Source organism: Martes martes, assembly GCF_963455335.1.
Source record: "Martes martes genome assembly, chromosome: 3".
Classification (NCBI taxonomy): Eukaryota; Metazoa; Chordata; class Mammalia; order Carnivora; family Mustelidae; genus Martes; species Martes martes.
Window position 1 is genome coordinate 49,165,641 of NC_137890.1, and position 72,089 is coordinate 49,237,729.

A 72,089-nucleotide genomic window follows, 5' to 3' on the forward strand; every position below is an offset into this window, starting at 1 on the left:
TTTATATAAGTAAGAAGACTTATGTATCATTGATATAATATTTCAAATAGAACATTGGGCGTCTCATCTCTTTCAAAGTTGTATAAAGCAAAAAAGATCTCCTCTAATGAAATATTAAGGTTGATTCATTTAAGTATATGAAAATTAAAGTAATCAGAACAGTAGTGTAACTTGTTTTCCTTATACTCCATTTTGGTCACACATTGTCTCCCTGAAATTCTTTTCAACCTGAATGTATGACTCTGGATGTTCATGACCTTGCATCACCTGACCATATTCTGGCCATTTCCATGACGGATCAAACTTCTTTTAGTAAAATTCAAGTGGAACATTTCTAAAGGTTCTGTTCACAAATACTCTTTCTTTTTGCTCCATACTAGATATTTCCAAACTTTTTTTTCTTTTTATCAGTTTGAGCCTTTTTTTCTGTGTGTGTCTTAATAAAATCTAATGTAAAATACCATTATATAAAATATGTAATTATTTAATACATGTGTTTTGAAAATTTAACAATATAAAAATATTGAAAATTGAAACTCTCCATTTATTACCTTCTACTTTTCTATCATAGGACACCTTCATAGGACACCGCACACTATTTGCATGCATTCATTAACATATTTTTCCTGTTTATGTTTCCATTAGTTTTGTTTTTAGTAATGAATTTATGCATACAACTCTGCCATTTCTTCAGGTGTTTGATCAAAAGCTCAAATTAATTATTCCAAAAATTGAATGAAGTGTGTTTCCTAACTGTTTCTAAATTCCTTATTCATTAAAGTCATCATGTGCTCCAATTTATCAAGTTTTTAAAGTTTTTAAATCTCAAACTTATGTTTTTCTTTGTATATCTACATTCAACAGGTTATATCAGTTTTTCAAGATGTATCTCATTTTTCTTCTTTCTCTTTGTTTTATTTTTGTTATACTATTTTTCTACTTGAGGCCTTTAATATCTTCATTATCTTTGTCTTTATTATCTCTTGTCTAATTTATGTCAATACTTCCCTAACTTTCACCACAAAATTCTCTACTTCCTTCCAATTTTACCATTCTCTAAAGATCAAAGCTCATTCTCAAACCATAAATTTCAACATTCTTCTCTCCTATGCGGAAACCATAGGTGGCTCTAATTTGCAAACATACATATTCTAAGTTCATCAGCAATACATTCAGAGCCTTCTATAATCCAACTCTAACATAAGCTTCCCATGATTTCAGTGATCTTTTTCCTAGAAAGATTGCAATGGACAACTTAGTGTTCCCAATCTGAACATTGTTCTTACTAGACTTCTGCTCCCTCACTTCAAATCCTTCCACTGCAGTCTCATCACAAACTATAGAGTAGTAAAAAACCTAACTATTCTGTGTTTATTTTGATAGAACTAACTTTTAAAAAAATTAACATATAATGTATTATTTGTTTCAGGGGCACAGGTCTGTGATTCATCAGTCTTACACAATTCACAGCACTCACCATAGCATATATCCTCCCTAATGTCCATCACCCAGCCACCCCATCCCCCCAACCTCCTCCACTCCAGCAACCCTCAGTTTGTTTCCTGAGATTAAGAATTTCTTATCATTTGTTTCCCTCTCTGGTTTCTTCTTGATTCATTTTTCCCTCCCTTCCCTGTGATCCTCTGTCTTGTTTCTCAAATTACTCAAATCAGTGAGATCATATGACAATTGTCCTTCTTTGATTGACTTATTTTGTTTAACATAATACCCTCTAGTTCTATCCACAGTGTTGCAAATGGCAAGATTTCATTTTTGATGGCTGCATATCATTCCAGTGTGTGTGTGTGTGTGTGTATGTGTGTGTGTGTACGTGTATTTCTTTATCCATTCATCTGTTGATGAACATCTAGCTCCTTCCATAATTTGCCTGTTGTAGACATTGCTGTTATAAACATTCAGATGCACGCGCCCCTTCAGATGACTACATTTATATCCTTGGGGTAAATACCCAGTAGAGTAATTGTTGGGTCATAGGGTAGCTCTATTTTCAACTTTTTGAGGAAGCTCCATACTGTTTTCCAGAGTGACTTCACCAGCTTGCATCCCCACCAAGAGTGTAAGAGGGTTCCCCTTTCTCTGCATCCATGCCAACATCTGTCATTAACTGACTGGTTAATTTTAGCCATTCTGACTGGTGTGAAGTGGTATCTCATTGAGGTTTTGATTTGTATTTCCCAGATGCTGAGTGATATTGAACACTTTTTCATGTGTCTGTTAGCCATTTGGATGTCTTTGCAAAAATGTCTCTTCATGTCTTCTGCCCATTTCTTTTCTTTCCTTTTTTTTTTTTTTTTGGTCTTCTGCCCATTTCTTGATTGGATTATTTGTTCTTTGGGTGTTGAGTTTGATAACTTCTTTATAGATTTTGGATACTAGTCCTTCATCTGATATGTCATTTGCAAATATTTTCTCTCATTCTGTTAGTTGTCTTTTGGTTCTATTGACTGTTTTCTTTGTCATATGAAAGGCTTTTATTTCAATGAAGTCCCAATAGTTACTTTTTCCCCTGCTTCCCTTGTCTTTGGCAATGTGTCTAGGAAGAAGTTGCTGCAGCTGAGGTCTAAGAGGTTACTTCCTGTGCTCTCCTCAAGGATTTTGATGGATTTCTGTCTCACATCGAGGTCTTTCATCCATTTTGAGTCTATTTTTGTGTGTGGTGTAAGGAGATGGTCCAGTTTCCATTTTTCTGCATGTGGTTGTCCAATTTTCCCAACACCATTTGTTGAGGAGACTGTCTTGTTCCACTGGACTTTCTTTCCTGCTTTGTCAAAGATTAGTTCACCATAGGGTTGAGGGTCCATTTCTGGGCTCTCTATTCTGTTTCATTAATCTATGTGTCTGTTTTTGTGCCAGTGCCATACTGTCTTGATAGTAGAGCTTTGTAATAGAGCTTGAAGCCTGAAATAGTGATGCTGCCAACTTTGGTTTTATTTTTCAACATTCCTCTGTCTATTTGGGGTCTTTTCTAGTTCCATAAAAATTTTAGGATTATTTGTTCCAGTTCTTTGAAAAAAGTTGATCATACTTTGATAGGGATTGCATTAAATGTGTAGATTGCTCTAGGTAACATGGAAGTTTTCACAATATTTGTTCTTCCAACCAATGAACATGGAACATTTTCCATTTCTTTGTGTCTTCTTCAATTTCTTTCATGAATATTCTATAGTTTTCTGAGTACAGATTCTTTGCCTCTTTGGTTAGGCAAAGAGGATTGACACCCCAACTTTCGTTTGATGTCCATTAGCATGGTAAATTGATTTCCACCCCCTCACTTTAAATCTGGAGGTGTCTTTGGGTCTAAAGTGAGTCTCCTGGGGGTCTTTTTTTTTTTTTTTTTTTAAATCCAATCTGACACCTGTGTATTTTGATTGGGGCATTTAGCCCATTTACAAAATCAGGGTAACTATTGCAAGATATGAATTTATTGCCACTGTATTGGCTGTAAGGTGACTGTTACTATATACTGTCTCTCTTCCTTTCTGGTCTGTGTTACTTTTAGGCTCTTTCTTTGCTTAGAGGACCCCTTTCAATATTTCCTGTAGGGATGGTTTGGTGTTAGCAAATACTTTTATTTTTTGTTTGTCCTGGAAGCTTTTTATCTCTCCTATTTTCAATGACAGCTTAGCTGGATATACTATTCTTGGCTACATATTTTTCTTGTTTAGTGCTCTGAATATATCATGTCAGTCCTTTCTGGTCTGCCAGGTCTCTATGGACAGGTCTGCTGCCATTTAATTTTCTACCATTGTAGGTTATAGACCTCTTGTCCCGAGATGCTTTCAGGACTTTCTCTTTGACTCTGAGACTTATAAGTTTTATTATTACATGATGGGGTGATGACCTACTTTTATTGATTTTGAGGGGGGATTCTTTGTGTCTCCTGGATTTTGATGCCTGTTTCCTCCCTCAAATTAGGGAAGTTCTCTGCTATTATTTGCTCCAATATACTGTCTGCCCCTCTCTCTTTCTTCTTCTTCTGGAATCCCAATTATTCTAATAATGTTTCATCTTATGGTATCACTTATCTCTCAAATTCTCCCCTTGTGATCCAGTAGTTGTTTATCTCTCTTTTTCTCAGCTTCTCTATTCTCCATCATTTGGTCTTCCATATCACTAATTCTCTCTTCTTCCTCATTTATCCTAACAGTTTGAGCCTCCATTCTTGATTGCACTGCATCAATATCCTTTTTTATTTTGACTTGGTTAGATTTTAGTTCTTTTATTTCTCTGGAAAGGAATTCTCTAGTATCTTCTAGCTTTTTTCAAGCCCAGCTAGTATCTTTATAATTGTCATTTTGAACTCTAGTTCTGACATCTTACTAATGTCATATTGATTATGTCCCTGGCAGTTGGTACTGCCTCTTGTTCTTTTTTTTTTCTTTCTTTCTTTCCTTTTTTTTTTTTTTTTGAGGTGAATTTTTCCATTTTGTCATTTTGTCCAGAGAAGAATAGTGAATGAGAGAACAAAATACTAAAAGGGTAACAATGACCCCAGAAAAATATACACTAAACAAATGTAAGAGACCCAAAACCAGGGGGTAAAAGAAAGGGGGGGGAAGTATATGATCAGGCTGATAAATAGATCAGAGCCACATACTAGATATTGGATGTATTTTGGCCCATTAGAAGAAACTGCCTTTGAAAATTTTAAAGAAAGAAAAACTTACATATATGCCAAAAATAAGGGTAAGTATGATGAAGGGATGGAATATGACTCTAAAGATGAAAATTTAAAAAGATTTTTAAAAAGGAATTGATTAGATAAGAAACTGGTTGAAAAATGAAAGAGAAAAAAAAATAAAGGTGAGAATGTGATCGGGCAGGAGATTAGAACAAATCCATACACTAGATTTAGGGTATATTTTGGTTTGTTAGAAGAAACTGTGTCCCAAAATTTTAAAGAAAGAAAGAAAAAAATATATATATATGGTTAAATACAATGAAGGGATAGAATATGACTAAATATGATAATTGAAAAAAGATTTTAAAAAAGAAATTGATAAGATAAGGTGCTGGTTGAAAAAGGAAAGAAGAAATTTAAAAAAAAAATAAAAGAAAAAATAAAGAATATTTAAAAAATTAAATTTGAAACACTAGAGTCATGGGGAAAATGCCACGTATTCTATGTGCTGTGTTCCTCTAGCACTGGAGTTTTGCATTTCTCATTGATGGGTAAACTTGGTCTTGGGTGGATGTTCTTGCTGATCTTCTGGGGGAGGGGCCTGTTGCAGTGATTCTCAAATATCTTTGCCCAAGGTGGAATTGCACCACCCTTGCCAACAGCCCAACTAAGTAATCTGGTCAGGTTTGCTCTCAGTATCTTTTGTTCCCTGAAAGCTTTCTGTACAGCTTTGGAGGATGAGAATGAAAATGGCAGCCTCCCAATCCCTGGCCCTGGAGGAGCTGAGAGCTCTGGGCCCCACTCTTCAGTGAGTCCTCAGAAAAAAGCAGACAATCACTCCTGTCTCCCTGGTCTCTGGTCATACTCCGTGGTCACCCAGCCCATGACCCAGAATTTCTATCTCAGGCACATGAACCTGTTTGGAGTTTCCCAACCCATCAGATTCCTGTGGTGTGCTCCTGTGACACTCCTCCCAGGGGAGGAAGGGGAGTGTTCCTAATCTCCCACATGTTGAGTCCCTGCTTAAAGATTAGTGGCCCAACTGAGCCCTGGATCATGGTTTATGGCAACCCTGAGCTGAGAGCCCACTCCTTGGCTCTGTCTTTGCATCCAGCATCCTGCTCTGATACCTGAGAACTCTGCCACACACAAACACCCCTGGTCTTTCTGTGACCCTGAGGGTACTGAGACCACACTGTCCCAGTGAGGGTTCCACTCCCCCTTAGCCAGTGGAGCAACATCCTTCAATGGAACAGACTTCAAAGAGATCTGATTTTGTGCTCCACTGCTCTATCACTTGCCAGTAGATAGCTGATGGAGGCTCCCTCCCCCTACAGTCTGTCTTCCTGTATACTGCCTCAGATTCATTTCTCCACATATCCTACCTTCCAGAAAGTGGTCACTTTTCTTTTCATAGAATTGCTGCTTTTCTTTTCTTCAATCTCCTGTTGAGTTTGTAGGTGTTCAGAATGGCTTGATAACTATCTAGCTGAATTCCTCCGACCAGATGAAATTTAGTTTTCCACTCCTCTGCCATCTTGCTCTTCCCCTCAAAATCCTATCTGTTCTACTGTTATGGGCTTAATTGTGTTCTCTTAAAATTCTTATGTTGAAGTCCCTAGTGCATGCCTCAGAATGTAACTATGTTTGGAGATAGGGCCCTTGTAGAGGTGATGAGATGGGGCTTTTAGAATGGGCCACCAATTTGGCTGGTGTTCTTATAAGAAGAGTGAATTTGGACACACAAAGAAACACCAATGGTACACATGCACAGAGGGATGACCATATGCAAAGGCAGCAAGTAAGCAGCTATCTGCAAACCAAGAGAGAGGGTTTAGAGGAACCAAACCTGTTGGCATCTTGATTTTTGAACTTCTGGCCTCCAGAACTGTGAGAAAAAATATTTCCATTGTTTAAGTTACTCAATCTGTGTTAGTTTGTTACAGCAGGCCCAGCAAACTAATACACCTAAAAAGAAGGCTAATTTGCCATGTACTTCCTGGAATCTGTACCATACCTCAACAATACCAAGTGAGTCCAAACTGGGACAATTTTGAAAATAAAAATAGAAGGTAAAGAAAAAGAAAAAAAAAACTTATATAATCTTGAATCATGTATTTATTGAAATATTTTTATTTTAATGTAGACCATTCAATATCTTAAACATAAATACAAAAAATATTTTACATAAAACTCATAGGGAAGTATTGAAATAAAATTTAAAATTCCTCTATTTATAAATACATAGTCCAAATATTTAGTAGTTGTGTGTTTAATTAGTTCCTCAGATACATATATGTCTCATGCTATATCATTGATGTTTAATAAAAGAATTATTATTTTAATATATGGTCCTATTTATAATTTTTCAAAAAACTATCTTCAGTTATTATGTTGCATATTTATGTTAGATATTTTGACTTTAAATTGTTTCTTTTTTCTATATTTAATTGCAAAAAAATTACTTTATCTGCTTTCATTGAGGGTTCAGGGCAAAGATCATTTATACTAGGATATTTTTCCATTCTAAGTTTTATATTCAAAGATGTAATTTTTTAATCCCAATACATTCTTTGTCTTTATTCAGATTACCTTTCTCCAAAAATCTTTTATACACCAAATCTTTTCAAATTGTTTGCCTTTTGCACATTTTAGTTTCTTGAATTTTACTTTATCTGGTACAGAATATAAACATATAAAGAGAAAAAGTAGTTCTGTCAAAAATTCTTGACAAAAATAAGGAATATTCCAAAGTCCAATTTCAGAATTTCAGGTTAAATTATGTACAACATTTGAGCTCTCAATATTTATTTTGTTTAGTCCCTCCATTTCAAAGTTTTCCTGTCTCTAATATGTGTTTGTAAGAGATGCATTTTGCTAAATGTTTCCTATGAAGGTTTCACAATGTGTCACATTGACTAGGCTGAGCTAAATCTCCTGGATTCACTTTCTTCTATTCTTGGATTAGAATTGACTACAAGGAAGACTCTTGGGAAATTTGGAGGAAGTGAAGCAGCAGCCATTTTGTAGCTCACACAGACTGTTGCTGACTTACTGACTCTTACTGTTAACATGAAATAGTAGCAGGGTATGTGATTGTTCCATCTTCCCCTGGACTCTCCTTTAGCTTCACTGACTCCTGCACCTGGTGTTTAACCACTTTCCTAAGTACACCAGCTTCTGAAGGATAACTTTATCACCCAGTAGAGGTAATAAGGATATAATTGTCAGTGTGTGCTCCTAAGTTTCCAGATCCTGTGTGTGGGTTCCAGTGTGGACTCACGATCTTCTCTTCCTGATGAAATGGAGAGAGACAGTATGTCTGACTCCCTATTGCTTCTCTTTCCCTTCCAACTGTGACCTACAGCTTAGAAACTTCTACTTAACTATAACATAGACATGTTAACATTTATGTAAACTGCCAGTAACCAAAGCTCTCATCCCACTGGGTATATAAGGAAGTAGGTACAGAAATAACAATTGCTATGTCTAAGATTTATAGGAGTATTGTGACCAGATTCCAGCACACAATGATCAACTGGCCAAGGACAGAAATTTTTCATGAATTTCCTTGGATCCTTTCAGTTAATTGAATGTCTACAGATTTCACTCACCCCTGATTCCAATCCCCTCTTGCTTTTCCCTTTTCCTAACAAAAAAATGCTCCAATTTCATCTGGGTTAGGATAGTTCTTTAAAACAACAGTCTGTCACCTCCTCAGTTTGCTGACTTTCTGAATGAAGTTGTTTTCCTTACCACAGTATCTTGCCTCTAGACTTATTGGCCTGTCATGCAGTGAGCAGAGTAAGTTTGGACTCAGTTACAATGACAGACTTCTCTGTGTGAACTACAAATGCCAATGTTGGACAATAGTCTTCAGAGATCACCTGACTAGTTCTCACAATTGTTTAACGATTTCATAGTAGCAAATCTACACACACACACACACACACACTTACTGGTTCTGCTACTCTAGTTAAACCTTGACTAAAACACTTTGAAAGTTGGGTTTTTTAATTTAGTGTGCTGCATATTTTCATTAAAATGTCCTGTTTATTTTTAACACAACTAAAATTCAGAGGAATTTTTACAAAAGAGTCCAGATCATCATAATGTATGCAGGTTTAATTTAAGAATATTTTCCAGTGGTGCCTAGGTGGCACAGTTGGCTAAGTGTTTGTCTTTGGCTCCGGTCATGATCCCAGGGTCCGGGGATAGAGTCCTGCAGCTGGCTTCCTGCTCAGCAAGAGGTCTGCTTGTCCCTATGCCTCTGCCCCTTCCCCCTGCTCATGCTTTCTCTCCTGCTTGTTCATGCTCACTCTCTCAATTAAATACATAAAATATTTTTTAAAAATATATTTTAAAATATTTTTTTCAGGGGCAAATCATTTCTATCTAATTGATCATAAATAGCAGGAAGAAGAATGCATACTATTGTGCTGAATTGTTGCTTTTTAGCTTACCACAATTCTTAATCAACAATTCTGTAGTTCAGTTCCTTTAAGTCAATGTGTAAGTATTTGTATATACACACAAATACACATACACAGACTTAATATATTTGCTTCTTCATAAATTTAGCTTCTTATTAAATTGTTAGGATATTCTACCTTTCTCAGATGAAATTATGAATTTGTTATACATATATGCAATTTATGTTTCCTCATTCAGTAATAACATTTTTTCCCAAATTACTACAAAAACAAGCAATGTTAAATTTTTAACTGAATTTAAAAAAGCTTTCTGGATAATAAGATTCATCTTCTACAAAATGAATTTCCAAATTTTACTTTGATTCTTTCTACCAGTTGGATGAAAAAAATTGAACTATTATTGAAATTAACTTATTTTATATTTGATTTCACTGTTTTGAATCTTGTAGCAGTTGAAGGATTTGCTTAGTTGTAACTTATTAAAGAGTCATCCCTTCAATAGCTATTGTTTCACTTTTCATACTTGCACAAGAAAATGTGGAAACCAGTAAAGAATAAATAACTTTAGAACAAGGCATTTGATCTAAGGGACAAGTCATGTACTAAACAGTGACATGTAAAAGCACTTGTTCTTTTTAGTTTGTCTTCATTGGGCAAAGCACTTCTCAGAATACTACTAATCTTGAAAGGGATGCTGAATCTTCTTTGGTGAGTTGGTGTCTTCTAGGTTTCATGAAATCGGTGATAATGAGAAAGATGAATGAGAAAAGGAAATAGACATGTTGTGTAAGTTAAAAATTTTTATTTTTTAAAGATTTTATTTATTTATTCGACAGAGAGAGAGAGATCACAAGTAGGCAGAGAGGCAGGCAGAGAGAGAGGAAGGGAAGCAAGCTCCCTGCTGAGCAGAGAGTCCAATGCTGGGCTGGATCCCAGGATCCTGAGATCATGACCTGAGCTGAAGGCATAAGCTTAACCCACTGAGCCCCCCAGGCACCCCAGAAATTTTTATCTTTTTTCAAGAAATGGAAGTTTAACATACCATATTTCATTAAACATATATTTTTGTTTTTTTTTTTCTCAGTGCTCCAAAAGTATTAATTACAAAATAAATGATGTTGCCAAAAGCACCTGAATAAATACCTTTACATTTGCAAATTTCCATAGGTGTTAAAATGAGTGAAGAATGTATGTCCCTTTCATTCTTTATACACTCTATTTAGGAGAAACACAGAAAACAAACAAACAAACACACAAACAAACAAACTTACTTTGTTTTCCCCAGACAACCTCTTGCCACAATGTGAGGAACTTGGAGCTTCTTGCATTTAATCGTAGAACTTCTCCAGTTAAAAAAAGGACTACTAAGGTCTGTAGAATCATGTATGTTTCCCAAACCACTCAAAATATTAAGAAATGAGTAGAAAACTTTATATTACCAACACAAGAGTTCTTTATGCTTTTTTCTTGAAATGTTTACAAGCCCAATCTAGATTACTTCAATGCAAATAATCATACTTTATTAAAAATTAAAAGTATGGAAATGTTAAATTGGATGGAAAATTAGAGCCACAAGTATAAATGGAGGTGTTCTGAATAGTCCTTAACAAAAGCTGTTAACAACTGTCCCAGCCTGCTTTTTGGTCCATATCCACATTGCTGATTATAACTTTGTGTATGAACTCTCTACATTATAATTTTTAAATTTCATGTACCTTGTAAATATCTGATTTCTCCAATGCATTTTAAGGTCACTGGAAAACAAAGAGTGTCTTTAAATTACCTGTGTGTTGATGATAGTGCCTTGCATGTAGTAGTTCTATAAGAAATTGACATTGATTTTAAATGGATTATTTCACTATATGTTTAGTATTATGTTTTAAGAGACTGAGTTTTATAGTTGTGTCTTTCTGCTTAAATAGAGATTTATATTTAGTAAAGTGAGTATCCTAATGTTGAGAATACTTCTAACATCCTATGTCTCCTCTACATCTCCATTTTCTATCTTATAGCCCAGTGAATTGTAAATATAAGCAGGAATTGGGAACTTTGGTTATGGAAATCTATTTTCAAAAGCAAATATTAGATTATTAATGTTCTTGGCCCATCCTTCTACTTACATCTAATATATCATGTTGAATGCAGTGGGTGTTCAAATATTTAGTGTTTGTGGGGTGATATCAATGTATGGAAGGAAAGTATTCTAACTTAATCTGGTAAATTACAATAAAATCCATCTTAATTATCAATTTCAGAAGTAGTCCTTGGTCAGTCAGTCAAAAAGTCAGTTAAAACATGGAATTACAAATAATGACACATAAATAATTTATATATCTTATTTTATGTTAAACATGTAAATGCACATTCACTATATATGCTTTTGTGTTGCAGAGAGTGTTTTCGTTAGAGTTATGTGTTTTGTTTTTTGCATAAACTTTGCATAAAGGGTCATCTATCATTTTAGTTTTTTATCTACAAAACTCAGTAAGATAGCAATATTTTTGCTTTCCACAATTATACAAAGTTTTGCAAAGTATTCAACTTAGTTTTCATAGTAATGATAATTCTATTTGCAATTAAAATTATCATCTTGTTAAAGATATTTAATTTAAAATGAAATCATAGAAACAATTATAACTGGCATATTGTGGCTTATAAAGAAACACAGCTCACTCATAAGAGCATACAGCTCAATAGGTTGGAGCATAAGTGCACATGAGGTCACAAAGAAAATTCGTTCTTATTTCTTAGTATGTCAGGTATATCCATCAGTAGGTTTTATGAAAAGAAATGAAGATAAATATTTAACACTGAAGATTAATTAAGCTGGTGATTTTGTTAAATTGGGGTTCATACTGTTCATATGATGGACACAATTTCTTTAGGCTTCTACAGACAGCATTTATCACAAAACAATGTGTAAGGTAGGTGTTCAGTAAAAGTTCAGTGAGTTATTTGCATAGTAGCTACTGACCCAATGTAAGCAAACCACAGAGATGCTCTCCTTTACATGTTTCTATAAGCAGAATTGTCTATTTTCAGAATTGTCTATTTTAGAATGGCAAATTAACACAACCATTGAGAGGCACTGGATCCTAAGATATTTGGACTTTCTGTCATTTTACTTTTATCACTCTTTCTAAAACCTGAAACAGATGAAGTTTGGTTGTAGGCTCACTCTGTAGAAGACATACACAGTGGATCATTCAGTTTATTTTCTACACCAATCAAGGTGCTAAAAAAGTTACCAGTAAATATGCCATGCAAAGATTTGAGAAGACAGTGGGAGAAAGCTTAATTTTACTAGGATTTCTATGCCTAGCCAAAATATCATTAGAGTGTGAGGGAAAAAATTCAAGGAATTTTCAAGCACATATAAGATCAGAAACTATACCCCTAATGCACACTTTCTTATAAATTTAATTGAGTTTAAATGATCTTTATCCCCATTGTTGACAGAAGACAAGTAACCAAGGAAAGTAAGACAAGTGATCCAAAATTAAGAGAACACCTAAAAGAACAGTAAAAATTAATTCTAGGATGGTAGATGAGTAGCTGTCCTAGTTAAGTAGCCAGTTAGATTGCACAAAAATGCCTGGAACTTCAGAAAAGCAGTTGTCATACAAAATAGGAGATACTCACAAAGTGATATGAACAAATTAAAAAAGTATCAAATTAAAAAATACCATAATAGAAAGAACTATAATTAGAATTTGCAGAAAAGATAAAATTCCATATAAGAATAAAGATGCCATCATAGTTTATTAGTACCTTTCATCCTTGAGCTTCTAAATAAAAAGTCTTTTCTAATATCACTGGATTTCTTGATCCAGTGAAACTCTTATGAATTAAAAACACCCTTGGATTATGGCAAATCGGAAAAGCTTGCTTGTTATCTATGTGATACATATTTTTCAAAGACATTTTTTCTTGCCATCACAGTACTTGCTGACCATACCAAATAAGCCTCTTTCAATTGTCTGAGGATCCCTAGTTGATATCTAGAAATCCAACTTGAGTTCATGGAGGTTTGTGCATTGGTGGGAGTAATCATTCAGCCAAATTTCCTTTACATGGATTAGATATAATGCTTTGAGACCCTGTAATGTAGGGAACAAAATCCTTCCAGTCTCACAAAAGCTACTCTATGACTTTATGCAATTTACATAATTTATTTAGAGTAGAATCTCCTTTATTTACTTGATTTATTTAGGTATCTGCAGAAGTGGTATCATGGGTGGAGTGTGAGTGTTGGGATTTGTAACATTCTAGATTTCACAAAATTCTCTGTACAGAGATAGTAGAGAAGTAAGAAGGAGTGGATAATGGTTCTAGGGAGAGTATTTCAAGTCATCTATAAGTTTTTGTTTTCATATCCCACTCTGGGACTCTTCAATTCACCTTGCTTTTTCTAACCTTTTGGCTCTCTGAGTTTCTAGAACTCAAATCAGTTCCCTGCTGAAACGAAGATATGCATTATGAAATCCCTGAAGAAGAAAGAAGAGGCAGAGATTACATCAAGTAATAATGGCTGAAAAAGTCCCAAATCTGATGAAATACATTAGTCTACAAATCAAAGAAAATCAATGAACTCCAAATAGGATAAACAGAAAGATTCACATTGGGAATTATTATTATCAAACTGTTAAAATTATTATCAAACTGTTAAAACCCAAAGATAGAGAATCTTGAAAGCCAAAAGAGAGAAGTGATTCATCACATAATGTGAATCCTCAACAAATTTATCAACCCGTGTCTCATCAGAAAACTGGAAGACAGAAGGCAGAGGATGATATATTTCAATGGTTAAAAGAAACAAAACAAAACAAAGCAAAACAAAACAAACACCCTGTCAACTTAGAATTCTATATTCAGCAAAACAAAACTCTTTGCAACCCCTCCTTTATATTGTTGTATCAACCTTTTAGAAAATCTTTATTTTCATTGCCTAAAACTACATTTTCATGCATTTTCTTCTACCTGAACACTGAGCACATTAAACTCTATCCTATTTGAAAATGAGAGTATGTTAAAAAAAAAAAAAAAAAAAGAGAGAGAGAGAGTATGTGTAAAGTGTATGAGAGGGGAGGGAGTTCTTACACATACTAAATTTTTTTAAAAATTTTATTTATTTATCTGACAGAGAGATCACAAGTAAGCAGAGAGGCAGGTGGGGGGCGAGGAGCCCCCCGCCAAGCAGAAAGCCCAATGCAGGGCTTGATCACAGGACCCCGAGACCACAACCCAAGTAGAAGGCAGAGGCCTAACCCACTGAGCCACCCAGGCATCCCCATACTAAAATTTTTTAAAGGTTTATAGTTACCACCAAACACTGATAAATGTGTGACCTTTGCTAGAGCTGTCAAGCTAGGACAAAAAAATGTCAAGGATCTAGGACAATAAGTCTTAGTCAATTTATTTTCAGTTTGTGAAAAACATCTTGTGCAAAATATATTCTATCATAAACATCATACAAATATACTAAAGAGCAGTAATATTCCTCAGAGATCCTGAAGATAGCCCTCCCCAGGGTTTGCAGAAATTTGTTTTGTGTGCGGCGAGTTGTTGATGTGGTCTTGTCATTGGTAAGCAATTGTATGTGACATTATTATTTGTGCAGTTGAATTAATAGTTTCAGTCATCATCCTTTGTTTTTCCTGGAAGAGCTCAAAGCATACAAAAGAACTATATTATACATTTTAGTGAATTGTCGCTTATGATCCACAGTTTACTTACCAAAAAAAAAAAAAAAAAAAAAAAGAAAGAAAATGGGGGAAATATATTTAAGCTTACTCAAATGAACAACATATTTGGAAAACCAGGATTCTTTCTGCATTTCTTTTTGCACTGTGTTGACAAGATTATATATAGTTTATAGCGATATTATATTATTAGTATGGTACACAGTGCTGTCACTTTGAAAGCCTTTCAACGTTGTCTTGAGATTGTTATGGTGAATATGAAACATGCAGACCTTCCTTTTTAAGAAAGACCATAAAACTTGAATATTAAATACATTAATCAATAAATTAATTAATTAATTAAATGAGGGCAAAATTAAGACACTCCAGGTAAACAAAAGCAAAAGGAATTCAATACCTCTCTACCACCTTATGAAAAATGCTAAAGGAGTCCTTTAGATACAAATGAAGGTACAGTAGACAGTGAATCGGATCATATGATGATATAAAGATCTCTAATAAAGGAAAATACATGGAAAAATTAAAAAGTATTATGATCTTGGCTTGTAATTCACTTTTTATTATCTACAGAATTTTTTAATGCATAAAAATAAGTCTTATGACATGACTTCTATAAACTGAATAACTCTCTTCCTCAGGTTATTCAGCAATTCTTAGCTACTACCAGTAGCTATTGAAAGGAATCATGTTGTGAGTGATTGCAGTTTCTATCCTACCCTCTATATCTATAAAGGTGAACTGATCAAGCCAACACTGGTGTCAGATTACCCTTATATTAGCCCCCTAACTGAAAACAATGCATTGATCACTAAGTGAAAGCAAATGTCATTTATGCCCCTTCATAATCCTTTCCTATTCCCTCCCATCACATCTAATGACACATGCATACATTCACATGTATCTTTTCATCTGTCACTGGGATTAATCATGGTTTCCAGAAAATATATAATGAACAGTGCTAGTTCCTTATCCAACGTAAGTTCTTTCCTTTTCTCTTAGTAAAGAACTCTTATTTTTTTCAGGTAACAGTGTAAACAGCTTTAAAAGGTTTTTCCCAGTCTATCTTAATGGGTTGACATGGCCATGTAAAAATGTCTTGCTAATATGTTAAAAAAACAGCATGTATCATGTGGGAATCTTGAATAAGATCCCTCCTTAGAAGGATGGCAAAAACTCATGGGTACATCTCTTTGCTCCCTGCACTTCACCTTGCTTTCCTGCTTAGAATCCAGAAGGATCATTAGGATCCTTCTTCCACAATAAAGCGGAAACCTGGCTTAACTCTGCTGGAACAAAACCAGAATAGGACATGTGTCCCTAGGAAACAAGGAACTTTACACTAGATCCAGACTGCATGTCTCCTGACTTCTTTTACAATAGAGAGAAGTCAATTAATATATTTTAAGTTCCTATTTATTTTCTGATTATTATTATTTCAAGGAGAATGCAGTTCCTATCAGATATACAGACTGATTTTTTATTAGACAATCCAATTTAGTTTCAGCATATTAATTTTTGTTTCTATTTTAGATACTTTCTCCCTCTCTAAAATGGCTTAAACTATTTTCTCCAACTCTAAAATAAATTTTCTCTTATTGTTCACCTGGAAACATATTTTTGAAATCATGGTGAACCCTTTTAGAATATTATGATATAAAGCCTTCCCAGATGTGTCTCATCCACTCAAAGCCCCATTTATAATTACCTCCTCTGCTTTGCTTGCATCAATTTCACCACATATTGCTATAAATGGATTCACTTCCGCATGTGAGAACTGTGTGAGAATTTAGGATATGTAAATCCAGTTATCTATTTTGTATATCTATACACTATAACACATATCATCCACACATGCACAAGCTATTCAGGCTCAATATTAAATTCTAATTATTTAATGTCAAAAGGTCATCTAGAGAAGTACTCTAAGAGTGTCACAGATATTTTATATATACCATCCCCGCCCCTAAAAAGAAGCAAGATTTTGGTGAGAATCTTGAAATAATAATACCTAATCATAGCTTATTCACTTCCAATCATTCCTAAATTTGAACCAAACATATTTAAAATGTTAATTAGCTACCTAGACAGTTCATCTGGTTAACCACCTCAATTTAAAAATGACATTTAATCAAGGGAAAATGTGAAAGAAAAATAACATTTGAGTATTGATTTCCAGTGTTTTTCTATTTTATATAATACAGTACTCAGGGAACTTCATACATGAATTAATTCAGCCATGATTTTCCAAGATTTAATTGATGAACATTTCCATTTGAGACTTATTGGGATGCCTGAGTGGCTCAGTTGGTTAAGCAACTGCCTTCGGCTGGGATCATGATCCTGGGGTCCTGGGATCGAGTCCCACATCAGGCTCCTTACTCAATGGGAAGCCTACTTCTCCCTCTGTCTGCCTTTCTGCTTGTTTGTGCTTGCACTCTCTTGTTCTCTCTTTCTGAAAAATAAATAATAAATAAGATCTTTTAAAAAAATTGAAACTTATCCAAAGGTCTTACCAATCCAAACCAAAGTAAACATTTTACTTCTGTAAACTAGTACAGATTCCATTTTATTAGTTTCTGTGTATTACTGTTTTCAAACTTCCAGTCCATAATGATGAAATATCCTTTTCTTTGTAATCTAAATCAACTTTGTCTACCATGTCTCTCTATCTTTCTCTAGCTCACTTCCATGCCTATCCCTCAGTGTCTATTTCCACTGTTACCTTGCTGGTGCATGGCCTTAATTATTGCACCACAAGAATTTAATGTTACTGGCTTTCTGCCATGTTACCTGACAGAGAATTTACAAAGTCTCTCTATTGCATAAAGGTAAAAGTCATCTGGTTGAAAAGGTTTCCATAATTTCTTCTATGCAATTTGTTACCAGCTGCTAATACATACTCTCTGCTGTAATCGGATAGTAAAGTCTTTGAAACTTTCCTGTGACTTTTTTTATCCCAAAATGTGTGTTTGCTGTATACTGTGGTTTGTAGCCTCACATATCTTCTCTTTGGTCTGTCTCTCCAGTGAAGATATCAGATCTTTGTGCTTTCTTAAGTTCTTCCCATTCCCTAATCATTTTTTTAAATGTTACCAGTAATTTTTCATTATCAGCAGCACTTCCTCTTTGCTTCTAATCAGTTACCTCATTGTGCACATAATGATATGTGAGTGGTTTTATGCTTCTTAAATGGAATTTAATTTGTGGATTTTGTGGGTTTCTCATTTAAGGCTTTTGTCTCTCAATGCCTGTTTGGTTGTTGTGCTGTGCTGTTTGAGTGCCTGTTAGATATCTGAATGCTTGTTTAGAAGAGAATGGCAGAGTAAATTCAAGATGAAAAATTATATTACTTAATAATAAGAGTGATATTAAATTTATGGGCATATATTTAGTGGTGGTGGTATTCCCAAAGATCCTCAATATTATCTGATATTATCTAATGAAATCTTCACAATAATGTTTGAAGATAAGTATCATAATTCTATATTTACAAAAGAGGAAATTAAAATTGAAAGGTCACTGTCTGCCATAAGTCACCTACTCTGCAAATGACAGTACAGAAACATACACTCAAATCTATCTGACCTGAAAGCTTATTTTATTCCAACACAAAGCTTCAAGTTGTTATCAGCAGTAAGGAAAGGTTTGGGTTTGAAAATAAGAGGAATCATTTGAAAGTCATGCTGAAGAAATTGTTTTCTCCTATCGCTATGGTAGCACAGTAACCTGAAATCCTAGAAAAGAGGAACATGAGACATTCTATATTTAATATAACAAATAGATCAAAAAGAAGTATTAGTCTTCTTTGCACTGGAATTTTCAAGGAGCTGAAGTTTTTTCTATCTCTCCCTCTCACTTTTGGAAACAACAGCTGAGCATAATAAGCAGCTACGTGGACACGGCAGCATTTTATTTGAAGAAAAGAAACTTCTCATTTGTTTCAAAAGTAATAACACAACAAAATCCTTTAATTTTGATGGACAATTTAGAAATATGATGAAAATAGGATCTCTGCATAATTAATTTGTCTTGTGGCTAATAAACACAGGTTGATTGCACTTACAAAGTCAATCACAAATTAACAAGATAACCCTTATGTAATTAACCCAGTACAAATGCACGGATTAATCAGTCGTTCCCATCACTGGCAGCCTTGTTTGGAAAAAAAAAAAAAAAAAAAATCTCTCACATCTAAAACCAAACAACAACAAAAGAGAACATGAAGTGAAAGGTATTAATTCTATTGCTCTTCTAAATCATTAAAAATGACATATATGAGACAGTGTAAGTATTTTTAAATTTCTGTTATGTCTAGTATTGATATTCTGCTGGGAAGTTTGGATCCTTACCAAAATATTAATGGAATTTTATGTAATAAAATATGAGAAGATTAGTCATTGGATTTGTAATATAAATCTCAATTATGCTTGAGGGCACATTGAGTCATTTACCTATGTGGCCAAAGTCAGAGCAGCAGGAAGCAACTATAAGATATCCGCATGTGGGGGTACAGGGAGTATAGTTGATTTGTGGAAATATCTGCTTATATATTTAATTTTCCCCTTTCTTCATGTGTTTATTTTGCTTCATTTAAGAAGAGTCAAAAAAGAAACTATCATGGGAAGTGCTCTACTTGAATTAGTCCTTTACAATCTCACTCTCTTACCTAATTGCCGGCCTTTAGAAATGAAAAAAAAAAAAAAAAAAAAAAAAAGTACCTAGATCATGAAAATCATCACTGACATTTTTAGGGCTTGAATTTGGAAGTTATATATGACCAGTCATAAGTACTCAGCATCACTGATGATTCCTTGAAGAAAGACATTCTATATGTACAAAAATAGATGTCAATTCCCTTTGATGAGTTAAATATAATTCAAATTTCAAAGGTAAACACAATAGGAAAAGGACTAACAAACATGTAGAAATATGTTCAAATTGATGAATTTACTACCATTAGTAGTAGTACTGTTTAGTTTTGATACATTTATGAAAATATTAAATGTTAGAAAAGATATGGTTATTTTCCAAATTTTCCCAATTGACTTATTCAGTGCCACAACTGAATTAGTTTTAATCTACCACAGTCAAGTCCCATTCAGTCCCATTCAGCCTGGATATCCTGGCTACTGTAGAAAACAGGGGTCTATAGTAAATAATGACAATTTAAAGTCAGAAGGACCCTGAAAAATAATATAGCATCACCTTCTGTTATGAACATGGAGATATCCTAGAAAAGCTAATCTGGCTAATGTCGTAGACTATTTATTATCCTAAATCAGCACCTTCTAATTCCTTTTATTTCATTCTCTCCATAACATTGTGCTGTCTACCAAAGGTATTTGTTACTCTGTCGTGATTAAGACATTTCAATTTTTAGTCTGTAGTAACACTGTAGTTAAGAAAGTATTTTAATTTGCAAAGTCTTAACTGGAAGAATATATTCCATCTTCTGGCAACATTATATGTATATCTAAAGCCATAGTCAAGTCCTGAGGGTACTACCTCATTACAAAGTGTGCCAGAGTAAAAAATATTCGGAACAAGAGAGGAAGAGAAAGCTGTGAAATCCAACATACATTAAATGTGTTATTTTTGTTAAATGCATTATTTGATCAACAGAACATATCAAACAATCTCATTGTTAGCTTGCTTTATATATTTCAGAATGCACTAAATTAAGACAGTGATACCCCTAGTTGGAGACATTACAAATAACCATCATCATCATATCCTGTTCATGTCATTAATTTCATGATAAGAATTAATTTCATGAAAAGAATTTTTGCCTTTTATAATAAGTCAGTTAAGCTGCATTTATAAATTCAACTCGACTGTTACCTGTAGAATAAATATATGTATATTTTGAATCAATATGATACAATTTAAGCATATCTTGGTTAGAACAAACTCAGTAGTCATCTAATTAAAAATAAGCACTTATAGTTGATGGTTTTCCTACCAAAATTAGAAAATGTTTATTTCTCCTTCCTAAATAACATGTTTTACCTGCAAAATATATATGCACAATCAGCTATGATAAAGCTAATTTATTTCAAATCTCCTTGTTAAATGAACAAAAGAATAAAGGATAAAAGATTAAAATAAAAGATAACAAAATAAAATAAAATAAAAAATAAATAAAAATGAAAGAATAGCAAGCAGAAATAATCAGAGAATATCTTACACTGCATGAAAACTCTTACTTGCTCTGCATAACCACTGTGGATACAGTGGAATATATCTCTAATAGGCCTAATCCAAAGTGAAACACTTCATTTAAGTGAAACAGAATTCATGAGTAGTATCATGTTGCTCTAGCACTTATATAACAATCAGGGTATTTCCAAATAATTATATCAGCAAACATCCTTTAAATAAAATACACATACTTATCACCAAAGCATGTAATATTTCTTTTTTTTTTTGAGCATTAGACCAGTGTGGGGGGGGGAAAGTAAGCTAGTTTTGCAGTCATTATACTAAATAAAACTATTGACAGGAATGACTTAAATTCTTATCATGATGGTTACTGTCATCATAGGAGGTGAAGAAGTGTTAAGTTTTGTAGAATTAAAATTTTATTTATCAGTACTCTCATCACGTTTTTGCATGCATATATTTTTTTAAGGTTGGTCTAAAAGCTAGACTTAGTCACACTGTCATTTATCTGCAGCAAATATAGAAATCTGATTATCATGTTAGTCTTGAAATATACCAAATAATCATCATATCTATTAGGTGAAATACATAGAAAACATTTTCTGAGCTATACTGCTAATAAGCCTGTGGTATACTATATAATACTATTCAAGGATGTGTTTCTTTAATATCTTAAAATACTGTGATTTCTAAGGTTTATTCTCTAGCATTAGAAGAATAACATTTATCTATAATCCAAAATTCATAACAAAATAAACGTAAAAAAGTTAATCTTCAAATTTATAACCATTTAAGTCATACTTGATGAATTGTATGTGATCAAAACAAATTGCTTTACCTTTAATTGAAAAAAACCCACAAAAGCAAATTAAAGTTTTGCATTAAGTCCATGGAAGTCCAAACTAGGGGTTGGGGAGAAAGGTCTTAAATAGAGCATTCTATTTGAGAGAAGAAATTACATTTTGATGAGCAGATTATCAAATCCTGACACACTTCCAAATTATCCTATATAATATCCTTCTTTCTGTACATATGCATTGAAAAATCAGCAGCAATCAATCTTCATTGAGTTAAAATTTATCATGCCTACAGAAAAGACTTTAGATCAGATACCATGGTTCTTTTCAAATTCTAGCCAACTTTGATTTCTGGGATATGTTTATATCACCCAAAAAGCCATCAAAATTCTGGATTCCTTCAAATAGAAATAATTTCAAGTTATATTTTTATGATTTTTGTTGCTTTATTATAACTATTGTTTTGTTATATATGGAAAAGTCTCAGGATTCAAGAGTGAAAATGTGAGATCCTGAGAACATGAACTCAATGCACAAAATCAGAAAAATATAAAAGAATTTATTCAGAAATTTAGAGAAATGCAATAATTTCAGTATGAGTAGGACATGTCATGTTTGTGTTTGAAGGTACGTATGCTGTCCTAGAGCTGGGAATTTGAGAAAATAGAAATACAGAGAGAGATGCTAGAGCCAGATGATGCCAAACACTGCTATCCCAAGAAACTTGGACTTTGTTCCCAAAGCCTCAAGGAAATGGAGAATGGTTCTAAGCACCAAATCAATATATTAAAATGGTTTTAAAAAAAAATAAAAATGGTCATTCTTTAAAATAAATTTAAAAAATATGTTCACTTGTAACACAAGTTAAAGGAAGGCAAAACACAAAACAGAATAAAATCTATCTTCATTATTTATTGGGCTTGGTTTTGTTAAAAAGGGAAATGAAATAAATGATATAATTTAATCTTTTGATATTTGCCCCTCAATAAATGAACTTGATACCAGAGGAGCTAAATTTTACTCAGATTTTAATTTATTTCAGGCTACCCACATACTTATTAACTAATAGTCCTCTTCAAAATAGAAATAAATTTTTATTGAAGATTCTGTAATCATATAGTCATAATAATAATTAAAATTATAAAATTAATAATAACATTATTTAATTAATTAATATCTGCTGGGCATAGTGCTAAGTCTTTCATATCAATTTTCATCCATTTAATTATTACAACTATCCCAAGAAGCAGCTCTCAAAGGTTTAGTCTCCCTGTATACTACCTATTATAGTGGCTGAAATGAAAACAGTTAACCTTTTCTCAAGATTAATACATTTGTGCAGAATTGAGCATTCTGTAGAACATAATTGCTATATCTATGTATTAGTTTATCCTTTTTTCCTCACTACTCAGTTTCTGGTCCTTTCTATTTTTATGATGTATGTTGCTAGAAAATCAGGCAGTCCATGGGAGTCAAATAAGGGCATTTATTTCCCTACTAGCCTGGTAAAAAAGAAGACAGAAAGATGGGATGAATTTTCCCCTCTTCCAGAGACAGTAATAAATTCTGTATTCCTGTCCCCCTGGATAAAGATGTTAACGCCTAGAGCCTTCTAACATCTTACTTTAATTCCCACTTAGATTTTGTGGTGGTACAAAAATTCATTATTTAATTGTATTTTAAATTGTTATTAAGCATCCTTTAGCATAGCACAATCATTCACATCATACACTTTTCTATAGTGGATAATTCTTTAAATATGAATGCTGAGGGATAGGGAATAAGGGACAACAATGGTCTATGGAAACCTTATCTTCGAGTGCTGCATGTGCAAGCAGAAACTCTGAATTTGAAACCATCTAAACAGTTCTATCTATGGTTACCAACGTCTTCCATTTTCCTAACCTTAGCATCATTCTATGCTATCTTCATATGTGATTTTGTCTTCATTGCTGTTTTCTACTTAGCTCTAGTTCATGCTTCTCTCAATGCCAGACCTGATTATCCCAATACCTACACTGAAATTCCTTTTAGACAACTGAAAGACTCTTCTTTTTTTTAGGGGACGATTTAATTGCTTACTCTTGATATTTCCTTATGTGTGCATAGAAATCCAATAGCGGGAAAACTCCTGACCTTGTTCCATATTTTATTCCATTACAAAGACAATGAAGCAATTTATCTGACTGGAAAACCAGGGAAGAATAAACCAGTGATGTATAAGGCAGATACAGCTCTCTTCACATTGGAACCAAAGAATCATCAGAAAGCATGGTTTCTACCTTGCCCCATGCCTAGTCTCTTATTGTGTTTTTTTTTTTTTTCCTATGCCACACAATGATATAGAGGACAAAATTTAAATTTACATACAGCAATAGAATAGAAATGTTTTTATTTTTATATTTGATTTCCTTTGAGAGTCATGTAACATAGAGAGGCAACACAAATCTTGCATAAAAAGAGTAAACACATTTTTAAATCCTGCAAACCTTAGCAATCAACGTGATTTAACATATGTTACAAGATGACACATTCGGCTTTCAAAAAGTTAATGCTTTATGCTGTCGTATAGACCTGAATTGATTAAATGAGGATAAACTAAGATAAATTAAAAATTCAGTCTTAGCCATGATATTAAATCCTTCTCAATCTGACCTATCAATTCATCTCCCATTCTGCAAAATGCATGCTCAAAAGTAGAGAATATATATTCTAAGTTAGCTCTCACAATAGGGTCAGAGTTTTATTCTAAAGATTTTAAAACAACAAGGATACAAAAGTATTTCAAGGGCGTAACATTCCCCACAGGAGATCTAATTAGTTGCTTGTGGTCATCCTGGGCATTCTACTGAATACATCTGTCCTCCTAGATGTCCAATATCCCTCCATCTGCTTTGTCAGCTATATTCTTAAAGACACAACATGAAAATATTGAAATCCACAAATCAAAAGCTTGGGTCTCAGATAGAAAATTCAGAGAATAGAATGAAACAGGAATAAATGACGAGCTCTAATCAATGATGTTAAAAAGAATACAAACTAACTGTCAAAAGCACAGAACTGATTACATCTAGAAAGTTACAAACAAAAAAATAAGTTTAGGATAGAAGTTCTCATAAAGCACCAGGGGGTGGAAAGAATGGCTAGGTTGTAATGCTTTGTTCTTTAAAATAAACAAACTTCTGTAATGGGATGGTTTATATGTCATTGGTTTATGACTAGAGCTCTAGTCTTATTATTTTAATTCTACCAAGAGTCAACTTCTGATCCAATGTTATATATTCTGTTAGCAATACAAAAGAGAAAAATATTGTGCCAAATTCTGGTAGTATATGAATTCTCTTTCCTCATACAGTTCATCCTGCCAACAAAACATTCAGCCCAAATCAATAAGTAAATAACTCCAGGAAAATATAGTTGAAAATGAATTGAAACAGAGTTAAAGTGTAGAGGACAAAAATAAATCCTTTCACAATGCAGAGAGCTTTCTGCCTTTCTTCAATCATGGAATGCACCTGCATATAACTCACTTAAAATTGTGATGTTTGTGAATTACAGATCTTTCACACATGAGAAATACTAGTTTAAAAAATGCACATACTTTATCTTATTTCATTCTCCTTTTAAGAGTTCTTTAAAAAGTAAATTGGAAGTGTCTGGATTTTCTGTTTTTTGTTTTTTGTTTGTTTGTTTGTTTGTTTGTTTTTAAATCAATCACAATCGACATTACACGATATCTATACTTTAAGAATTAGAGCTGAGAAGGCAAGATCTTCTAGGTGTTTTGTGGAACTTCTTGAAAGGATCATGTGAAACACACTTGAAAGTCTTATTTATCTTTTAACCCAGTAGAAAGTTGATGCATCATCTGATTGATAAAGAGCCCACATGTTTTAGGGAGAACAGAATGGGAAGAGGACAAATAAAATTTTATTTAATGAATTAGGATGTCAGTTTTCCTTAATCAAAAACTGACTTTAGTAACAGATATTATAAGCCAATTGAGAAAGGTAGTTAGAATAAATGGTAGAAATCTACAAAGAAAATAAATGAAGTATGTACTATACAACAGTAAAATATAGTGTAGTAGAGAATTAAGTTATTGGAAATTTTGAACTACATATCATATGAGTATGATGATAAAATTATATTCTAGGCCACTGGCCAGATTACCTAAATGAGGCTGCCAAATTAAGACAAATTGTAATAGACTGATGGAAGTCCTCATCCTAACAAGTTTTTCATTAACACATGACTGCTTCCAATAAACTAAAACAAAACTGGCTATATTAACTAGTGGAAAGTTATTCTTAGAATAACACAGGAAGCCTAGAGAAGTATATGATAGCCTTTCATATTATAAATGTGCTACAGTTTTGGGACTCCTGAGTGGCTCAGTTGGTTAAGCATCTGCCTTTGGCTCAGAACATGATCCCAGGGTCCTGGGATTGAGCCCCACGTTTGGCTCCCTGCTGAGTGGAGGGTCTGCTTCCCTCTCCCTCTGCCTCACTCCCACTCCTGTTTTCTCTCTCTCTCTCTCTCTCAAATAAATTAAATTTTTTTTTAAAGTGCTGTACTTTTATTATTACAAGCATCTAAGAAATTCTGAATAAGGAACATGTGTGTATATATACACACATGCACATGTATATACATAATCATGTAATATATTGCACATGCATATATGTATGGTTATTTGCACACACATATACATGCATAAACACACATATACATGACTATGCACAAACATACATACAGGAGCACATAAACAATTATATGTAAGGTGCAGAGAATATATATAGACTGGATAGTGTTCAGAGAATAAATATAGACTGAATAACGTTAAAATGGCAGGGGACTAAAAGCAGGGAAAACTGGCTTAAAAGCTAATAGACTAGATAGAACTCAAGAATTTGCTATTTGAAAAAGGCCAACTTTTAAACACTTTCAGAAATTTACTATTTTTAGGCCCTGCCCTCTCCCTCAGCAGCCAAACGTGACAAGAATAATTGATTTTCTCTCTTTTTTAAAGATTTTATTTATTTCAGAGACAGAAAGACAGGCCAGGGGGAGGAGCAGAGAGGGAGGGAGAGACTTTCAAGCAGACTCCACATTGAGTACAGAGCCCAGTGGAGGTTTGAACTCACCACCTTGAGATCATGACTTAAGCTGAAACCAAGAGTTGGGTGCTTAACCAACTGAGCCAACCGTAAGCCCCAAGAATTGGTTCTAAACGTGATAACTACAAATACGTTCAGTATACAGGTGAAACGGGTACTTGTGTTTCTATCATTTGGAGGAAATGAAAAATCCTTTCTACTTTACCTCTGGTCACATTCTCCTAGCTTAATCCACAAAATTAGGAGTATCATCTTCCAAATGTCTCCCTTAAACTAGTATATACTAAAAAAGAAACAGGTATTTAGTTAGAGTGATATCTGACCTTTTAGTCATTTCTGATCAGTATCAATTACTTCAGGTATTGTGCTTTTGGAAGTCATAGAGGGAAAAAAAAAATAGTTACAGGGAGAAAATGGAACAGCAAAATTTTATAACCCCCCCCCCCAACCAAAGGTTACTAGAATAAGGTGGGAATTGCTGTGATGATTGCATGCACAAAATTGGGACCCAAGGAGTAAAGAGAGTCTAGAAATCATGAGAATAATATTTAAATCTCCTTTAAATTTTTTTTTAAAATAAGAACCAACTCACAGGAATTTGTTTTTTATTGTATCTGCTCAAGGGCCCTATAAACAGAAGGATTCCCATATTCATTATTTAGTTTAAGTCCTGTTCTCTATAGTTAAGAGACTATATACCATTATGGTCTATAAATTTTGATGTTGTGTGAAGTGCAGATTTTGGAGAATAATCTTGGTTTCTAATAGTACCAAAGTGTATAACCTCATATCTTTGATTTTCTGTAAGTGTTCTAAATTGGGGATATGAATTACTAACATCCAAAGCTAAAATTAATAAAGATATGAAAACTCTTCGGTTTTTCTGGTTAGGCATTCAAAAGATAACAATCCAGTGCTATTATCTTTCAAATTGATAGACTGCCTTGTGAAAATTAATAATTTAAATAAGTACTTAAAAGCACTTAAAAATTGTAGCAGTGAATTCTAATACAATTTCATTTTAGTCTTTTATATTTTTAACATATTAATATTTCTTATATTAGTCTAATGTATGTTTCCAAGTTAAAGCTAATGGTTTTGGTTTTCCACAGGTCAATTTTTGTTCATTATGGTGTTATTTCATGTATACCAAATGTTGGAACTATCAGGATTTATTCCAATTCTATACTCAGATACTAAATTGAAAACATTTTTTGTAGAAGTTCTATCTGTGCTTAATTTCACCCTTTGAGTTTGTGTGTATCTTCAATCTTCTATCTTCCATTTCCATTTTGAAAAAAAAAAGCTAAAGGATAACGACCACCAATTTTAATTTCCAACACTTATCTGCATAATCACATCACATAGTTGGATATTAAATCTCATAAAACACTTTAGGTGAATTAATGTTTTTATCTAGTTTTTATCTATACTTCCAGTGAATTGAAGCATTGAGCACTTGCCGATCAAGCCAAATGTATACTTTGGAAAGGAGTATACTCTGTGTGGTGTGTGTTACTTAATGCGCCAAGGTGAAAAAAAATGTGTGTGTGTGTGTGTGTGTGTGTGTGTGTGTGCGCGTGTGTGTGTATTTAATAAACTACACTTACCCATCTAAATAAGTTTGGAGGACGATCTTGTTATTCATGTTTTTAACAGGCCAGTAGTTCAAATTCTAAGCTTTTACTTCTTTTAGCATCCTGTTCTTTCCATGTTATTTGAAGAGAATTTAAGATATTCATTTATGTGTATATATGCATGTGAGTGTATGAGTGTGAGTGCATAGGATGGTAACTAGACTGTAGAATGTGCTCCTGGGCATTAGTTTGAATAAATATTTATTAAGGGTAAACTGCTTCAACTGATACTTACTTGCATAAGTTGTTCCTTAGGGGTTAGGTGCTTAAAGTCTCCTTCAGGGATATTGCTTTGCAAAAGCAGTTTGCATTTAGATTCCCTTTAGGAGATGTTAATTGCTTGAGCTGTCATTAGAATGTGGAGATTTAGATCCTGTTAAAGTAATACCCAAGAGTGTGACTGAGAGCAACTGCTGAGATGAATGTGAGTATGTCTGAATCCTGGAGGTGATTGCTCTGGGTGGATAAACCCAGAAATGAACTGTCTCACAGCATTACTGGAAGGTAAGCTCCATGCAAGCAGGCATTTTGCTCATTATTTTTTTTTTTAAGATTTTATTTATTTATTTGACAGACAAAGATCACATGTAAGCAGAGAGGAAGGCAGAGAGAGAGAGGAGGAAGCAGGCTCCCTGCTGAGAAGAGAGCCCGACTTGGGGCTCATCCCAGGCCCCTGGGAATCATGACTTGAACCAAAGGCAGAGGCTTTAACCCACTGAGCCACCCAGGCGCCACCATTTTGCTCATTATTAATTTATGTGTACAATTTAGGGAATATACCTAGTTTATGGAAGGCAATTTAATAATCTGTTAGATGACTGAATGAATATATGGATTTTTGGTAAGAACTATTTATCCCCTGGCGGCTATCTATCATGAAATAAAAATTCTTAGTAACAGATTTTATACTTTCAATATTCTTTACACCATGAGAGACCTGTTGGATCTACTTCTGATGCCTCCATCATTCTGTGCTATGATGAGTATACTCATCTTTTATCCCTTAGTATCCTTTGCTGTGATAATTAATACTGCATATCAAATTGGTTAGATTATAATACCCATAGAACCCCTTTGGACTCAAAGCTGCAGTGTCAACTCTTGATAGCCTGCCCTGCTAATTTCAGACTTGCAAATGTTCAAGACCATGTAAGTTAATTCTTTACTCCTCCAACCACTGATTCTTTTTTACTGGACAATCTGACTAAAACACTTACCTTAAGTGATTTTTTGGCAGTCAGATTCTGCTACACAGGAAAGATGAACATACTGAAATATTTTGTCTTTGTTTTTTAAAAGTGGTAATCTAATCTGTATGTAGTCTAAGTGTGACAAGTCCTGGGTGGTGACAAGACAAATTTCTATTTCCCCATGACAGTTTTGTCCAATCCTTCTGTCCCAAATTAGTGAGGTAGAACATAATAACTGTGATGAAATCTGGAACTAGATCAGTGTGAGGTGGTTTTATCTCTACCACTTACTTCAATAATATGGCCAGGTTTCCTTCTTAAAGTTCCTTAGTATCCTAGCAATATATTGAGACCAAAATATATTAAACTTTTAAAATGTGAAAATTGAGAATTATTTTCTATAACTGCAATAAACTAAATAATGTCCCCCATTGATGTCCATGTCTTAATCCCTGAACCTGTGAATGTTACTTTACATGGAAAGTGTAATTAAATTTGCAGATGGATTAAGATTGCTTATGATGAAGATCTTTAAAAAAGAACTTTCTCCTGAATTATCCCTGTAGACTGAATGTAATCACAAGAGTCCTTGAAAGCTTAAGAGGGAGGAAGAAGTGAAGGTGAAAATGATAAGATTCAGCCTGCCATTGCAGCTTTGAAAATGAAGAGACCATAAATCTAGGAATCAGATCCATAGAAATTTGTGTTGTTTTGACCCACTCAATTTGTGAAAATTTGTTATAGAAGTAATAGAAAATAAATACAACTATGACTTAAAATGTAATCATTCCAATAAAACAAATTTCTGCCATAATTTTTACTGTATACTATGTGTGAAGCATATTTTAGTATTGTAATAGTGTCTTAAAATTTACTAATACCTAAAGTATTTACACAGGCACATTCTGGATGGTCAGCCAGAATAATGAGAACATTTCCCAGTTTCCCCTACATCCTATGTGGCCCTGTGATTAAGTTTTTGCCAATGGGATTTAAGTAGAAGTACTGTATGCAATACCTAGAAAATGTTGTTAAAAAGAAAAACAAAAGCTTGTTCTCCAACTTTTTCTTCCTGCTTTCTGGAATGTGGTCAAGATATCTGGAGCTTGAGCACCCACCATGGACCATAGGGTCAATGGTATGTGTTAGGGAAGGCAAAACAAAAAGATGGAAGGAATTTTTGCCTCTGATAATTGTAAAGGTGCTTTACCAGTTTGTACTTGGTTTTTATGAAATTGGATTTAGATCACATTAAGCAGTATATAATTGAGATCCTTAATCTTGTAGTCAAACAGGGCTTCTGTATTGTACACCTCTAAGGACACCATTAGATAGCTGGAGAGAGCATATCAAGGTATGGAAAATTCAGCCTTAGTTTTATAGTGGATAGAGTTTACTTGCATTCCAGTGTGATGGCGTTCCCTGGAGTTGTACATTGCAGAGACCTCATTGCCAAATCATATTTTAAAACAATTAAATTATTATAATCAGTTTTTACCTTGTCATGTGGTGACATACTCGACATTAAACAAGATTTGTTAGACTCTAAGAATGCATCAATCCTGTAAAATTTTAGTGACTGAGTTCCATGATAAAAATGACTTTGAAACTCTCCACATTTTGTTCAGTATTTCCCTGTCATTACTGACCTGTAATTCTTATTAAGATACAATTTGCTTTTCTTCAACTGCCCTGGGACATAGAATAGCCATTAGTGAATACTTCAGCAGTGATATCCATCCCCAATATTGATCTGCTGTTGGCAGCTTCACTTTACTAACAGAACACATCATCAGGGTTTTGTGTTATATTCACCATAAGGAAAAGCACCAACATATTGCACACATATTGCTTTGACAGAAACTCTTTTCCAGTATATTTAATGGCATGAGTGTCAATGATATTTTGATGGATGTTTTCTACTCCAGTGGTATGAAAGTTACTGAAGTAAAATAATTTTAAAAAGAAAAATAATCTAAATCTTCATCACACCCCTATGAATATAAAATCATCCAACCTGTTCACCGAGGACATTTAGATTATTCAAATACACATTCATTTCCTAGCCACTGTTTGTAATTTCTGCTCACTAGTGATTTTAATTCCATGCAATCACTGGTTATTGTGAAATGATATTTCAGTAATGTGACCTTTGCTGTTTTCTTTTAATGCAAACATGTTTTTAACAAAGATTAGATAGGGAAAAAACATAATAATCAGAATTTATGAGGAAAAATGCACTAATATCTTGCTCCTTTAGAATATAAAATAGGTGTTGGATGTTGGTATCTTGAAAACTCTTCCTCCTAAACATACTTCAGTTTTCAAATCATTGATATCAGAAAAAATCCTGGCATCATTTCAATTCTTCACTTTCAGAAAGATTTTTCTCATACTCTTTAATGTCTCTGCACTCTTATGAGTAACACATTAAGGTCCTTATTCCCTAAGGAAGCTAGAGAAGCTAATATCTCTACAAAGACAATAGTTTATGTTAATAAAGTGCCTATTATTTCCTGAATTCTGATTTTAGCACTTCCTACTACTTAAAATACTATGTGATACATATTTTTATTGTCATCATTGGGTAGATGAAGATAATTGTGGTTTAAAATATACAAACACAAGCCTCACATCATATTCTTGATAAAGCTATAGTGCTGGGACTTGAATCCAGACTGTTTATCTCCAGGTTCTCTTATAAACCACTTCACCAAGAATCAAGAGCAGCCTGGAAACTCAGCAGAATAGTTAGTAGAAAAATTATCATAATTTTGTATCTAGTTAAATAGCTTAGTGGTTTTGTTGACTATGCAAGTAATGTATATGTTTTATAAAATAGAATATCATAGAGAACTAATTAATATATATCAGCAGTTAGCAAAATATGTCCCCAGGGAAAAATCTGGCCTCTTGCCTGTTTTTATAAATAAAATTTTAGTGGAACACAGCTGCGTTCATTAATTTGAGTATTGTCTATGGCCATATTTGTGCCACAAGGACAGAATTTAGTAGTTGTAACAGAGACCATATGGACCGCAAAGTCTAAAATATCTACTAACTGCCCCTTTACAAAAAATATTTGCAAACATCTGATGTAGATTATTTTCATCATATAAGGCTTCAAAGAAGTAATTTGACTTCTATAGTAAGTTGTAAAACTAAAGATACCATTCTAAACTAATCAATAATTTTTAAATGTTGAACAATCTAATTAAAGGAGTGAATTATCTTTCTTATCTTCACATAGAAGATATCACAAAATTTTTGTCAAATAGAGATAAAAGAAGATGTAGTCAGAGTGTAAGAAATATACAGATGTATCTAGAAGTTTATTTTTAAAATATTTATATATACCACTGTTTAGATGAACACTTGTCATATAATAGATGCTAATTAAAATACTTGATGAACAAATACATTGTTTAAAGGCAACAGATTCCACTACATTCATATGTAGAATAAATTAAAAGAATTAATTATCTAGAAAGGATTAGATACTACCAATACACTTACTATAAAAAATTCTGAATTACTGAATAAATTAAGAAAGGCAATTTCTAGTGTTATAAAAAGTTGAAGCTACATAAAATTATAAGAGAAGAAAAGGAATCCCTTTAAAGAGGGCTTCTTTGAAGGAATAAATTAAATAAAGATAAATGTAAGGGCAAAGCATAATAGCCAGAAGAAAGCTCAGATAAGAAAGCCATTGAAGGATAAGAAATTTCATTTGAAATCTAAGAAAAAACTCATATCTCTATTTTCCATATAAAATGTAAAGATTTAACAGTTGTCAAGGAATTCACAGAGCTATCTTAAATAATTATGCATGGTATCTTTGCAAAAACAAAAAAAAATGGTTTTCTCTAAATCATAAACCATTAGGGGAATACTAAGGAATCCTCTATAATGTTATGCCTTATGGAACAAATAAATTATAAAAGTCACTGATTAAATTTAAATCAAGAATATAGATTTTAGGTTTTAGGACTGTGAGATCACAAGTAGGCAGAGAGGCAGAGAGAGAGGGGGAAGCAGGCTCCCCGCTGAGCGGAGAGCCCGATGCGGGGCTTGATCCCAGGACCCTGAGACCATGACTTGAACTGAAGGCAGAGGCTTTACCCACTGAGCCACCCAGACACTCCTTATTACAGCTCTTTTTTTTTTAATTAAATACTGATAACTAAGGAAAAAATAAATAGGAATGCAAATCATCACATAATATTTATTTTAAGGACATGTCATTCTGATTTAGACAACATTTACCCCAATTTATTAGCTCTCTTAAGCAACTCATCACATCAATCACCAGCATTAATATTTGAATTTGGGAAATTCAAAATATTTATTCTATCCTATAGATTCATATATTCATAAGGAAGGCTTTTATACAGTTTTTTCCAATTATTACTATAAGTAAATTTAACACTTATCAAGCAATACATAAATTCTGGACAATATTCTAGAGCTTTACTACCTCTATAATCTGTCAGCTATTAGCTCTGGTTACATTACCAGGTATTACCATGATATTACCCTGTTGAAAGAAATGTTGATTGTCTTACATAATAGAAATGTCTTACATAATGGAAAAGAGAAGGTATTCTAGAAGTACCAGGCTTTCCCACTTCACTAAATTTCCTTGGGGCCTTTGGGGACACGTCTATGCGGTTAAGGAGAAGTTAGTGTTCCTTTACTGTTTATTAAAAGGGTGCATCCCTGAAGAGTGGATAAGCACAGAAGCTTTCAGATGAGACTGACTCAAGTAAGATTCTAGGTTATGCCACTGATTAACTTCGGTTTACATTACTTACCAATTTTAAACCTCACATTTCTCATTTATTAAATAAAGTGAGTGTATATATTACTCAGCCATCAGAAAGAATGAATACTTGCCATTTACATTGACATGGATGGAACTGGAGGGTATTATGTGGGGTGAAATAAGTCAGTCAGAGAAAGACAATTATATGGTTTCACTCATATGTGGAATATAAGAAACAGAACAGAGGATCATTGGGGAAGGGAGAGAAAACTGAATGGAAAGTCATCAGAGAGGGAGAAAAACCATAAGAGACTCTGAGCAATTGGAAACTAATAGGGTTGCTTCAGGGGAGGATGGTGGGGGATGGAGTGGCTGGGTGATGTGCAATAAGGAGGCCATGTGGTGTGATGAGCACGGAGTGTTACACACAATTGATGGATTGTTGAAGACGGCATCGGAAACTAGTGAGATACAATAGGTTGGCTAATTGAATTTAAGTTAAAAAAACATAAAAAAAAGATGTTAGTTTAAAAAATGAGTATATAGATGAAATAAGGTATATAAAGCTCAATACATTCATGACACCATTATGTAATAAAATAATGTTATGTATTCTTACTTAGGACACTTGGTCTGCTATTCGTTAACCCTCAAATCCACATAAACTTAAATTTTATTTTTTAAAAATTAAGCGACAAACCATTTCTAATTAGCCTTCACTTTTCTCTGTGGACTTAACTCCAAGTAAGTTGGGGTAATACTTCCAGATATTACTGTAATCTAGATTTAAGAGTTAATCACTAACTTCTACACCTGAAACTAATATTATACTGTATATTAACTAACAACTTTAAATAAAAACTTATAAGAAAGAAGTTAATACAGTAAAATGGGAATAATTCAGCACTGTTTTTTGTTTTACTTGTTGAGTGCAGGGATAATAATTTATTCACTTCTATATTATTTTTGTTAGAATTGCACAGAGCTGGGCACATTTTAGGTTACACAATAGGCATGTGAGTCCTGAACAAATAAATGGAAACTGTTTAAATAAACGAAGTCCAGATTTCATTTTTACTGATACTAGAAACAAAAACTCACTGCATTTTCAAGCAGTGGCTCTGAAGTCAAACAGCCAGAGGTCAAATTTTTACTCACTAGTTCTGTAACTAGTTGGGTTGCCCACTACTGTATCCATCAACTTTTTCTTCTGCAATAAATGACCCCCATATCTCAGTGGCTCACAAACACAATTCTTGGTTTACAGGTTGGCTGTGGATATGGCCCTGCTCTGCTTAGAAGGATTCAGCTGTGCTTGACTCTAGCACCAATATCACGCAGGTCCACTTAATATAACTTTCATTCTGGAACTCAGGCTGAGTGCTGCAGTTCAAGAGGATCAAGAAAAAAATATGTGATGCTGCTTAACACCTCTTCTCAGAATTGGCACACTATTGCTCCTTCCACATACTGCTGGTTAAAAGAAATCATAAAACAGCCCCAAATCAGTGGGTGTGGAAATATAATTCAACTCTCTATTGGGAGGTGTTGAAAAGTGCCAAGTCAAGGAGTATGGTATACATTTATATTATAAAAAAGGGGCAGAGTGGTCCAATCCACCAACACTGTTTGGGGGTATTTTTCTCCCTTATTATGTTAAGTTATTGAATTAATGTTTTTAAATTATTGTTATTTAATTAATCATTTAATTAATGTTATTGAATTAATGGGATTATTTTGAGAATTAAGTAAGATAATATACTTAAGTATATAACAAAGCGACTAGCAAAATTCAAATATAGTATTAATACTTCCTGTTAATCTCAACCCTTTTATTCTATGGCCTCAGTAATATCATGTTCTTTCTTATTTAGCTAACATAATTACTAAACAGTTTTTAAATTTACGAGTATGTGATATGTAGTATCTAAAATGGCCCCCATGATTCCTGCCTTCTGATAGTCATGCCCTTGTGTAATATCTTCCTTTCATTGAGGGATGTGTAGTATACATGTTAAGAGGAGTTATGAAATGGAATATATTGACAGCTCTTCACCAACCAGATAAAAGAAGGTGTATCTAATTTTCTAATAATGTAAAAAAATGAAATATGCATTCACTTAATCTTTATTAACTCCCTTTATAAATATTTTCCACACAAATGTCATTATTATTTCATATAATGTTTCATAGTTGCATGCTATTTCAAATAGCATTTAATATACTATATTCTATATCTATATCTTTTTTGCAAATTTAGGAATGCCAAAAATTCTCAGTTCTAAGAGGTTTTAACAAGACCAATAATAGTGAAATATATGCATAAACAAGTGTTCCTTTCCATCCACACTGGGAAAACTGCCCTCCATTCCACCATTATATTTTGTGTGAATTTCTATATTTTATATAAATGTTCAGTGTTTATTGGGACCTTAAAATTCACCTTGTCTTAATTTGCAGAAGGATGCTTAAATCTAACTTCTAACTTCTGCTTGAATACTGAAAGATCCAAAGTTCAGCATACTATCAAGAATGACTAGTTCCTGTACTGGAGCCCCACTTAAGATTTGTCTAGACTAAGAATCAGAGTCCATTTACACATTAAAACTTTCTTGACAATCTTGTACTCCATTCTGGGGGCATTTCTAAGTTTGTCCTTCTCCCTCTGAAATGGATTCTTTCCTATAATAGCTATAATGATCCCGCTGTGTTCTGATGAGTTAAGTCTCTTTTGCATAATTCTTGGTTTTGATTTTTGAGGGCATTTTGTTTTCACATTCTTTATCCAAGTTTTGAGAGAGCAAAAATAGTATCTTTTATAGTTTCACTTTCCCTAGAGAACAGAACTACTTCCTTAAAACTTTTTTTTTTTTTTTTTAAATTTTTCAGTTGTGTTCTACGGGTTGCATTTGCTCCTACTACCAACAGTGAAATGACCTTTTTTTTTTTTTTTTTCTTCCTAAGTGGCCTTCTGAACAGGGGAAGGAGTAACATTTTACTTGGTTTCCCATGACTTTCTCCATAAATTTCTACATGCAGGTGGAAGAATGAGCTCCAAGATGAAGAGCACCCTATATTCAGATTACCTGGCTTCCAGTAGAGCTGGACAGAGGAAGAGGAGAAACTGTGTTTATGAAGAAGTTTTGAATATTAATCCATAAAATAAAGTATGCAAAAAATGTTAGATTTCTTTCTTTCTTTTTTTTTTTCCTGAGTCAATCTAATTTGATATCTGAGTCCTTATTCTATGTAGGACTGATAAGTTTCTCCTTTAAATTTCTATTTTTCAGTCCCAACTTCACCCTCCTGTGTGCAGTATCATGCTCCAGGAACATTATTTCATGTCAACAATGTGGAAAGCATATGCACCTCTATCCATACATGCCAATGTGGTTCTCTTTGTTGCTTTGTAGATGGTGCTCCTTCCATAGATTCTAAAGCCATAGGTATTGTATCTTTCTTGTGTTTCCATGTACCTTAACTCATCACCTTGCATCTTGTGACTTTACTAGCACAAAGTCCTGGTCTACCTGAAGAAATCACTTTTAGTCTTTCATACAGAATATCTACCTTTATCCTTGAATTTTCTCTTTCTAAACTCCCCAACAAATATTCAATCTTAGGTCTTTAACTTTTAATAATGAAAGTCAGGAAACCTTGAATACTACTTTACTTTCTATTCTGACACCTTGCCCCCAGCCAATTGATGCCAAATGCTTCCTTACTTAAGTTGTGGGAGTGAAAATTAGCGGGTTAGGAAAAAATGGAAAGTTCAGCACAAAAATTGACCTAAATGCATATTTAAAAATAATATCCAGAACACTTGTTTTCAAAAGAATTTACTATTCCCTTTCTTTTGAGTTCTTTGCTGAAACTTACTTTCAAAAACCTCTCCCTCTGATGTATACTTCCACTTTAGTGCCCTGTGAATACCCCTGCCTTAAATATTAGACCTCATTAAGATATTTTATTCAGTGGCTCTCTCTTGTACATAATATTTTATTTTTTTTTTTGCTTAGTTTCATTGTTGTTGTTGTTGTTTTTTTTGCTTAGTTTTTTTTCTTTTTTTTGCTTAGTTTCAAAGTTCATTTTTGTAATCACTCATTCAAAAATAATCTCAGCATCTTTGATTCTTCTTCTTCCACTGAATACAACTGACAATTCTAATCTTTACTGAACTGAAACATCCTTTGGCAAATACTTAAAGCTTCTTTTTTTTTTTTTTTATCACCACCCTCAAATGATTATAATACCTCATCTTTTTGCTATCTTATTATAAACTAATATATTCTCACTCATCTTTTTTTTTTTTTTTCCCATTCTTAGCTGTTAAAAAGGATTAGGTCAGTTTGTTCCATAATTTCCTATATATATTCTGTTGTTTCTCTGTGTATTTTCCTAAATTGTTAGTCATTGCTAGAACATACATCTCGGCATGCAAACATGATATCCCTACTTAGAAGTAAATAAATTTATCAAATGCATAAATCAATAAACCCTCCTTGACCCCACATTTCCTTCCACATATAGCCCCATGTCATTTTCTATTCACAACAAGAATTCCTGGAAGAATTTTCTACTCTTACGTGTCTACTTTTTCTTCTTCCTGTCAGTCTTCAATCTTCTGCAACAGACTTTCATCATGAGCATTTCTCTCTACTCTCTTTCGAGTTACAAATAGTCCTCACATTTCCAAATGTAAAGGTCAAAACTACCCAAATTTGGCAAAATCTTTCCAAGAATTCTTAACACCTCCACTTTATTTTTCTTCTTAGAACTTAACAGTATCTAACATGCCATATGTTTTACATACTCCATATTTTTCTTATTTCTTATCTGCCTCCCTTCTCCAGAATATAATCTCCATAATTGCGGAAGTGTTTGCCCACTGTTATATTACTTCACTACTGTTTCTCTGGTGACTGAAGAATCCCTACCACAAAGTAGATTTTAACTTCATTATTCTCTGCGGAATGATTGAATGAGGCACACCATTCCACTCCACTCTTTTCAACTAACAAGCTTCTTTAGATTTGGTGACTACTATTGAAATACTGTTCTCCCTCTTGGCTTCTAAGACAATATCCCATTCAGCTTCCTAACTCACAGACTTTAACATTTTAGTGTCCTTTGTTGAATTCTTGCTCTTCTTTCTTTTTTCAAGGTTTAAGGATATATCCTGGGTACTATATCTTTCTAGATCTTTCATCCCTTAGTAACATTATTTGTATCTATGATTGTAAAAATTATGTGCTGATGATTTTTTTCTAATTTTTTCAGCTCTAGTGAGATATAATTGATAGATTAAACTGTGAGCTATTTAAGGTTTAATATTAATGATTTTAAATGAATAATTCTATCCCAGACCATTTCTGGATTCTCTAAACTCACTATCTGCCTACTTGACAACTCCACATTAGTGCTTTCTAGGTACCTGTAGCCCATGCTAGAAATTTTAATTTCTCTTTTTCTAATCTATTCCTCATCCAGCATTCCCTATTAGAGTAAATGATATTACCAGTCACCTAGTAGCAAAACCCACAACTCTTGGGTGACTCATAAACTCTCTAATTTACCTGATTCATCATGAGGCACATAGTGTGATATGTGATTATAAGCTTAAACATTAAGACCTCACTTCTTCTACACCAAAATTATTTCAAATGTATTCACTCTTCTCCATCTTAACTCTCCTTTCACTAACGCAAACTACATTACCTTTAATCCTGAATCATTAATATCACTTTATGATAGTTCTTTTTTCTTCTTCTTTCCTCTCTTCACTGAGTAGCTGAAGAATATTTTAAAACATAAAAAAAGATTATGTCATCTTCATGTTTAAATAGATTCTCACTGAACTTGAAAAAAAATCAAAATTCTTTACAAAAGTTTGCAAGCTCTTCCTTGATCTGGTCTGTGTGCTCATATTCAACTTCATCTTGTGCTCCCCTTACTGTTTTTGCTTCAGTACACTATTTTCCCACCAGTTCCTAGAAGAGAAACTTTTGGGGGTGGGGGAGAACCTCAGTGAACTTGAACTTGCTTTTCATATGCATACAACCTTTTGTCCTTTACTCTTTACCTGGCTAATTCGTCATTTTAAAAATCTGGGAGTAAATACATCCTCCCTGAGAATCCTTCTCTGAGGAAATATTCAAAAACAGGCTCAGCATTGTTCTTCCTAGGCAATGGCATACTTCTTTCTTTCTTTTTTTTTTTTTTTTAAGATTTTATTTATTTATTTGACAGAGATCACAAGTAGGCAGAGAGACAGACAGAGAGAGAGTGGGAAGCAAGCAGAGAGCCCTATGTGGGGCTCAATCCCAGGATCCTGGTATCATGACTTGAGCCCAAGGCAGAGGCTTTAAGCACTGAGCCACCCCGGCACCCTGGCATACTTACTTCTTAGCACATCAAAACCTGTAAATTTTTAGTTGATTTTCTGTATTGCTTGAGGCCAAATATAATGTCAGCTCCATTTTAGCCAGAACATGCCTTTCCCATTTACAGTGGAATCCCTAGCACCTAGCTTTATACTTGGCATAAGTCAGGGATCACTAACTAGTAGTTAAATGAAAAAAGAAAATATTTTTTATAATAATGTCTTACAATGATGATAATTTAGAAACCATTTAATAGCCTCTGCCAAGGTAATTTATATTCATGAAATACTTAACAATTCTAGAGAGTAGAGCTGTTTAGCCACATTTTTACATAATAGAACTAAGGCTCAGAGAGATTCAGTTAATGGCATTCAGGAAGAAAATGGTCCAGGCATGGTATGAATTCAAAGGCTTATGGTGTGGTGTATGATTATAAGCTTCAAAACTTCTACCTCTACAACAGTCAATAATATTGAAAGAACTTTTGCCCTTCATTCCACCTCACATCTTTTTCTTTCTTTTTTATATTCACAGTTAAAGCAAGCACTTTTATGCCTTGATATTCATTGATATATGAGAATCGTTATAAATATTTAAAAATGTTAAATTAGGACTTTGAAAAACACTCCATGGCAAAACCTTACATACTGCTTATATCAAAGTACTGCTATAACTTGATTATCCAGCATGTTGGATGAAACTGAAATGGTAGTTAATCAAATGTTCTGGTTAAATTAAAGTTTATTCTTGTTGCTGTAAATGGTTCTGTTGCCCACTGTTCTAAAGCCTTTAACATAAAAGAATCTACTTGGAAAAATGCAAATCAATTTTTGTACATTACTAAGGCTTTTGCAACAGGCATTTCTCCTACTCCTCAGCATATATGAATACACAACAAAAAGTCCTGAGAGTTTAGGTATCCAAAGCCCTCTCTAAAAATATGTCTTCTCTCTTCTGATAAGCTACACAATCAGTGCCTGAGTTTGCAATAAAGATCTGCACTGTGACACATCACAGAACAGTTTCTATAAAAGTAGAGACATCATGAAATGGAAGGGATCACAGGAGTTTGGTTCATCCCTACCCCTAGCATAGGTTCTACCTCTGAAATAAACCTTACAAAGAACTATTCAATTACTACTTGAAATCCTTCAGTGTAAAGATATTTTACAGTTGAAAGATTAGTAGTGGTAGCTTTAGGTTAACACTAGGTTTTGCTAAATAGCATACCAGATAAGTTACCATACACATTGTATCAATTAATTTTCGTAGCATTCCAACAAGATAAATATGGTTAACTATATTTTGCATGTTAGGAAGCTTATTTCCCATTATTTTCCTTTATGTTGTTAGCTGGAACTTGGAATTCATGCTTAGTGCAGTTTTTTAAAAATATGGTTAAGTAATCCAAAATACTCTAGTAAAGTCCATACAATAAAAGTTTCTTAGATGCAACATAATGGGATTGCGATCAATTATGTTATTAGTGAATACAGATTTATGATTGATATTATTAATGTTTTCTGACTTTACTAATATAAATCTAGAGAAGAAATTAGAAGATACTGGTGTTGTCCTGTAAGATTGAAAGACTGAAGATTTATACTTTTTCTCATTCTCTTAAAGGTCCTTAGCAAAAGAATACAAGGACTGAAGGAATTTGGAAGTAGTGATATCAGTAGATAACAGATTTCATCAACTGTTGACAGTGACTAATGAAGCAGGAAAGGAAAGATGCTGCCTACACTATAGGTCAGAGGGATGAGGGCCCATATGGAAGCATGTCGGCCTATAGAGTACCAGGTCATCTCATATCTTAGAAACTAAACTGTAAGTGTGTGAAATGGAAAGAATAAAAGAAGATTCACTGACATCCCCCATACACACATTTCCACATGAAATATACTTACTTCAATCATTTATCACCCCCCTAAAGATAAGTTGGTAAGAGAGGGTTATATTCTGAAAGTTATAAAAAAAAAAAAAAAAAAAAAACCTCAAAAAAACTGAGCAGCCAGTGTCCTAGGACAAAGATCTTGTATTTAAGCATTTAGGCTTTCCAAAGTTTAACTGTTGATTCTCTGCTTTTTCACCAAAGGATCAAAGCCTCCCAGTTGAAACACCCAATCACATGACTTAGGCTCCTAATTGGCTAAGTAGCTCATATAAATAAATAAGTTATGCTCCTCATATATTTGAATCAGAACATGTAAATCCAGATAAACAAAGGGAAAAAAAAAAGAAAAATACAACATATGACACCCAAGACAACAAAATTCATGGAATGGAGCCAACTTGATAATAAACAAGAAACACTCTAACAGAATGTTTCATCAATAATATAAAAATAGAAAGTTACATAAAAAAGAAATATTCAAAAACTAGTAACAGAATTTAAAAATATAAAAATCAATGTAAATTTGAAAGAAAAGTAAATTAAAATATCTCAAAATGAGGAAATAATACAAAGAAGACAAAATACAAGAGAAAAATCATAAACATAGAGGACTAATTCATGCATGGAAAGAAATTATAAGATAATTTACAAAATAAGCATAAAATTCTTCAATACCAGATTGAAAGTTTCACTTATCACATGTATTAGGGGGGAAAGAAAAACCACATCAAGATATATCATTTTGAAATTGAAAGAAAGCAAGGATAAAGAAACGTTTCCCCAAATCCAGAAATAATATATCATCACTTATATAATAACAAGAACAATAAAGATTTCCTGATAAAGGAGTTAAACTCAGGCTGATCTCACTTTTCTAATGAGCTGTGTGCTAGAAACCTTGACTGGAGCAATATTATTCTCAATAAGTTACTTTGGACTTGTTCTCATAAAATAAATAAGGAATAAAATAAAATAAATTAAGGAAATAAGCCTGAAAGAAGGAGGACAAGGAAACTAGAAAATGTCAATCAAAGAAAGTAATGTAAGTACTTGTTTAGTATCCCCAAAAATAATCAGTAAAGGATGGGAGTAACAAGGTGGAATTATCTGAATAAAGGTTTAGAAACACAAGAACATTGCAGAGATCTTGTTAGGTCTTTGGGTAAACATTGGGAAAATAAACAAGAAACAAAATGGAATAAGAAAATGAATTAATTATAGTGCATTACTTGGCTTTCAAGTGAAAATAGGTAGCTGATAGTAATAGTAAAAGAAACTAGAATACATATCCCAAATATGTCACTTTAGAATAAAAATTATTTTGATATAAAGGCACTTAAAGAAACAAGTACAAGAGGAATGCTCTGACTCTCCCCTTTCTACCTTAAAAGCCAAGAGAAAACCCCATTTAGAAGATGTCCTTATACCAGAAGAAAAATAACATTCTTATCATCCAAGACCGGAAGTTGAAACTGGCTTTGTTAAAATAATTATCTTCCTTTAGTCTTCCATGTAGTTTAGTTACTTTTCCACAATTTGCCTCTTTGTTCAGTCTAGCATAAAAACATTTAGCCTGCCACTTCTTCAGGTCTTCATGTTCTTATGAGGGTTCCTATCTTGTATAAAATTTGAGTTGAATAAATTTGTATGTCTTTCTCCTATTGATCTATGTCAATTTAATTCTCAGGCTCAGCCAAACCTCTAAGAGGGCAGAGTGATATCTTGCCTCCCTTATAATACTATACAGCATCTCTTTATTCTCAAATTTTGAAGTTACACAATATATCTGAGGCTATAAACTAGTTGTCTAAGTCAAAATGTAGCTGAGAATAAGGATTTTCATCATTAGTGTCATTTAAAGGCATAATTATTAGGGCATTTCATATAAAATATATTGTTTCCAAACTCTCAAAAAACTCAGACAGTATGGATTCCTATTTCTATATGGCAAAAATACTCTCATTTAAAAAATTGCTGTTTTTAGATGAAATTTGCCTTCCCTAATTTTCCATAATACCCACACTATCTTCCCCATAACAAAATGAAAAATTTCATTAGTATTAGGTCTAGTTTTATATTTTCAATAAAATAGTATAAAATTAATTTCACACAAATGTATTAGTATCCTAGGGCTGCTGTACAAATTATGACAAACCTGGTGGCTTAAAACAACGGAAATTTTTTTGTCTCACAGTTATGGAGGTCAGAAGTCTAAAATCAAAGTGTTGACAGGACCAACCTCCCTCCAAAGGCTCTAGGGAGAATTCTTTCTTGCCATTTCCAGCTTCTGATGGCTCCAGGAGTTCCTCGCCTTAGGAACTCCAATTTCTGCTTTTCTCTTCACAGGGTTTTCCCTCCAGTGTATTAAGTCCCAAATTTCCCCAGACCTCTTTCTCCTCTAAGTACATCTGCCATTGAATCTAGGTCCTGTACTAAACTAAAATTTATTTGGAAAAAATAAAATCACATTTTCCCAAATAAAATCACATTCAGAAATTCTGGTGTGAAAATATGGGTTTACCTTTGGGAGGCTACCATTGAAACCATGTTATTATTACAAAAGAACTATCATTAGAGCAATATGTTTCAAGAAAAATGGGAGACATCACATTCTTAGAAGGAAAGTGGTAAGCTTTTCATGTTTAATTTTTAAAGGGATATAGGCACTGAGTGACTACAGTTTGTGTCACCATAGGAAAAAATACAACTCAGGTACAGAAATAGACATGTACAAAATAGAATGCCCTGACAGAGAATTAAAATTATAAAAATAAGGTATGGGCTACTATAAGATAATTCAATAGTATATTTGTAATGGCCAAGTTTTTGTGTCTGAGAGACCACCAAGGAGCCAACACCAATGCAATCACACGAGGGTTTATTTGACAAGCTTAAGCTTGGGCCCAAGTATACCCGACACAGCAGAGTAGGGACTTGGACCCTGAGCTTAGTTAAGGCAGGGGTATTTATGGGTCATTACAAGAGGTTTGGAGGGGGGAGGAGGTGAAATTTTGGCCCTTTCTGCAGTAAGCTGATTAGCTGTTGCCGGGCTGTTTACAGGGTTAGGTACTTTCTTGGAACCAAAGGCAGGGTGGGGTATAGCGGTTTTTCCTGTAAGTGTTTACAGGGTTAGGTATTCCTGTTACTAAAGCAGGGTGGGGGTTCCTGGAACTAAAGTAAAGTAGGGGAAAGTTCAGCCCTCGGTCACAGGGGCCTGAGATGGATGCTGAAGCTAAGATGGCTATACTAACACTAAACCTGAGGTGGGATGGCCTTAATTTTCTCAGCCTCCACATATTAAATAAAAACTTTTTAGCAGATGGTGGGTATATAAGAGTGTCTTTTGAGTATAGTAAAAGCCAGTTGTCTTAAATACAATCACAAATTTGTTCATGTAAATTTAACTACAAATTCTCTAATCATTGTCTTTGGAAAATATGGATAAAAACTTCCTACTGAAATTCTGTGGAAAAGAGAAAATGAAATTGAGGCATATCCTATTGCAGCTGATGACTACACAGATATAAAAAAATACAATGATTGTGATATTTAACTATTAATAATTTTATGCAGTAAAAACCTATTGGACATTATGTTCAAAATAATCAATATTATGATATGAATTATATGTATTTGGAAAGGTACCGAAATCCTTATGTAGATTGGCCAAAATAAATGTTAATATAGATCAAGAGTAAGGTCCACAGGTCAAATCTAGCTAAACCTATTTTTGTAAATAAAGTTTTATCCGAACACAGCCACGCTTCTTTATCTATTGCCTGTGGCTATTTTCCCATTTCAGCAGTAGAATTTAGTAATTCTATCAGAGAACCTATAGCCCTCAAAGCCTAAAATATTTAGTAACTGGCCCTCTACAGAAAACGGTTGCCATCCTCTGCTATGAATCAGCACTTTACAATACAACTTTCTGAGATAATGGAAATATTCTATGTCTGTGCTCTCCAGTAGGGTTGCTACTAACCACATGTGGCTATTGAACATTTTGAAATGTGGCTAGTGTGACTGAGGAACTGAAATGTTCATTTAACTCACATTAATTTAAATTTAAATAGCTACATGTGGTTAGTGACTATGTTAACAGACAGTGCAGCTATAGTATTGCAGCTGTGGAAAATAATGTAATATTAGTGAAAAATTCTTAAATATAGTGTGGCAACATTTTTTTTTCAAGAATTCAGGTTTATTATTTTTTTTTAAAGATTTTTATTTATTTATTTGACAGAGATCACAGGTAGGCAGAGAGACAGGCAGAGAGAGAGGGAGAAGCAGGCTCCCTGCTGAGCAGCGAGCCCGATGCGGGGCTTGATCCCAGGATTCTGGGATCACGACCCGAGCCGAAGGCAGAGGCTTTAACCCACTTAGCCACCCAGGTGCCCCAAGAATTCAGGTTTAAATACATTAATTGCACCATGTACAAGTAATTCTTTAATGATAGAAAGTTAAAATTTGAATGAAAAGTCTTTGAATTTAATAATTAACATAGTGTTACAGACCTTTAAAGTGTCCTAGAAATATTAACACTTTTCTATGTATGGTTAAATACACAACATGGTTGATTATTACAAAGAGCATGGTGGTTTGAAATGATGTTGAAGACATTTTTGAACTACTGAAAAAAATAAAGTTGTCCCTGTCATCTAATGAAAGCACATGCTTTTGTTAACAGATAAGGTAGCATCCAAAATTAGCTTTTCGGGTTTTTTTTTTTTTTTTACATTAAATCTATCTGAACATTTTGAACATTTCCTAGTAATTACTTCCAAGCATATATACAAAAGTATATAATTCAATTTGCTCCTTCTTAATAAAATGGTGTCTTTGGGAAATTCATTTGATAAGAAATAATCTGACCCAATTTCCAATGCAGATATAAGTTTTCAGAAATGAAAGTAACATTCTGTACTACATTCTTATAAACTGTGGAATTAAAGATTGGATTTTAGAAAATGTTCTCTGATTTGCTACTTTATGAAAATGAACTAACATTGTTCAATTCGCCTTTCTCAATGAATATTGATAGTGTGAATGAAGAGCTTCAAGTGGAAGTTATTGGACTACAATAAAATGTGATACTGAAAATTAAATATGTTAATGCTGGTATATTAGAACATTACAAATACCTTGGGACATGTTACCATAAATATAAAACCCATTGTGAGAAGATTATATCCATCTTTGAAAGCACTTACAATGGTGAACAGCTGTATTCTACTAAAACTGAATATAATTCAATATTTTTCCATGTTAAACGATTCAAAGCAGACTTCTTACTACACAATAGCACCCAAAGTATAAGAATGACATGGATATTTCTTGGTATAGAAGGAAAGGTGCCAGGTATCTGGAACCAAGTATAAAGGAAAATAGTAAAAATAGCATATGCTATCTTTAGATGTATCTATTTCTAAAATGAAATGTAAAATGTAACATTCAATATCATACATACCACAAATTTAGTATTTTTAAATTATATAAGAAAAATAATACAACTTTTATATATAATAGTATGTCAATAATAATAATAATGATGATGAAACAAAAAGTTGAGTTTTATTTCTCATAGTTAATTTTTTCTTATTTCTGTCCTCAATCAGTTCTGTATGTTTACTACATTGCCTTTGTAGACAGTTGAGTTTCTGACTTTCACAACAGACAAAACAAAGGGGACTTCACTTATATGTACAGAAAGAAAATTATCAAACATAAATATGTAGAAGTACAAATAATAGCAGTTGGGAGATTATAGGATGTAGAGCTATGCTGAGAAGTGTAGGCATGCAAATATGGCTGACCCTTGAACAATGTGGCTTTGAACTATGTGGGTCCACTGATAAGCAGATTTTTTTTTACGGTACATTACTATAAATGTATTTTCTCTTCCTTACTATTTTCTTGTTAACATTCTTTTCTCCATCTTATTTTATTATAAGAAGACAATATATAACACATATAATATGCAAACTATGTGTTAATCAATTGTTGATGTTATCAGAAACACCTCTGATCAACAGTAGGCTATTAGTAAAGTTTTGGGGAAGTCATAAGTTATGCATGGACTTTCAACTGTGAAGGAGATTGGCGCTCTAATTCCCTGCATTGTTCAAGGGTCAATTATATTTCATTACAATTATATTAGACAGGAGGTGATATCTAGAGTTCTTAGAACAATAAATATAAGTACAGTAATATTGTTTACACTTATAATGGTAAAAAAAGGAAGGAACTGAAAACAGTATCGTTAAAATTGAAGGGTGTCTATATCTGTGTAGCATAAAGTGTGATAATATCTTACAATGAAAGCAGGAAATTAATTGATAGATCAAGGAAAAAGTAGACTAAATATATTATTTTTTAAAATGGAGAAAAACAAATATAGAAACTTTAAAACAAAAGTGAAATCAGTTCCACATGGAAGGTTGACTTGGGCTTGTGAGGAGCAGGTAAGGAACCACTGCTATTCATTCAGCAGAATATAACTGTTTAATTGCCTTGGTTAAAAACTATTTAGAATATATTTAAAATTCTGAAAAAGAAACCACACCAAAATAACAAAACACATGTCTTGTAATCTGACAAATTTGATAATCTCTCCTCTTCTTGGGAAGAATAAAAAATGGGGGAGCAAGAAGTGAGTGTAGACTTCTTTACTCCTATACTAGCCACTTGCCTTTATTTTTAATAACTATACATATATTTTGAAATATACATAATAAAACATTCACTGAAATATCATCTATCAATCATTCAATACTCCAAACTCATGAAACTAACATTTTATTTAGGGACACAATTGAAAAGTAATTATTTTAAAATTTCATAAGCATGTTAGGCAAATTACAAAATAGTGTGGATATACCTAGCTATGTGTCTCACCTAACCAGTACTAGGTCAGGGAATATTTATTAGAGAAAGCCACACTAAATGATGCCCTATATGTGTAAGACAGAATAGTATATCTAGAAGGTATCATGTAATTCTAGAAATATAAAGCCTCCAAATAACCCTCTTGAATGGTATTTGGTAACTTCAGTAGAACTTATCTGCTTGTCAATGTCTTTTAAATGTTATTATTTGTACATTTGTAGGATCATGGTTAGTAAAAGCTACCACTGTGGTAATTTCTAGAAAATAAAACAAAAAATTCATATTGATTTCAAATCTATCTTTTTAACACAAAATTACAGAGAAGTGAGGAAAACACAAAGAACTTTTTTTTTCTTGAACCATTTAACAGGAAGTTGTAGACTTGATGCCATTTCAGCCCCTGTTGTTAGTATTTTTACTATAAGCAAGAATATTCTTCAATGCAACTTTCAATATCAGTGAATTAGTACTAATACATTACTACCATCTAACCCTCAGGCTACATTAAAGTTTTGCCAAGTGGTATTCTAATGTTTCTTAGAGGAAAATAATCTAGTTCAGAATCATATACAGTAACAGTAAATAATTCTCTTGTGTCTATAATCTCCTTCAAGATGAAACAGTCTTCAGTCTTTCTTTGTCTTAGTGAATTTGACACTTTTGAAGATTAGAGGCCAGTATTCTTATGGAACAGCCTACACTCCAGGATTAGCAAATGTTTCTTTGTGATTTTATTCAGGCCTTCCATCTTTGATAAGAATATCACAGGAATAACAATGTGTTCTTTTTATTGCACCTGATCAAGTATCATATGATTTTAATTTGTCCAGTTACTGATGGTGTTCTCCTTAATCACTTGCTTGTGGTGGTGTTTGTCAGGCTTCTCTATCATGTCATTGATATTTTCCACTTTTAAATTAATATGTATTCAGGGAGAGGTTACATTCATACCTTATACATTTTCCATTCCTAGTCATACTTTCATCTTACTTATTCATCTGTTGATATCTGTATAAAACCCATGGTTTTCTATTTTATTAAATGTATTGGGATCTTTTAATATCATTATTTAGTTTGATGTTAAAATTATTCCTGGATTTGTCAGTGAGAGAAACTCTTCCAAGTTGGTTTCTATGTTCTTTTGACAGGTCCCAATAATTCTTTGACTACTTTATTTTCACGGACAACATGATGTTTTAGATCATTTTTGTACTTAGCATGAGCCAAGATTAGTATCAACCGTTTCTATAAGAAGTCTTGGCTTTGTTTAGAGGGAAATAATACATGCATATCTCAGATACATTGTAGGTTTGGTTCAATACCACCACAATAAAGCAAGTACTGCAATAAAGCAAGTAAAAAAAAAAAGTCTCCCAAACTTTTGCTTATAAAAGTTATATTTACAATATAGTATAGTCTATTAGGGGTGCAATAGCATTATGTCTTAGAAACCCAACATACACACCTTAATTTAAAAATAATTTATTGCTGACAAATGCTATCATCTGAGCTTTCAGGAAGCTGCAATATTTTTGCTGGTGGAGGGTCCTCCTTCAATGTTGACAACTGCTGAGAGAACAGAGTGGGGTAGTTGTGGCAATTTCTTAAAATAAAACAATGAAATTTGCCATATCAATTGACTCATCCTTTTCTGAACGATTTCTCTGTAGTGTGTGATGCTGTTTGATGGCATTTTACCCACAATAGAACTTCTTTCAAAACTGGAGTCAATCCTCTCAAATCCTACTACTGCTTTATCAACTAAGTTTATGTAATATTCTAAATTCTTTGTTGTCATTTCAACAATCTTCATAGCATTGTCACCAAGAGCAGATTCCATTTCAAGAAACCACTTCTTTTTCTAATCCATAAGAAGCAACTCCTCATTCATTCAAGTTTCATTATGAGATTGCAGCAATTCAAATATAGTAATAATAAGAAAGTTTGAAATATTGTGAGAGTTACCAAAATGTGGCACAGAAATACAAAGTGAGAAAATTCCACTGGAAAATTGATGCCAATAGACTTGGCCACAAACCCTCAATTTGGGGAAAAAAAAAATGGTATCTGCAAAGTACAATAAAGCAGAGTGCAACAAAATGAGGTATGCCTTTATTTAGAAGTCAAGAACATGTTCTGGTTATGTTCCTGGTGAATGAGGAGTTAATACTAATAGCCCTTCTCAGTGAATAGACTTAGAGAATATACATAGGAATGTACATACAGTCATATACACACAAAATTAAGTCTCTATCTAATCTAATCATTTAATCTATCTAACTATTTCTTGGAAATCATGTCTTCACCCTGATATATCCAATGTAACACCATAGGCTTAATTCTAGTTTTCTCATTTTTTGTATTTTAAACTTCCTTCTCCACTCAAGAAAACAGCTTTTATTATTTTAAATTTTTTTTAAGATTTTATTTTTAAGTAATCTCTGTTCCCAAAGTGGGCCCTGACCTCACACCCCTGAGATCAAAAGTCACATGCTCTACTGAGTCAGCCAGGCACCCCTATGCTTCTTTGTTTTCTTAATCACGTGTAACTAACCAATCTTCCATGTCTACTGCCACATGCCTCCTGAATATGTTCTGACTTCCACAGTTCCCTGCATGTGTTCTGACTTCCATTGTGGTCAATGCCCCCCCTCCATGGATGTCCTCCTCACCATATTTGATAATTCGATTTTAGGGTGTTTAAATGTATGAATCTCACCTTTGGGCAAAACTACTTGATTTTCTATTTCAGTTAACACTAATAAGCATGAAAATATTTTGGTGAATGTATATAATGTGTAGTCAATACATTATAGCCATCACTGTCTTTGTGTTACACTATAGTGACACTATTTCAGGACTGCATTCCCCACAGGGGCACCCTCTACAACATATTTTTCATTATGATAGCATTTTCCCATTGAAGAGAGCACTAAAATACAGTGCGGCAATATCTAAAAGATACCTATGTATGTATATGTATTTTACAAATTAGTATGATTATTGGTGTTTAATCGGGGCACACATGTTATTTAAATGTTATTGATATTATGATTAGTTTGGACTTAGAGTAGAACCTTAAACTGTCCTCAGGTATATGAACAAATACATGACACTATATTCATCTGTATATGTGTGTGTGTGTGTGTGTGTACAATTAAAATCAGAGCAAGATTCTGTTTTATTGTTTTGTTTTGTTTTGTTTTAGGACTAGGTTTTGTGAGGCTGTACCTGATTGTAGAAATCCACTGGACAGAAAATGAGCATAACATGTTGGGAAAGAGCATAGATTTTTGATCAAGGCATCCTGATTTAAAATTCCAGTTATCCTCTTACTCTTCATTCATTTTGGGAAAAAAATATTTGACCAATTTGTTTCACTCCCTCTTCTCCAAAATGATGATTAAAGAGTATCTACCTCCCTGAGTTATGGTGAAGACTAAATGTGTTGCTATACACAAAATAACCATAGTATACACTGTGTGTTAACTATTATAAATGCAATATTAAAATATTCTTCCCTCAAGATGATATTAATGCAGTGTGTTCTCAGGGAAGCTAAAATGTAAAGCTTTATTAAATTTCACCTTTCATTGAATGTCTCTGGTTATGTCAAGGAATATTTGGAAACCAAACTGGTCAATCCCAACTAAAGTGCTTATATGTGTTAGAATATGGGAATGTTATCTAATCTGATTTCTCTGTTTCATGTCACCTGACTCTTTTTAATGAATATCCCTCCAGCCAAATCGAATAAAGAAATTGTTAAGTGGCAAATACTTCAGTGAGTTTAGTAAAAGAAACACATAAATGTGGATATCTGGGGAGAACAGCTTGTATTTGCCAGCAAACTAGCCAGAAGGCACATTTAACAATTTTTTTCAATCCTTTCACATTTGACAAGTAAAGAATACCCACTGTTTCATGTTTTTCCAAAGGAAGGGTTGTCCACTTTTATTCACTCTTTCCCATAGCTATCTAAACACCTCAGCAATAACTATTTTTTCATCTTTCTGCCCTGCTTGAGCTACTCATCAATACCTATTTTTTGTTCTCTCCTGTTTTGGAGGACAGATGTCCTTGATTTGAGTAGACTAGTGCTGATTCCTGGTATCAAAGGCTATTTCACTATCTATGGTCTTCAAAGACAATTCAAAGTAACCTTTCATCCCTCTTCCTTGTGGACCATCATTAATGAAACTTGCATTTTTAATGTTACAGTCCTGCTGACCACCACAGCTGAAACTACAAGAATGACAGTGCATGCAAAAATCTATCCTACTGTGCTTTTGCTCACTGCCTTGTGAAATTGAGATCTAGTGCAAAAGTCATGGAGTTTTGATGCTTCACTTTGAATAGAAGCTTTGTTGTTTTGGCACCAGAAATGAAAAACCTAAGGAGAATTGTTAGTTTACAAAGTTGGATAGCACCAAAATGTTAAAGAAAGGAAGAAAGAAAGAAAGAAAGAAAGAAAGAAAAGGAGGAAAGTAAAAGTAAAGTGGAAAATACATGCTGTGAAATGCTGCAAACGAGGAATCATGGAGTTGTACCTTGTTTTGAGTACATGATGGAAGTTTTCATGTACTACATTTGGTTAACCTCAGAAATTTAGATGTGTTGTTCTCAACTTACATCATTCAGGTAATTCTTTATAAGATCATCTTAATGACCAATTAATTGATTTCAAAGCATTGGTAAAACTGTTGTGCATGGTCTATCTAGAAGTCATTAGAATTAGTTAGGTTTATGCTTTCATAAAGACCTTTCCAAAGCCCTTGACAAAGAAGATTAACCCATTCAGATTGAGTACATGTGTCGCTGATTCTATAACCAACAAATAAGAATTCATCTGTGAATTCATCTATGTTTTGAAGATTTAGAGAACTAATATCAGAAATGGGATGAATTTTTAACATTGAATAGTTAGTAATTATAGACAATAGCATAGACAGCCACCTTAAAAGACTATCATAATTGCTTTCTATAAAAGAGGATGACAAACAGAATCAAAGGATGGATGAAAAGAGACATACAATTTTCTACATATGGGTGGATTTTCAAGGCATACCAATCCCAGAAATATACTTCCAAATAAACATAAACAAATCCATACTTGGGTTAAGCTAGTCTTTTATGGTAATGAAAAGCAGTATATCACAGGAGTTAAGAGCAAAATTAAAGTAAAACAAACAAAATAACATTCAGTAGCAATAGTGCCATGTTTTGTGTTTGTTCAGTCAATAAATTCTGTTATGAGTCTACCATGTTCAGACACTATGCTAGGCATTTATGATGCAACAGTGAATTTTAAAAAAATCTCCTGCACCTTAAGAATGTACATTCCATTATGATACTGGGATAATTACCTAAACACTGAAAGTCAGTAATCTACTATATAAAATAGAAGTAATAAGAATACCCCATCTGGTGGCTGAAAATAAAATAGATTATTCCCGTGTGCATAGTCAATGATCAATGTTACCAATCTGTTGCTACCATCATCAGCATCACTGGAATCCTAGATAAAAAAATTATTATTACAGTTGTCCTCTATTATCATAAATAGCACAAATGCTAATGATTAGATTTGTACAAAATGATTGAAAAAGATTTACATCTTGTTACAAAATGATTTTAAAGGACAAATATTTTTAATTTTTTCTAGTATAGCACACGTGACACCATTTCTAAACGTGATTTCTGGATGACTAATATAAAAGCTGACCCACATAAATTTATTAATGTTCTTTTGGAGTAGATGATACCAGTAAAATTATTTAAGAAGATAAATATGTAGAGAAATTTTTGAGATCACAACTTTTTAGGTTGCTCAATAATTCGATGCAGTTTGTCCCTTATTTTCCCTAAAGTAATTGTGTACTTTCAGAATTGAAACCCACCCACCATCCCCCATCCATCCAATTGTTATATTTAAATCCTTCAAGATACTTCCATTTTTAAATGTTCTATACTATCTTAGTAGAAGAATAGAAAAGTCATTAAAACAGAGTTTTGTCCTTGAAATAGAAACAGTATAGTTGGGAATACAGGTATGTGCATGTATTTATATTGATTCAATTATATGACAGAAATTATTATTTCAAAAGCGTCTATTCTACCACCAAATCTAGATCTCCTTTGATGTACCCATGTCATCTACCTCAAGAGCCAGATAAATCACCCAACACAGCTTCTTGAATTTCAAGTTCTAGGCTGAGGCTAGTTTGGTTTTCCATATCTACTTTGAGTCCTCTTCCTTATTGCTTCCTTTATGACTAGTCTTATTATATGGCTTAATACCATAACTCCTTCTTTGGTTTAAGTGTGATTGTTTTCAATTCATTTTGGATTCCAAGGCCTGGGTCTGGTTTTGTACATTTTTATTTAACTCTGTGAGAGACTGGCTTTTCACCATACAGTAGGCCTGAGTATTTGAGCACATTGTGCCATATATTCCAAGTATGCAAGGAAATGGAGAGTAAACAACAAAAATATGGAGGCCTAGGGAATTACAGGGAATAGTTGATTCACATCTTGCTTGAAAGTTAGGTTTTTGGACAGCACATGAAAAAAAAGTTATACCTAATATGAGGTTAAAAGGAGATAGGCATTATATCAGAATGAGTTAAATACTGCAGATGTTTCCGCCAGCATTGGAACAGATTAAACAATAGGTGAAAGAATTGGCTAGTAGTAATATTAATTGTGATAAAAAATGACACCATCAATATCCCTGTGCCACACATTACTTAAGCATATATTAATCCACATAATTTTCCAATAATCTTATGCAATAGTTACTCTACCAATTTTATAAATGAGGCAGTTTAGGCAAGAGTGATTATACAGAAGAGTGATAGTATGCATGCAGGACATTATCCAGGTATATGGGGGCTTTAAGTGAAAGCAAGGAAATTGCTGCTTATAAAATATTATCATATTCATCTAAATCTCCCATACCTGGGACAGAGTTAAGTCTTGTGACTCTGTTAGTTAAGTGCAAGTACTCTGGAGTAAGCTTTCCTAGGTACCCACTTTAATTCTGCCAGTTGCTCTGGGGGTCTTAAGTTACTTGAACTCTCCTGTATGCTTTTCTCATCTGAAAGCATTATAAGAAATCAATTCACATAAAGTGGTTAAAATTATGCTTGGTAGTTAATAAGCATTCAGTAAATGATAACTGCCCTTGTTAACTAATATTTATTACAAGTACTTTTCCTATCTTCAAATAGTATGTTATTCTACTCTTTTTATGTCTCAAACTAAGATATTCCCACTTATTCCCCTCTCAAAATAATGAAGATTCATTTCTGTCACAATGCACATCTCTTGCCTGCTTTGTACTCCTAATTTATTTATTATTTAGATAGTATCAGTTACCTTTAAATAAGGAGTCAAAAACTCACTTGTGTCCATGGAACAGGCAATTAATTAGCCCCTTTGGTCCTTCTTTGAGCTCCTGTCCTCTCTCATACCTTCCAGCCCTGAGCTTGAAGATGTGTAGATTTATGCTTGTCAGATTGGCTCTCATTTTTAACTGGACAATCTTGTATTCATTCCACAGAAGCATCCATTAAACAGATCTCCACAGCCTTCCTACCTTCCAGGAAGTTGTTGAACACTTTTATTTGCTATGTTCCTTCTCCTTTATTTTAGCTTATATACCTAAAAACTTAGTTACATTTTAATTTTAATTTTTAATTTTTTACTATAATTTACATTGATTCTGAAGAGGACATAAAGAAATATTTGTGCTCACCTCATTCATACCGGTTTATCCTGGTCTTTCTACAATTCGTAGTGATACAAGAAAATGATCTATTAATTAGGGTAACATCAAAGCAGTGTTTAGAAGTAAATTCTGAGTTTTAAAATTTTTAAACTTTATTTCAAAGATTTTTTTCATATTTTCTATTTTACATACATAATGGGAAGTTTATAGGGTCTTATTTGAGGGAAGTCTTGGTTGTCAGGGGATATAGGTATATTTTAATGTAAGCAAGGGATAACATTACCATGGAGATGTACTTTAATATTTTTTACTCACTTAAAAATGGCTTATACTCTTCTAAGTGTGTGTATATGTGTACACATATTTATGAATATGTAGGAATGCGTATGTTTGTATCTCTTAGTACATTTTATGATTCTATCACAGAAAACAAATGTTCTAACAGAAAAAAATAAATTTGGGATTTCTCATGCCAATTGTATGTTTTTTTTTGTATTTTATAGAAAATATCTTTATCTCTAATGCTTTGGACTATAAACGTCAGCTTATAATAAGACAACTATAAACAACCAAAGAAATCTGTATGTTTTTATACCAATGCATAGGTGATTTCAATCAGAAATAAATGCCACAGTGAGAAATGGAGTTGGAAATATACCAGGTGGAGGAGAGGTAGAGTAAGTCATTTATGATCTTATTCTGTTGATATTTTACAATTAGAATTGACAATGATTTCCAACATTAAAATTAAGACTCATTTAAAATATAGTAATTTTAATATGATATTCCTTTGAAAATACTATGCTATTCCTAAAGTGTACACATGGAAAAAAATAGGAGTTAAGCACCTTAGTGTGACAAGTATGTTTTGTCATTTTTAATAGAGAAGTGTTTTAATCAGCTGACTTCTAAACGGTGAGACCAAGGCCATTGGTCAAAACAAAACAGCCATGTCTCTAAAATCAAAATAGATCCTTTAATAAACTACTTCTCAAAATGAATGTGGCTTATTTAATTCTAGAGAATAGAAGTATTAAACACAAACATTCCCATCTGTGTACGTTTCCAACTATATCACAAAATAGATGGTTTTTGCGTCTGTTCTTCAGTTTCCATTCTTTTGAGCAGTTTGCCTCCTGTTCTTAAGCAGCCCAGAGTTAGTTGTTAAATTCTAGAGAGCAGTCTGTGTTTGAAAGATCTGAGAATTCTGAAGTTCACTCTTGGTATGGCTGGAATTTTCCCTCACTGATCTCTCTCTTGCATATCTCATTATGTTCCATTGCTCATTTGGGATTGGATATAAAGAAGTGTAAAAGAGAAGAGTTGTTACTGAACCAGTAGCCATTTGCAGCAACGTAGGGCACTTGTTTTTAGTGTCATCTTTCTTGTCTTTACACATCAACACATTTCTAAACTTTTAAAAATCACGTAATTCTTATTTATCTTTGATAAAGAGTAAAAAATTGAGTTTAGTCATTAGCTTCTATTTCCATTTATTTATTTATTTATTTATTTGAGAGAGGTATAGAGAGTGAGTAAGTGAGGGCTGGGGGTGGAGAGGCAGAGAGGCAGAGGGAGAGAATCTTCAAGCAGACTCCCCACTGAGCGGGGAGCTGGGTGGGGGACTTAATTTCAAGACCCATGAGATCAGGATCTGAGTCAAACCAAGAGTTGGAGGCTTAACTGACTAAGCTATCCAGGCACCCTCGCTTCTATTTCCTTTAATGACAGTTAGATTTGTGAATTTTAAGGAAATAGCATCTCAAAGGTGTCCTTATATCCAAATAGTAGTTGAAAAGAAAGGTGAGTATTAACTATTCTTTGTAATGTCTTTGTACTAGGTTTTAATTATAACTTACATGCTATTGGCATTTTGTAAAATTCAGGACAAATTTCTAGACCCTGGGAACTTCTGGGCTGCTGAAGTATAGGATACATGACCAGCAGGACACCAAAAAGCTGAATTTGGTTTGGGCGACTTATACTTTGAGTTATTATACGCTCTAACAACTCCACTTTAAAAATATATATTGTTAAATTAAAAATTAGGGAAAACAAGTGATGAAATGGTAAAGGATCTTTGCCGAAGGCAAATGCTCAACTGACAGCCATGCAGACCCCCCTGGAAACACATTTAAAAAAATAAAAGTATTTGGCAGCAATTAAAGAATGAATAAATGCAGGGGAACAATGGGAAAGCCAACAAAATATTACAAAAAGGAATTGCAATGAGTGATCCTTTGTGTTCATAAAGGTTCATTTTCCTTCTGAAGGCACTTCCCAAGCCACAACACAGACATGATGTTGGTAAAACACAATAGGAAAATTTTAGTTTCACCAGCTTTAGGAGTCAGAGGATAGACTCCAGGAGCACCATAGTGTCTGGAAAATGAGGTGAAGTCTTATAAAGGAGGCAGCTATGTAGTGGGGAAACCCTAAAATCTGAAACTCCATCCCAAAGCTTGGCTAATTTCTGAACTATATATGTGTGGGGAAGATTTCAGCAAGTCCAGTGGAAAGCGAGATCTGGGAAGTTGGAAACAGTGTGGACTGGAGATTTCATCTGCTGCCTAGTATGGAGGAAACAGTTTGGAATTTGAGACCAGTCAAGGAGTCTACTTGTTAAAACAAACATTAACATTCTTCGATGTATTTATTGAGGGGATCCTGTAATTTTTAAACTTTATTCTATTAATATGGTATTCACATTTATTGATTTACACGTGTTGAACCATTTTTGCAAACCAGGAATAACTCCCAGTTAATCATGATGTATGGTACTTTTTTTTTTTTTTTTAAGATCATTTATTTATTAGAGTGAGAGAAAGAGAGAGAGAAAGCACAAGCAAGGAAAGCAGCAGGCAGAAGGAGGGAGAGAAGCAGGCTCTCCACTGAGCAGGGAGCCCAATGTGGGGCTCCATCTCAGGACCCTGGGATCATAACCGGAGCTGCAGACATATGCTTAATGGACTGAGCCACCAAGTCCTCTGATGTATGGTCCTTTTAATGTTCTGTTGAAAAGCAGGTTTACTAATATTTTGTTGATAATTTTTTCACCTATATTCACCAGGGATACTGGTGTGTAGTTTTCTATTCTTGCAGCATCCTTATCTGGCTTTGGAATAAGGGTAATGCTGGCCCTGTAAAACAAGTCTGGAATGTTCCCTCCTCTTCTTATTTTGAAAGATTTTGAGATGCATTGGCATTGATTTTTCCTTAATTGTATTGTAGAAATCATCAGTGAAACCATCTGGTCCTGGGCTTTTTTGCTGTTAATGGGAGGTTTTTTGGTTACTGTTTCAGTCTCCTAACTCATTAGTGATCTGTTCAGATTTCCTATTTCTTAATTATTTTTCTTGGTAAGTTTACCTTTCTAGTATTTACTCATTTCTTCCATGTTATCTGATTTGTTGGTGTTCCTAGTGGCCTCTTATGTTCCTTTGTATATCTGTGATGTGAATTATAATGTCTCCTTTTTCATTTCTAATTTTCCTTATTTGAGTTTTTTTCCTTGTTTAATGTAGTTAAAATTTTGTCTTATACGTTTATCTTTTAAAAACCAAATCTTAGCTTTAATGATTTTTCTTCTATTATGTTTCTAGTCTCTATTTTATTTATTTCTGCTCTAATCTTTATTATATTTTTCCTGTTAACTTTTAACTTTTTCCTAATTTTCTAAATCCTTTATATATAAACTTAAGCTCTTTATCTGATATCTTCTTTTATTAGTGTATACATAAATTTTGCTACAAATTTTCCTCTTAGAATTGCTTTTACTGCATCCTATAATGTTTGGAATGTTGTTTTAATTTCAGTAGTCTCAAGATTCCTTCTGAGTTTCCCTTTTATTTCTTTGACCTACTGCTTGTTGAGGAATATGTTAATTTCATTGCATTTCTGGATACTTCTATTTTCCTCCTGTTATTGATTTCTAGTTTTGTATCATTATATTTAGAAACGACACTTGATATTCTTTCAATCTTGTATCTGTTAAGGCTTGTTTTGTGGTCCAACATTTGATCTCTCCAGGAGAATGTTCCCTGTGTGTTGAGAAGAGTGTGTTTTCTGCTGGTGTTAGATTAAATATTCTGTATATGTCTGTTAGGTCCATTTGGTCCATAGTGTTATTCAGATCTGTTGTTTCCTTATTTTGTCTGGGTGTTACATTTCATGTTGAAAGTGGGTTACTGAAGTCCCCTACTATTACTGTACTGTTGTCCAATTTTCCCTTCATTTCTGTTACTATTTGCTTCAGATATCAGGATGCTCTAATGTTAATTAACTACATATGTTTTTACAATTGTTATATCTTCTCTTTTTTATTTTTTTAAAGTTTTTATTTATTTATTTATTTGGCAGAGAGAGAGAGAGAAAGAGAGAGAGAGCACAAGTTGGCAGAGAGGCAAGCAGAGAAAGAGGGGGAAGCAGGCAATGCGGGCTTGATTTCAGGACCCTAGGATCATGATCTGAACTGAAGGCAGAGGCTTTAACCCACTGAGCCACCCAGGTGCCCCAATATATGAACTTTTTACTGATTCTTCTTTTTCATGAAAACTATTGCTTTTTTCACGAATACTATTGCTTATTTCAGATACTGTTGCTTTTGTCCTTGGTTTTGTAAATTTTAGCCATTCTAGTAAATATGAAATAATTTCTCATTATAGTTTAAAGTTTTATTTACCTAATAGCTAAGTATTTTGATTTTTCATGTGTTTATTTGACACCTATTTTTCTTCTTTGGGGCACTGTTTGTTTAAACGTTTGCCCAATTTTAATAAATTGGCTTTTTGTATTTTTGTCTAATTACAAGAGTGTTTAAAATTCTGTTTATTGATCCTTTATCAGATGTAGTTTTGGAAAAATGTTCATCTTCTCAATAATTTATCTTTTAATTTCTTAACAGTGGTTTTAGAGAGCAGAAGTTTTAAATTTTGGTGGGGTCCAGTATATTGTTCTTTTTTTTTTTCTCTTGTACTTATTGTAATATATTTTGTTCTAAAACAAAACAAAACAAAACAAAAACACCTTGGATTACCCAGTGTCACAGGATTTTTCTTTAGAATAAAAAAAATCATGTGTTTTTTCTTATGATGATTCTAAGATATATTTTAATTATTTTTACTCATGAGATGTTCAACTGTTCTTGTGACATCTGTTGAAAGGACTATTTTTCTAATTGCTTTTGTCATAAAATTTGTTCAAAAAATCATGTGTGAAAGTATTTATGAATTATTTTTTTAAATTTTATTTTATTTTTTCTTTCAGTGTTCCAAAATTCATTGTTTGTGTACCACACCCAGTGCTCCCTGCAATATGTGTCCTCCACAATACCCACCACCAGGCTCACCCCACCCTCCACCCCCCTTCTAAAACCCTCAGTTTGTCTCTGAGTCCACAATCTCTCATGGTTTGTCTCCCTCTCCGATTTCCCCCAACTCACTTCTCTTCTCCATTTCCCAAAGTCCTCCACGTTATTCCTTAAGCTCCACAAATAAGTGAAACCATATGATAATTGACCCTCTATTTTTTTCTATATTCTTTATGTCTGTCTTTATGCTAAAAATAAACTGCCTTGATCACTGTCTTACTTTATATAAGTTAAATCATAAATGTTGTTTGTAAATTTTCCAACTGTGTTTTTCTTTTCATAAAAATTAATTTTGACTAGGATGGCATTTAAGCTATACATCAATTTGAAAAAATTAACACCTTGAAAATACTGAGTCTTAAAAATATTGAGTTTTCTATTCATGAAGATGGCTTATCTCTTGGTTATTTACATCTTCTTTCACTTCTGAATCAATCATGCCAGAAACATGCACATCCAGATACAGGGGTCTCTGTGACAGCAGAGCTGTTTGTGGACTATGGCTGGTAAGGGGCTGGGTCTGATAACAGGGCTCTTTCAGAATTTCAGGGGATGTAGACAGAAGTGTTCCTTGCTAAGTCCTTTGGCCTGCAGTACTGCTATAGGCTGTGTCTGAGAGTGTCTGGCATGGGATAAGAGCCCTTAGAGGATCTCTGGGCATGAGAGTGTCTTCCACTGGGATTTTCAACCCTCAGGATTCCTGACATATTGTGGTCATTAGAGAGCTGGAACAAAGTATAGGTCATTTTTAGGATCTCCAGGAATACAGATAGAAGTGTCTCCTTTTAGGTCACTGTGCCAGCAGGATTGTTTTCCAGCTATGGCTGGGGTGGGCTGCAGTTTTGTTACAGGATCCTTTGAGGATTTATAGTTTGACTGAGCTTGGTAGGACTCCTGAACCAAGGGCTCCTGAACCATGGCAGAGAGTCCTGGCCTGCTCCAGGGTTTCACTTTCCTACTTGTGTCCCATAGTTCCTCCAAAGACACTTTTGTCTGTGGATGGATGCCAAATTGTTGTTGAGAGGGGATATGAGAAGGGGATGGATTATTCTGCCATCTTGCTGATGTCACTCAAGAGATTTACTTTAGATTTAAGACATACATAGGCTTAAAGTGAAGGTAGGGCTGTGTATGGGGGGGATAGTAAGAGATTCCTTTTAAATTATTTCAGACAAAATAGACTTTAAGTCAACAACTGTCACAAGAGACAAAAAGGTCATTATATAATGAAAAAAAGAATCAGTTCAACAGGGAGATATAAATTATAAATATATATGAACTCATCATCAAAGCACCTAAATATAAAAAAAAAAAAATTGGCAGATCTTAAGGGAGAAATAGACAGCAATACAGTAATAGAAGGAGACTTCAATACTCTGTTCTCTATAATGGATAAATCATCCAGATAGAAAATCAGTAAGGGAACAGCAGTCTTGAATAACACTATAGAACAAATGAACCTAACAGATATATACAAAAAAATTCATGTAATAGAAGCAGAATACTTGTTGCTTTCAAGTGCACACAAAATAGTCTCCAGGGTATGCCACATGTTGGGTTGCAAAATACCTTAACAAAGTCTTAACAAAATTAACAAGACTGAAATCATTCCAAGTCTCTTTTCCAACATGGAAACTGAACACATACTCTTAACAACTATTGGGTCAGATAATAAATTAAGTTGGAAATCAGAAAATAATTTGAGACAAATGAAAATGAAAACACAACATACTAAAACTTACAGAATGTGACAAAAGCAGTACAAGAAGGGTAAATTTTAAAATTGGTGAAATAAGAGGGGTTTTTTTGGAAAAAATAGACAAACTTGAGCTAGACCAAGAAAAAAGAGAGAAAACTCAAATAAATAAAATCAGAAATGAAGGAGGACATATTACAACTGATCCATAGAAATAAAAAGAATATAAAGGACTCTTATGAACAAATATACACCAACAAATGGGACAACTTAGAAGTGAAGCATACAACCTACCAATTAGGAAAATAAATTGAAAACCTGAACAAAGCATTAACACATAAGGAGATTGAATCAGTAATGAAAAAAATTCCCAACGAAGAAAAGCCCAGGACTACATGGTTTCATGGTTAAATTATAACAGGAGAAGAATTATAAAAATTCTTAAACTCTTCCAAAAATATAAGAAGATGGAATACCTCAAATTCATCTATGAGGTCAACAACACCCTAATATCAAGGCCAAACAAAATAACCACAACAAAAGACTACAGACTGATATTTGTGATGAACATAGATGCAAAAGTTCTCAACAAAAGACTAGCAAACAGAATTCAAAATCACATTAAAAGAATCATATACCATGACTAAATAGGTTTATTCCTAGGTGCAAGGGTGGCTTAATATGTACAAATCAATCAATGTGATACAACAGAATGAAGGATAAAAATCATATGGTTATCTCAATAAATGCAGAAAATTTTGACAAAATTCCATTTACTATTTCATGATAAAAATGTTCAATAAATTAGCTATATTCAGAATTTACCTCATATAAGAAAGTAAAAAACCCATAACTAAGTCAATGGCAAAAACTGAAAAATTTCCTTTAAGATCCAGAACAAGACAAGATATCCACTCTTGCCTGTCCTATTTGATAAAGTACTAGAAATATCAGACAAATTAAGGAAAAAAAAGGTACTTAAATTAAAAAAGAATTAAAACTATTATCTTTTGTCAGATGAAATGATCTGATACATAGAAAATACTAGAGACTACACACACACACACACACACACACATCACACACATACACTCTTTTTTTTTTTTAAGATTTTATTTATTTGATAGAGAGCTCACAAATAGGCAGAGTGGCAGGCAGAGAGAGAGGAGGAAGGAGGCTCCCTGCTGAGTAGAGAGACCGATGTGGGGCTCGATCCCAGAATCCTGGGATCATGACCTGAGCCGAAGGCAGAGGCCTAACCCACTGAGCCACCCAGGAGCCCCCACACATACATTCTTAATGTGTGAATTCATGAAGTTATACTTTTCCATACTTTAACCCATCCATGAAGAAATAAGGGAAAAAAATCCATTCACAATGGCATCAAAGAAACTAAAATATTTAGGAATTAATTTAACCAGAGATGAAATCCTGTACATTGAAAAATACACATATTTAACAAAGATTTTAGAAAGACAGAAATAAATAGAAAGATATACTGTGTTCTAGATTGGAAGAATTAATATTGTTAAAATGTCCATATTCTCCAAAGCAATTTACAGATTCAATACAATCTCTATCAAAATTCAATTGGTATTTTCTATAGAAATAGAAAAAAATAATTCTAAAATTCATTTGAAACCAAAAAACAAACATCTGACCAGCCAAAGCAACTTTGAGCAAGAACAAAGCTGGAGCTATCATACTCTCTGATTTCAAAACATACTGCAAACATACAGTAAACAAAATAGCATGGTGCTGGCATAAGATCAGATATATAGATCAATGGAACAGAATAGAGAGCCCATAAATAACTCAAAGAATGATGGTAACATGACAGTAGAATACAGGTACTAGTTTAAAGTAACTCTCAGTTGTCAATTTTAGGAGAATTTGAGCATCAAAATAAATGATGATATTTGTTATTTATCACTGAATTAAGTAAGAACATATAATATAACTTATATAAATAAATAAAAGAATAAATAAGTGTAGAAAAAAGAATGTTTCTCCTTGTAGTAAAACACTAAACACTGACCATAGGAGGTTCAATGAAATTATAAAAACATCAATGGATGCTGTGATATTATAGTGAGAAACACAATATTTAAGATTCTCAAAATACCTTCCCCCTAAATATTTATTAACTAAAAGGGGATAAAAGTAACCATACAGGCAAAACACTGATGGACATAATCTTAAATACTAAAATGCAGCACTGCAATAAACTCCTACGTATGACTCTTAATATGATACACTGAGAAGCACACATCCTTTTCATGATATTCCTAATAAAAATACATGTTACCTGGTTCGATCAAGATGAAACTTAGATTGAGAGATATACAAAATAGCTGGCCTATACTCCAGAAAACTTACAATGCAAGGCTAATGGGCTGTTCTAGATTAAGGCAAACCAAACAACTAAATGTAAAAAGTGATCTTCAAGAAAATTTTTTAATCAGCGTGTAGTTGACACACAATGGTACAATAGTTACAGGTGTATGACATAATGATTTGGCAAGTTTAAACATCATGCTGTGCTCACCAGAAGTGTACAATGCTCTTATAATATTACTGACCATATTTTTTTTTATGCCGTGCCTTCTAAAAAGTGATCTTGAATTCAATCCATGACTGGAGGGAATAAGTTACTTATAATAATAATTATTATTAATCCCAATAAAAGCCATTATTGGGATACGTGATGGCTATTTGAACATGGATTGCAAATTAAATAATAATATTATTTCAGTATTGTTTTGTGATTTTGATAACTGCTCAGGATGTAAGAAAATGCCCTTGTTCTCAAATAAGACACACTGAGTATTTATGGTTACAGGTCATACATAATATCTCTACCTTATTCTTAAATGATTTATTTAGAATGATATGCACACATGTGTAAATATCTATGGATAGATAGACCCATAGACCAAAAAGGGAGAAAATACAAATAATGGATGGATCTGGTCCAGGAGTATATGAGAATTCCTGTAAGCTTCTGTGAAATATTCTGTAAGTTTGAAATTACATCAAACTGAACATTTCAAAATAGAAGTAAAGAACTGCTAAAGACAAAATTTATAAAAGAGACGGGTTGATGAGATAAGAGAAACACACAAGCAAGATCATGGAGATACCTCGTTCTCAGATGTCATGGTGATTCACAGGTGTGCATTTGACCACATTTCACAACTTTCATACGTGTATCTTACACTTTTTAATGAATGACATACATATCATACACCAAAAAAATAGGGTATGAGAAAAATTTTAGATGAAGCAACTGCTAGATCTGTAATTTGAAGCTTCATTTTAATGACCCGTTTACCACAGCAAAGAGCCACAGTAGCATAAGAGAAACTTAGAGACTAACATAACATAATAAAAAATAAAATAAATAAAAAATAAATAATTTTAAAAAAGAGAGAAAATAAGTAATTAATTTCAAATTACAGATTGTAGAAAAGAGTGACACTTCTGGCCAGATGCAGCAATATTCTGAGACCAGAAAAATTAGTTCCCAGCCCCCACAGATAGGAAGTTTCTTTCCTGGTACGTTAGTCTCTGGATGACATGGTTTTACATATTCCAATTTGTAATATTGTTTTATTAGCTTACATTTTGTTTTCCGGTGCCTCTGTTTTGTTTTTAATCAGTAAAAAAATTCGTATTTGATTTTACATTCCTAGTTCATTAGGACTAGCTTCACTGAGCAGCTCACAGTAGTAGTGAAAGAGACTTTCACTCTATAACTCACCTAAATAAACTGATAAAGATCTGAGAAGTTATTGTCTACTTTATATTACTGAAAATACTAGAGCAACAGCAGGTTCTTGCAAACTGGACACAAACCTGGAACTAATCTACTAATATCAAGATTTGAAACTGCTCATTTTTGAAATTTTGTGGGGAGCTGTTTTGGACATTGGCTCTATCGGGGGAAAGGTTTTCAGCAGTGACTCCCTGAGGAAACTTCATGGTTTTAGATGTCTGCCTTGTTTGTAGCTTATGAAGAAGTATTAATTTTCCAAAGTTTTGTGCTATGAGATTTACAGTAAAATTTTTTCATAATCTTGACTTTATTAACTGATACAATCAAAATAAAACAAGTCATTTTCCTTCCTTGCTGGTGAGATGGTCATTTGAATGTAAGACATATAATACATATATTGATGGTTGGTTATTTTTCTAATAGTTAAATCTAAATTGTAAAATATTATCTTAGAACTAATTTGACTTTAGTGAAGATTAAAATATATTTTTCTCAAGATGCTTAACTCTTTTTTTTTTTAATTTTACTTATTTATTTGACAGACAGAGATCATAAGTAGGCAGAGAGGCAGGCAGAGAGAGGAAGGCAAGCAGGCTCCCTGCTGAGCAGAGAGCCCGATGTGGGGCTCAATCCCAGGACCCTGAGATCATAACCTGAGCCGAAGGCAGAGGCTTTAACCCACTGAGCCACCCAGGCGCCCCTCTTAACTCTTTTTAAATAGAGAGCTTTATCTGAAGGTAGTGCTGAGGAAGAAAGCAGACCTACCTTCTGTATATAGGTACACAAAATAGTCGAAAGCAATTTTTTTCCCATTCTGAGTCCTATCATAATCAGGTTATTCCACCTGAATTAACATAGTTATTCATTTGGGGCCCCATATAACTAAAAAAGAAGTTGGAAACTTACTATTACCAGTAAGTGACAATTTTCATCCAATGAACATTAAACAAAATAATATAACTATATAAAAGTAAAATATACAGGGTTGAAATTTTATTTCAAATATCCCATTAAATATTTCAGTGTTAAAATGTGAGCAGTTATCTTAAATAGTATTTTTAGACGATCTTTGCCAAGTATATTGTTCTTCCTTACAAACTGATACCTCTATACAAGGTAATGCATCCAACTTAAATTGCCAAGACAAAATTATTCATCAAACCCTATGTGATATTTGCTTTTTATTCCTTTTTTTTTCTTTCTTTTTTAGGTCTGAACTGGGATAAGAGAGGGTAGAAGAAACTTTAGATCTCTTCTCACTTTTTATTTAAGAAAAATTATTAACTGTTGTAACTTTCATTTTAGAATTAACTAATAGAATCAACAGTTATCTTTTCTTTATTATTATTTCAATAATAATTGGTTGAAAAATTATGTCCCATTGAGATTTACCTTATGTTTCTTCTTAATCTAGTACCACTAATTGATGTTGTGAGCACATGCACCTCAAGTATCAGTTAATATAATGACAATGTAATCAGGCCACTGGTCATACTCACTTAACAGCTGCACTGAGATGGCAACTAGGGCTCAAGAGATATATGTACTTTGGAATTATCCATGGGGCAAAACCTTACTGCTCTCCTCCAGCCCTCCTTTTCCCCTTCTTCCCTCCTCACCCTTCCTTCCTTTTCACCTTCTATATGCATATGATGCCCAATACATATGTGGAATTTACTATCATTGCTGCTCACACTTGCCTTAATTATATGAATGAATAAAAAAAATCTTATTTAAATGAGGACATAAAGTTTTGGGGGTAAGACACTTCAAAAATTATCAAAATCTTATTTTCAATTGATTCTGCAATTATTTTTAGGAAATTCTTCTTAGAATAAAACCATCTTTATTTTGCACAAAATTTTACCCCCAGAAAAGGGCATGTCATCACTTTAATTTTATTAAAACATATACAAAATAAATAATAGTATTTGAGTAAATACATTATGGTATATTTACATAAATATGTTATTAAAATATAGAATAATATCTGATTATATGGGAAATGTCTATATTTATTTGTAAATGTAAAATAAAGAAAAAAAATAAGTCCAGATGCACTTGTGCATGTGCACACATTGTGTTCAACCAAACTTCTCCACTAGTATGTTAAATACATTAAATTCTTATAATATAAATCATACATAGCTTTTTAAATTTATAGTCTAAATTCCAATAGCATGAGCTTCCATCAGCTTGAGTGGCAAATAGTCTAGAGTTTGCACAGTAGCCTCCTCCTTTATTATGCTTTGTAGCAGTGCCTAAAAAATCACGGAAAGATTCTCATATTTTCATTTATTATCAGAACTGCTTTTACAGTGGTGTATAATTTCCATGTTCATTACTCTTCATGTCCTTCCTTGCTGATGCTGGTCCTGATGCATAAGCGTTGTCATCTTTGCAGGAACCAGCCACCTTTTTCTAACTACTCATTACAATGACCTGTGGTCACTGCCAGTGCAATTATCATTTACCTCTAAAATACCTGGAGTTAACTGCTCTTCTCCCACTTGATGTGTTATTTCTCAGACAGTTTCCCATATCTTATCCCCTAGTACAAAACACATTTTTCCCCCCAGAACGCTGCTTTACAAACCATGGGTTATGAGACATTAATATGTGTTGAATATATTTTGTTGCTTATCAAAACTTTAATTGAAATAAAAAAGTATCAAATTGAAAGTAACATAGCATATCAGAGTGAACAAGAGTTAAGATTATTTTGTGCAGCTTTTGCATGTTAAACTGTTTTTTTCCTCCAAAGGAAAAAATCAAACCATGGAGTAAATATAATAGTAATAATTCACATTTACAGACCATTTTATATTGATGTTTTTGTGTAATCATGACAAATCTATGTGTTAGGACTTTATTAGGACCATTTTGTCCTCTGAAGAAACAGAAATTAAGATATTTTTTAAAATTTGCCCCAGGTCACAGTTGTAGTTGTTGACAGATCTGGGAATCAAGTCAGTCCCAAATCAATGTTTCTGGGCTCTACCAGCAGCCTCATTGTCCCCAAATTCTATGCGACAGTAAAAAATTTTGACAGGTACAGCGACAGAGAATCAGTCTATCCTATGTACCTGGAAGACTGTAGCCACTTTCAGAAGTCAGCCTAACTGAGTCTCATTTCTGATCTAGATAAGTTGTATTACACAAATGCGCATGGATAATGAGTTGAATTATAATATGTTAACAATGTCTCTAAACTGTGGAATTTTCTTTTTCTTTTAGGTTTTTCATAATTTTTAACTTTCCTAAAATTAATATTTGTGAGCAATTAAAACATAAATGAAGGAATCACAGTGTTCAGAGGTGTGGTGTTTTTTACTACTCAGAATATGACCACAACAAAGGGACCTGATATTTACTCTATTATAGTAAGGGAAAACCTGCAAACAGAGTGGCAATCATTTTGGTTAGCAAGATCCATTCCAGCCATCCTAGACTAGTTTCCAATACATTATGGAACAAACAAACAAACAAACAAATAAAAAACTTACTTGAAGTAGTGCTGTATAAATTTCAGATCTAGACAGATCCCATAATGATGCTGATTGACATCAGAGTATCAGAGAGCTTTGTCATTTCAAGTCATCGTCATGTCAGAAACAGTCTACCACTAAAATGACTGCACTGAGTGACAAATGACAAAACCTCCTCCTTAGGTTGTGACATGGAAAATATGTAGTTAATAATTTGAGAAACATTTATTAGGACCTCCTGTCTGTCAGGTATAGCTTTAAATGCAGAAGAGTTTTGCCTAATTTACCTCTCAATGGTTAATAGACAAGCTTGTTGTTGCTCAAGATTTTAAATCATTAAAAAATCTATAAGAATAGCTGAATAATATTTTGCCAATAAGCATCATACTAAAATGTCTAAAATATTCCAAGTAT